We start from the raw sequence: 68,737 nt of genomic DNA, 5'->3' as shown, positions 1-68,737 counted from the left end.
GGGAGGGGCCAGGATTCGTAGTGCACTGGTCCCCCTCACATGCCAGGACACCAACTGGGCACCCTAGGGGGCACTTTTACAAAAACAAAAAAAAAAGGTAAAAGAGCTCCCAGGTGCATAGCACCCTTCCCTTGTGTGTTGAGCCCCCCAAATCCCCCTCAAAACCCACTGCCCACAAGTCTACACCATTACTATAGCCCTAAGGGGTGAAAGGGGGCACCTACATGTGGGTACAGTGGGTTTGGGGGGTTGGATGACTAATAAGCATTAAGCAGCACAATTGTAACAGGTAGGGGAGGGATGGGCCTGGGTCCACCTGCCTGAAGTCCACTGCACCCCCTAATAACTGCTCCAGTGACCTGCATACTGCTGCCAGGGAGGTGGGTATGACATTTGAGGGTGAAAATAAACAGTTGTGAAACGGCATATTTTGTGGTGGGAGGGGGTTTGTGACCACTGGGGGAGTCAGGGGAGGTCATCCCCGATTCCCTCCAGTGGTTATCTGGTCATTTAGGGCACTTTTTGGGGCCTTATTTGTGGAAAAACAGGGTCCAGGAAAAGTGCCCTAAATTCTCGCTACAAACGCATATTTTTTTCCATTATCGGCGAAAGGCGCCCGTCTCTGATCAGCCGATAACCACGCCCCAGTTCCGCCTTCACCACGCCTTCGACACGCCCCCTCAACTTTGTACGCTTCCGCGATGGAGTGCAGTTGAAAACGTCCAAGTTCGGCTTTCGATTATACCGCGTTATTCGTTTTTGGGAGATAAACGCCTATCTCCCGATTTAGGTCGCAATATAGGCGTTTTTGTCTTTCGATTATAAGCTGGATAGTATCTTTCACGATACTTTGTAGTGTTTCAACCCGCACCAAAAATCATTAAATGTAACAAGAATGGCATAATGATTCCAATCGCAATGCACTTATCTTTCTTTGTACTGCCTCGCTGAAAGGGCAGAATTGTGAATGTCCAACCGCCTTCCCCTGAAACTTTGGGCACAAGCGTTTATGCATGCCAAAAGCTTGTGTAAATGTTGGCACCCAACTAATGGCAGTTACGTAATGTTATGTTACCTCTACGGTGCACGGTCAGATCACCAAAAAAAGAAGCCAGATCAAAAATCCAGGAACTACAGAAAAATGGTTAATGCAGACAAACCATAGTCGAGACAAACCGCTTAATTAGAACCCGAGGATGCAGGATCAATATCACGAAATAGAAAAGATTTTCATTTCTTCCTGAATATTAAATATCGTCGACAAGTTCTCAGGGATAGCGGTAAAGAATTCCACCCTGTGGCCATCTGATATTGTAGAAAAAGAAGAGAAATGTGTAATTGTTTGTATCCCACTTGTGTTCAGAAAGCACAATAGAAATTGATTTTGAGTGTTAGACCTTTCATTCCGCAAGAGAGGAACCATATTTATCATATAGGATGGCATCTCGCCGGGCAGAATTTTAAAAACTGTAACATTCGGTTTGAAATAAATGCCAGCCATAATTGGCAACCAATGTGACTTCAGGTAAAAATTCTTAACTGAAACGCAGGTATTATATAACATTATATCTTAATCCTGAAAAAACCCCTGACCCACCCATGTCCTTCCCATGACCACGTCCCTTTGGAGTTCCACACTATGAAATTTAGGTGCACATATTATAGGATAAGGCAGTGTTTCCAAAACTGTGCGCCATGGCACCCCAGTATACCGTGGCGAACTCACAGGGGTGTCGCAGGGCAGATGGAAGGTTCACAGCCAAGCATTGGGACATCACTTAATATCAACATATTTAAACAAAATTGTATGGAGTTCCAGGAAACCTACAGTACATACACCGTGGCTGGGGCAAGCTACTGATCACAGCTCAGCTGTGATTGGTCATGGAGCCTGTCTGGCTCCTAAAAGGGCGATCCTGATTGGGAAACAAGAAGTGAGGCTCTTTGTTTCCAAATCAGGATTGCCCTTTTAGGCACAAGACAGGCTCCGTGACCAATCACAGCTGAACTGTGATCGGTAGCTTGCCCCAGCCACGTGTGGCAGGAAAACAGCGGTTCTTCATCGGTGAGAAAGAGATAAATAATGGTAAGCACAATTAATCCTAACCCTGTAAGAATGGCAAGTTAAAAAATCACAAAACCAAGGGGAAGCTTCTGGGTTAGTAACAGGCACCAAGTGGGAAACACTGCTGAGAACCCATTCAAGCAGAGGGAGAATTGTGGGTGGGGTGGGGGAGGGAAGGAGAGATGCTGCAGGAGGAATGAGGGGCATAAGTGTTGGACATGAGTTGGAGGGGGAGGAAGGGGTGAAATCTTGTATATGGGGGTTGAGAGGAGGGGGAGATGTTGCATGGACAGGGAGAGGGGCCAGAGAGGGAGAAATGTTGGCCATAGGGGTGGAGGGAAGGGAGAGATTATGCATGGGGGAGAGAGGGAGAAATATTGGATATGATGTGTAGCGGGGGGGGGGGGGGGGGGGGGCAGTAGAAACCTTATAAAAAAAAGGGGGGAAGGGAAAATTATTATTTTTTTTTTTTGGGGGGGGGGGGGGGTTGCCGGGTTCTTGGGGCCTGGATTGACTGCTGTTGGAGACAGGATGTTGGGCTTGTTGGATCCTTGGTCTTTTCCCAGTATGGCGGTGCTTATGTGCTTATGTGTGGCCGGGGGGGGGGGGTTGGAGATCTGTGTGGCCCGGGGCGTGCCACAAAATATTTCTTCAACACTAAGGGTGTCATGAACCAAAAAAGTTTGGGAACCAATGGGATAAGGTGTAGAGCAGATCCACACATAACTCCTAATTACTGCCAATTAAGTGCTTGTTAACACCAATAATTGATTATTATAGTTTATGCACGGATCTGAGCACCTCACTTTGGGCAACCTATACAGAATCTGCTTTAGAGGTGCAGTGCCAGGGCAGATGCAGTTGGTACATTTTTTTTTAGTGAAGCATGAGGCCCTTTGTAATGTGAAGCCTTAAGCTGTAGGTTGTCTAGCTTATACGTGAATCCAGCCCTGCTGCCACCACTTCAGAGGCATTGCAAATGGGGCAATCCTGCATCAGCACTCAATCGAAACCCCTCCTCCTTCCACTTCTGGCTATGGAATGCAAGCGCATGGACAGACTTATTTCGGAGGTGCTGTGGCAGCTTCAAAGGGACATCACCAACTACAAGGATCTTAGGGGGTTCCCACCTCCCTGCTCCTGGTATTGCACAGAGAAACACTGGAACTAAACCAGTCCTACAAACACACACCACAATCAGGCACATGAATAACCAGTACTGTAGCTACCTAGCTGTGACAACCAGACTGCTGAATATGGATTAGATACTTCTTGGATAGTAACCTAGTAACATAGTAAATGGCGACAGATAAAGACCTGTATGGTCCATCCAGTCTGCCCAACAAGATAGACTCATTTTACATGGTATGTGATACTTTATATCCGAGTTTGATTTGTCCTTGCCATTCTCAGGGCACAGACAGTAGAAGTCTGCCCAGCACTGTTCTTGTATTAAAAGTTCTGAAGATTCTGGAATCCTAAAGAGTTACAAGATCCAGGAATCTCAATTAGTAGCAACATTCCATGTAGAACCCCAAAGAGTAACTTTGTAACATAGTAAATGATGGCAGATAAAGACCTGTACGGTCCATCCAGTCTGCCCAACAAGATAAACTCATTTGACATGGTATATGATACTTTATATGTATACCCAAGTTTGATTGATTTGTCCTTGCCATTCTCAGGGCACAGACCATAGAAGTCTGCCCAGCACTGTTCTTGTACTAAAAGTTCTGAAGCTAATGTCAAAGCCCCTTAAAATTTACACTCTAGCCCATTCATATCTATTCAGTCACGATCAGGGCATAGACTGTAGCAGTCTGCCCAGCACTGGTTTTACTTCCCAATTACCGGCGTTGCCACCCAATCTCCGCTACGATTCCGTAGATCCATTCCTTCTAAATAGGAGTAGCCTACTGGTTAATGCAGTGGACTTTGATCCTGGGGAACTGAGTTCAATTCCCACTCCAGCTCCTTGTGACTCTGGGCAAGTCACTTAACCCTCCATTGCCCCTGGTACAAAATAAGTACCTGAATATATGCAAACTGCTTTGAATGTAGTTGCAAAAACCTCAGAAAGGCGGTATATCAAGTCCCATTTCCATTTCCCTTTATCCCATGCATATTGGAATTCCATTGCCGTCTTCATCTCCACCACCTCCCGCGGGAGGGCATTCCACATATACACCACCCTTTCCATGAAAAAATACTTCCTGACATTACTCCTGAGTCTGCTCCCCTTCAACCTCAATCCATGATAACTTCATGAAATCTCATTCCTCACAATAAGGAATATTTTTGTCATGATCAGGTGAATAACCAGCCAGAATATGTCATGTCAAACACTATGGGGTATCTTGCATTCAGATGATTGCTGCCTGAAGTGCTCCCAGTCAGGCACAACATTGGGGCACATGTTCTGGTCTTGTCCGCAGATCTTCCGCTTTTGGAACAACCTCTGTGTTTATGTTTCAAAACTATGGAACTCTCAATGGATTCCAAGACCATTGTTATTATCTCACAAGTTTGACTTTATTTCCCCAGTACCCAAATGTTTTAATTTTGTGAAACATTCAGTATTAATGTGGGACAAATGTATTTGTTCCACATTAAGCTTGGTATCAATTGAGCCCAGATCATTCCACCATCCGCTACATGGGTACTGATTTTGGTGTTAATTTTAAAAGATTCATCTCCATCTCCCTAAGATGTGCTTTTTGGGCCAGAACACAAGTAGTTAAAAGTTCCATCACCAGCAACTTACTGAGCTGATCTGGCTGGTCTCTGAGGAGTCATAGCCTGCTGCTACCAACCCAATTACCTTCATAGCTTGTGGTTCCACTAGGTCATGCTTCCTTTATTGCTTCACTCAGATTCCCTATGGGCACCTCCAATGCCTTCTTGAAGTTCTTGAGATGATTCTCCCTATCTCTAGACCTACCTTCTCTTGAGACTTTCATTCTCCTCCAGGCTTAACTTCTCATTGAGGGCTCAATGCAGAAAGCCCTGCTTGCAGATGACAGAGTGAATGGCTTCTACCGTGAAATCAAAACTGCCTGATGCAGAAAGCTAATGAGATGTTAATTTCAAATGTGCAGAACTTTGTATGCTAATTGAGAACAGCCTGCCAGACACAGGTAAAGGTTGTGTGGTGAGGCAACTCACTCTGCGCATGTCTGAATGGAACACTCTGCGCCTGTTGCTCAGGACATAAATATTAGCTTTGCAAAGATTCCTTGCACATAACGTTTTTGCAAAGCTGCTATCTTTGCACAGAATAATAGGCACAGATGTGTGTTGGCACTTTCATTTTTGTTTTCGACACGTTCACATGAGCTGTTACCTCTCGTCTGTCTTTTAAAGTTGCAAGCGCTTTTCTGGTCCCTGAAAAAAAGCTAAAATAATTATTTAAACCCCTCCAAACCAGCACTATATCTTGTCGACCAATTAATCTACACTGCCTTGAATCTGGCAATAAAAAAAAAAAACATTTGCGTTGTGTACATGTTAAAAGCCACTATTTCCTTCTGTGCATTGTGGAGGAATACAAAATACCTTCATTACTATTCATTTTAATACAGCCAGTGGCGTAGCCAAGGGTGGGCTCGGGTGGGCCCAGGCCCACCCATTTTGGGCTCAGGCCCACCCATTTTGGGCTCAGGCCCACCCAGTAGCAGCACATCTATGATGTGGCTGGCAGGGATTCCCCAAGCCCCACCAGCCGAAAGCTCCCAACAACTGTCCCTCCTGCATACCTTGTAAATACCAGATGCCTGCAGTGAGCAGCGACTGATACATACTGCTCGTACCAGCCCCACAGCCTTCCCGCTGATGTATTCCCGCCTATGCGGAAACAGGAAGTTACTTCAGAGGGAAGGCTGTGAGGCCAACATGAGCAGTGTGTATCAGTTGCTGCTCGCTGTCGGTGAAAATCTGCTATTTAAAAGGTATGCAGGGGAGGGGGTGATGTTTGAGGGACCATATGGCATGCAGGTGAGAGAGGGAGAGACCAAATCACTTACGGAGTACTTCTGCCCATCCATCTTGGGCCCAGGCCCACCCAAAATTGGATGTCTGGCTACGCCCCTGAATACAGCATATGCCCACATGTACTGCGTGAGTTAACTCTCTCTGCATTTTTCGGCCAGTAATATGTGCGTATAATCGCGTGCTTTGGCTCACAGTCCCTTTTTACATCTGCCCCGGAGTGACTTCTCCCTCAGAATCACGTTCACCTTGAAAAACAAAATTTCTCTCTCTAGATTCAACTTCCCTCTGAAACCCTTCCCTTTCTCCTTACAAATTTTGTTTCTCTTTAGACTCTCCCTTTCCAACAGGGCTCCCTCTTCATTGGGTCTTTCAATTCCCTCCTGATTTGTCAATTCTTAGTTCAGAAGCGTCGGTGAGGACATTTCATTTTGGTGTGTTGTCTTTGTCTGATCATCTTGGGAACTGCGAAGACATATGTTTTAACCATGTTCTCGTAGCCGCTTGCTACTTATACATCTTGCAAACAACATGATGCAAGAAGCGTTAGCTGCAAGATCAGATTGACACACTTAAGGCTGTAGCTAGCACTGAGGAGCAAGTAAGGACATAAACAAGTGGGGCGTTACTAAAGCAGAAATATTTTGCAACGGCCTTTCCCCCCCCCCCCCAACCCCCCCCCCCCCCCCCCCCCCCACCATTTCCATTCTAAAGCTGGAATAAAATTTCTTCTGGAAAGATTTCTAAGTGAAAAGATGCAATTAGAATAGTAACAAAGAATTAGCCCTGTCTTCAGAACTGCAATTGCCAATAAAAATTTTGCTAATAGGAACTTTAAGATACAAAAAAGCACAAGAAGGAAGGGAACACAACGGTCTCTTGTGAGACATTAACTCACTTTTATAGAGTATCGATCAAATGGTTTTGTCTTAAAAGGGCCTTCACTACAGTCAATATTTAAGGCTTGCTTCACTCAAGTTTCTGACTTTCAGAGAGAAATATCTAGGAGAAAGGTATATACTAGCTTGGTGAATAAAAATAATCACATTCTATTTGAATTAACTGTGGTTTTGAGGCTCCTCTGTGTACCTCAGGAAAGCAAGGGCCCCTTTTACGAAGCTGCGGCGAAAGGGGGGGCCTGTGCTGGCATCGGTGCATGTTTTTCATGCACGCCGAGGCCCCCTTTTACCACAGTGGGTAAAGGGAAGCCTTTCTTTCCTGCAGGAAATGGCCATGTGGCAAGTAAAGTTCAGAAATGAGGGTGCGCTTGGTATGGGAAGTACCGCCGGGCTGCTGCAGTAGCCTGGCGGTACTTCCTGTTTAGCGAGGGGTTGCCGCTTAGTAAAAGGGGCCTCAAATGAACTCCCTTTTCCTGGGGATTTAGATCAGACTCTGCTCAAAACTGTATGATCTTTTATCATCTCAATTATAATATGGATCTCAAAATCTGAAATCAAAGCTGAACCAGACAAATTACAGCCTGGTTGGAGTTTGCCCCAGGTACAAACTTTGACTGAAAGCCCTCTGGGAACGTGGAAATACCTAGTGCAACCTGAATGTAGCCTCACCTTGAGCCAGGGGGCGTAGCCAGACAACAGATTTTGGGTGGGCCTAGGCAAGAAGTGGGTGGGCACCAAGTGTTCTCCCTCCCCACCCCCCCCACCAAAAAAATATCTCAGCTGTCAGAAAAAATGCTTCTTTCCAACTTGGCAGTCTGCAGCATGCATGCGCTGAAAACTGAGCATGCGCGGGTGCCGGTATCGTGAAGAATAGCATTCTCGTTAGCATCAGGGGGAAGTCTTCAGTTGGTAGAAATTGGGATCTCCACCAGCTACCACTAAACGTGTGCTACTGTTGAGTGGGCTTGTGCCCTAAGTGGGTGGGCCCTGGTCCACCCAGGCCCACCTGTGGCTACTGCTTTGAGCTACCCACAAAAAGGCATAAGCTATACCAAAATAAAATACCTTTTAGTGCGATGTACAGTTATATTGCCAGAGGCTACAGTCAGGACATAGCTGGGTTAAGAATGGGTTTAGATAAGTTCCTGGAGGAAAAATCCATAAACATCAATAGAAGATGTAGCATTATTCTGTGCTATTGTGCAACGGCTTCTTTCTTAAGAGGAGAAAGAACTCAAAACAATTACACTCAACAATTAGAAACTCAGAGGAGACCAGAGTAGGAGTTAGTGGTTTTTGGCCTGATCAGAAGATCAAAAAGAGGTAGTAGAGTCTTATGCCATGATTTGAAGTCAGAGAGGAGAAGTCTTTGGAAAGAGAGAGGTTTGCTGCGGAGGGGGGGGGGGGGGGGAGACGGAGGTGAAAGGGAAGAAGAGCATGAGGAAGTAAATAAGGGGAAAGTGGGTGGAGGCGAAGAGAACATTGCATTTGAATAGAGAGAAGAGAAGAGAGTTGCACCGGGATAGAAATCTAACCTGACCCTGCTGGAATCTTACCTGTCCTCACATGAATTTGACCCATCCCTGCAAGAATTTAATGGTACCTTAAAAAAGAATTCTGGTCAGCTCTATCAGTCTTTCTCTGGGTTGGAAACATAGCATTGCAGGCAAGGGAAAGAATGGACAGTTGAAACTTGAAACACGCTGGTGCGCACACTGTAATGTAAGACTCATCTCTGATTCGCTGGCACCGTGTGCTGAGAGTAGGTCAGGTGACCTCTGATGCTTGTGGCTGTGTCAGAGCTGAGGCCTGCGCATCAGCCTGGTAGCAGGGAGCAGTGGCGTTCCTAGCCTGGATGACACCCGGGGCGGATCGCCGATGCGCCCCCCCCTCGTGAAATGACACCTCCCCCCTGGCGAAATGACCCCCCCGGGTGCACGCCGCTGGGGGGGGGAGTGCCGCAGTGCGCACCTGTCGGCTCCGAGTTCGCTAACTTCGCTCGTTCACTGCAGCTCCCTCTGCCCCGGAACAGGAAGTAACCTGTTCCGGGGCAGAGGGAGCTGCAGCGAACGAGCCAAGTTAGCGAACTCAGAGCCGACAGGTGCGCGCCGCAGCACCCCCCCAGCGGCGTGCACCCAGGGCGGACCGCCCCCCCTTGGTACGCCACTGGCAGGGAGGATTAATGGAAGATGTTCTGCATCTGTGCTGTTTATTTATTATAGCATTTATACCCCGCTCTTTCCCGCTCGATAGCAGGTTCAGTGCAGCTTACAATGTATGGGTGCAAAGTATTACAGAGATAACACAATGTATGGGTACAAACTATTATAGAGGTATCATAGAGGTGATACAATGTGTGGGAAAAACACAGTGTATGTACAAGGGGAGGAGGAGGCGGTGCTCAAAGAACTTGGTACTTAGTAAGTGAGAGGTTGGTGCAGGTGCAGCTTACACATCCATGGGAACCCCGCAGGAACTGCTTCCCCCCCATGGGAACCCTGCAGCAGGGGCGTAGCCAGACAGCACATCTTTGGGTGGGCCTAGGCAAGAAGTGGGTAGGCACCAAGTGTGCCCCCCCCCTCCAAAAAAGATCTCAGCTGGTGGAAAAGGCTTCTCTCCACCTTTCAGTCTGCAGCAGGCACGTGCTGAAAACTGAGCATGCGCAGTTGTCAGTATCATGGAGAGTAGCATTTTCGTTACCATCAAGGGAAACTTCAGCTGGTGAAGCTTGGGATCCCACCAGCTACCACTAAACATGTGCTACTGTTGGGGGCCTGAGCCCTAAGTGGGTGGGCCCTAGCCCACCCAGGCCCACCTGTGGCTACGCCACTGCCCTGCAGAACTGCTTTCGTCCCTGAGGGAACCCTGCAGCCCCGGAAGGGATTCCCGCAGATTCTGCAGAATTGCTGCGAACCCTGTTCCAATGCAGGTCTCTAGTAAAGAATAGAGAAGTAGCAGAGAGAAGAGAAGACTGCATTGAGGTGAGTTGCCAGGGAGGAAATGTGCTCCCAATATACTGTCACACACCCCTCTCAAATTATCAGAGGAAATGGTGGGTGGAGCTATCCATGGGGGAGGCAAGAGAGAGGGTTGTTCTGTGCCACGCCCTGTTCACCTGACATCACATCCCACTCATGTGCCGCTGGTGGGCTAAGAAGTGCACTGCTGTGATTGTGATAAAAACCTGAGCAGCAGAAAATACAGACAGAAATGTCCCCCTACTTTTCATCTTTGTTTAAGGGGGTGGATGCCTCGGTTGATTCACGCTTGGCCCTGCACTCCTCTGAATACAAGACAAGTGAATTACATGTCTAGCAATTAAGTCCCGGGGAAATATTTCAAACACTGCTTGGCCCTGGTACATAAGTAATGCCACACTGGGAAAAGACCAAGGGTCCATCGAGCCCAGCATCCTGTCCCCAACAGAGGCCAATCCAGGCCAAGGGCACCTGGCAAGCTTCCCAAACGTACAAACATTATACACATGTTATTCCTGGAATTGTGGATTTTTCCCAAGTCCATTTAGTAGTGGTTTACGGACTTGTCCTTTAGGAACCGTCTAACTTTAACTCTGCTAAGCTAACTGCCTTCACCACGTTCTCCGGCAACGAATTCCAGAGTTTAATTACACGTTGGGTGAAGAAAAATTTTCTTTGATTTGTTTTAAATTTACTACACTGGTGATCTATCTGGCTTTGTTCCCACGTCTCCTTCTCAGTGGAAGGGAGGAAGAGATCTGGTGCTAGGGAGGCAGGAACCCACCAGAAACTTGGGAAAGCAAGAAGGACATGGAGGGCGTTATTTAGGCATCTGCAGCAGGCTAGAGACTGATTTCAAGGGGGGGGGGCTGGAGGTGACGGAGGGAGGGAGATGCTAGGCTGGGAGGGGGGGTTGTGCGTGTGGGAGGGGGAGATCATAGGGACATCGTGGATCTGAAAGATCATCCGTGGTGCTGTGACCCCACAAGCAGCAGTGCCATCTTTCCCCTGCCGGTTCTTGAGCCTAATCCTGATGTTGATGTGGGAAATTCTGTATTCTTCATGGAATACAGATCTTTCCAATCTTGTTCATAAAGCAAAAAAAAAAGTTTTAAATGTGTCAGCGTTGGTCCTACACTGTGTGACTGTGACAGTGTGAAAGCAGTTAATCCTACCTTAGATGGGAATTTATATTTACTTATTTGTTGCATTTGTATCCCACATTTTCCGACCTATTTTTTTTTGTTACATTTGTACCCCGCGCTTTCCCACTCATGGCAGGCTCAATGCGGCTTATGCAGGCTCAATGTGGCTTACAGTTTTCCATCATGGCATTCGCCAATCCAGAGTGAAAGATACAATTGGTATTACATAAAGAAGCATGGATGACATAATAAAATTAAGTGATCAGGTATTCAAAATATCAGATGAGTGATGGTGCGTTACAGTTCCTATTATGGATCATTGTGGTATGCCTTGTTGAAGAGATGAGCCTTCAGTGATTTACGAAAGTTGATTAGGTCGTAAACTGTTTTCAGGTCAAATGCAGGGCCAGTCAAACCCGGTAAGCGGGGTAAGCACTGCAGGGGGGTGCCTGCCTTCAAGGACACCGCTGCGGCGCTACACCGCCATACTGCGCCACCCTTGGGGGTTTAAATCTTTTATTTACCTCCGTCCCAGCGGCCGTGTCATTTCAAAGCTCTGCCCGTCTCTAGCCTTCCCTACCTTCATGAGTTCGTTCCCTCAGAGTCCCGCCCTCGAGGAAAAAGGAAATGACGTCAGAAGGCGGGACTCTGAGGGAACGAACTCACGAAGGGAGGGAAGGCTAGAGACGGGCAGGGCTTTGAAATGACGCGGCCGCTGGACGGAGGTAAATTAAAAAAGACTTAAACCGCACAGGGTGGCAGGAAGAAAAGGGGGTGTTGGGGGGAGTCGGAGAAGAGGCGGGCAAGTGGCCATAAATGGGAGGGGGATGGGGGCAAAGGAGAATCGCACTGGACTGAAAAAGGGGGCAGATTTTATGAACCAGAGTGCAGACCTTGAACGTGGAAGCCAGTGTAACTTTTCTCTTAGGGGTTTGGCACTTTCGTGCTTTCTTTTTCCACATATGAGTCTGGCTGCAGTGCTTTGGGCAGCCTAAGCCTCCCAAACATGAATAAAAACAAATATTCACCTGGGTGGAATGGAGGGTTTACTGAGTTCTTTTAGGCTTCGGAGTAAACCCTGCAGATAAGTGAGGTGGGGCAAGAGAGCTGCAGTGGTGCATGCGAGTGTATGCAGTACCAAAGGAGTGACAAGCGAGCCCCTCCCCCCGCACATTATTCTGTATTACCAAACGTCCATTTACTTTGCTAAAAGGAAATCCATTTATGGGGTGGAACTTATAATCAATCACTTAAGGCCAGCAAATCCGTCAATATTTTATTAATGCCATATTGGAACATAAATCTTCTCAGCCTGCCTTGATAGTTCCCGAAGTTCAGGAGGAACTCTATGTGACTGTCAAGCTCCGGCAGGTAATGAAAAGATTGATCTTTCCCCACATTAGTCCGAGCTCACCACATCCTTACACATACCTGTGGCTTCTTCTTTTTCAATGGCAAACCAGCCCTCCCCGATCACACCACCCACCATCCGCAGCAGAATTCAGCTTTCAGGCAGCAGCACCATCTCCATTCATGAGGTGGAGGTGGGCAAGGTGACGTCAGAGGGAGGGCTTTAAGAGGTGCAAGTGCTTGCCATTGGCGGTGGAGCGCTGTCACAGGGCGGATCAGGAGCCTCCAGGCTGGCAAACTGCAGCCCAGCTCACCATTGCAACAAAGATAGTAAGCAAAGTGCTTAGCACGGTTCAGCAGCTGAGAGGCAAGTAACAAAGCTGGGGGCAGGACTGCTGTTTCCTCCTAATCTGACTCGCGCAGATCTTTCATTTGAAAGTGCATTTTCCAGGGCTCTTGTTGGAAATTCCTGTCTTTTAATTTTTTTTTTCCTGTTGTACATTTGGGCTCTTGTACAAATCTAACTCCGGGTTTTGCTTCATTGTTTTGGCTTGTGAAAAGGAGCATCCAGGCTACTAGGAAACTTCTCCCCCCCCCCCCTCTCTATTTCTTCCGGCTGTGCTTTGATCACTTGCCCGCATCATCTTGTTCCACGTGAGCTCGGTTTTTTCTGCTTTGAGATAAGCCGAGTTTAATCGTCGCCCTGAGCCGAGCGTCTACCATCGCTGCAGCCGTTATGCTTGTCCTAGTAGCTGGGATTCTTTGCATGCTGACCTTTGGGGGGAACAGGGTGTCGGGGAACCAGGGGGGGCCGGTGAGCCGCTTCGTCTGCACTTCCATCCCAATGGATGCCAACCCCAGCTGCCCCCTGCCCCCCATACCCATGCAGAACTTTGGGTCCCCAGAAGAGGAGCTTCGGGCCACCGTCATGCAGCTACGAGAGACCATTTTACAGCAGAAGGAGACCATCGGCAACCAGAAGGAAACCATCAGGGAACTGACCAACAAGCTCTCAAGGTGCGAAAGTGTGGTGGAAAGCTCCGGGCCGGATGGCAAGCACAGCCCGGGCTCCTGGAGGAAAGATATGGGCAACCGACCGGCAAAGACACCATGGGAGACTTGCCCCGAGATCCTGGTCAGGTCATTGATCAGTTGAGTCGTACCATGCAAACCCTGAAGGACAGACTAGAAAATTTAGAGGTATGTTGAGTTGTATAGTAGTTTGGAGAAAATAATAACGGGTACGACTTAAATCTGGCTGGGCTACACCAAATTAAGAATATATAGGTGAAAAAAATTTCAGTTCGTTTCTGGATTCTTGGTCCTTTTTCGATTTGCCATTTTTGTCCCAGTTTGTTTCAAACACTGCTTAATTAAAAATTGTTAAGCATGCTACAACTTTTTTTTTTTACGCGAATGCAAACTGATTTTATGTGTTAGATAATTTGTGTGTATTAAGGGGGGGGGGGGGAGTATCGACAGCGGGCTATGTTAAGAGGTGGTGTTTTATTGCTAACCCTAATTAGGGGTAAAATAACAGGTCTTAACGGTAACCCTTGTTGATAACTACACCCTTAAATGTTTTAAGGTGCAACAACAAACCACATTGGTATTCAGAAGGTCCCTGGTTTGGATGCACTGGCAGCCGCTGACCTCGGTGACTGAAAATCTGGGACGAGTCCATTCCTGGCAGCCACTTTCTTAAAGCCCAATTGTTACTGAACAGAGATATATAGGGGGTAGGGGAGAGTGTTACCCTAAAAGAAGTATTCAACGTTATGGAGCAATAGAATAACATATAACCCATTCCTACTGGATTTAAAGTTAGAACGAATCATCACGTGCTTCCTACGAAGTTAATAGCTATATTATTCTGACTTTATTTTATTTTGCCAGTTGTTTCTTGAAAATAGCTATTAGTGAGGTACAGCACAGACTGGAAGGACCAGATTTCAAAAGGAATGAATATAAAGTAGAGACACAGTATCTGAGGGGACTTATGAACACCTCTTTTGGATTATCTATCTATCTATCTATCTATCTATCTATCTATCTATCTATCTATCTATCTATCTATCTATCTATAATTTTAAAAAAAATATATATATACTAAAGATATAGACTTGTACAGCATAGCCTTATACCACATTAACAATTCAAAAATAAGGCATTATTACAACAGGGTAATAAAAGAAAACACGAATAGGCTTTAGCCCACAACATCAAGAGAAATCCAATACGATCCTGGAGATAGAAATACATAAGGAACCGTTAACAAGAAATTATTAATAGAATTGATAGTAAATCCATTTACTTCCCCTTTTTTATATTATTCTGTTTGGGCAAAAGAGAGGGATAAGACAACAAGAATGGAAATGTGTACTCCATGGAGAATGTAACATTTCCAAGGGGTTTTCTTTATGCAACAGGAGATAGTGGGGTCTGTTCTCCGCATCCGCGCCAGGATCGGGGACGGATGGGGGAGAATGGGCTTGTTGCTTGGGGTAAATAACAGGGTCAAACTCTATGAGCCTCGTTCTCCCTGATATCTCCCCCCTTCCCTTACCTGGCTAAATGTATGTGTATGGTTTCTTCCCTGACCTAAAAGCCCTCTGTCTGAGTACAGTAGAAAATGGTTCGTGCAGTGGCCTGAGAACCAGGTTCATTCCCACTGCAGCTCCTTGTGAATCTCAGCAAGTCGCTTAACCCTCCGTTGCCCCAGGTACAAAAAGTACTTGTATATAATATGTAAAGCACTTTGATTACAACCACAGAAGGCAGTATAAAAAGCCATTTTGAAAACCTTTGTATTGAAAGCGAACAGCACTGTTGCAGAGTGGTACTAGGGGGTTCTAAGGGTAGCGAAAAGAACAGTATGCCCTAGAACACCCCCTAGTATCCTTTCACTCTGCGGCAGTGCTGTTCGCTTTCAATACAAAGGTTTTCAAAATGGCTTTTTATGTATATGTATAGTTCTTTATGTACGCAGAGATGAAGAGTATGAAGCATTTATAATTGGCCCTGAACCCCTAGAAAAAGAGAGAAATATTCTCCAGACTGACCAGACTTCTGTGATTGATCAGAGATTGTAACAATTGCATGAATTTGGAATAGCTCCATAGAATTGCAGATAACGTCCTAAGGACATAAGCATTGCCATACCTGGACAGACCGAAGGTCCGTTAACTCAGCATCCTGTTTCCAACAGTGGCCAATCCAGGTCACAGCTACCTGGCAAGATCCCAGAACAGTACAATACACTTCATGCTGCTTATCCTAGAAATAAGCAGCGGATTTTCCCAAGTCCATCTTAATAATGGCTTATGGACTTTTCTTTTAGGAAAATATTTATTTATTTGTTTGGATTTTGCTCACACCTTTTTCAAATAGTAGCTCAAGGTGAATTACATTCAGGCATACTGGGTATATCCTTTTTTTTAAACCCTGCGAAGGTAACTGCTTTTACCTAAACCTTTTTTTAAACCCCTGCTTTGTCCTAGTGGCCTAATGCAGGTCTGTTTTAATTCAATGTAAAAATATAATTTAAATGTAAAAATGTATTCTTTTATTAAATTGATTTTAAATGAGGGGTCAAATTCTCTGGTCAGATTGGCAGGGCTAGAGTCAAATCAGTAGGGTCAAAATGCCCTGCTTTCCTCTGTCCTCCCTCCCCCTACAGAATGCCTGTATTTAACTCTGCTAAAAGTACCAATGATCTGGAAGCCTTCACATGTTTAGATGGTTGGAGGAGGGCAGCTCTCAACCACATCAACCTACATGGGTAAATGAGTTTGAGAACTGACCTCAGTATGTTAAGACTAGCTTTTAGGGAACATTGTAGCCAGTGTTTCATTCCTTCAGCTTCATTCTTACTGACACCTTTATTTTATACCTATGTTTCTGTGTGCATGAGCTTTGCTACAAAGGACTGCTAGACTTCACCTTGAAGTTTTTGTAAAACTGTTGAAGATGCATAAGTACATAAGTAATGCAACACTGGGAAAAGACCAAGGGTCCATCGAGCCCAGCATCCTGTCCCCAACAGCGGCCAATCCAGGCCACCTGGCAAGCTTCCCAGTACAAACATTCTATACCTGTTATTCCTGGAATTGTGAATTTTTCCCAAGTCCATTTAGTAGTGGTTTATGGACTTGTCCTTTAGGAAACCGTCTAACCCCTTTTAAAACTCTGCCAAGCTAACCGCCTTCACCACGTTCTCCGGCAACGAATTCCAGAGTTTAATTACACGTTGGGTGAAGAAAAATTTTCTCCGATTTGTTTTAAATTTACTACACTGTAGTTTCATCGCATGCCCCCTAGTCCTAGTATTTTTGGAAAGCGTGAACAGACGCTTCACATCCACCTGTTCCACTGACAATCTAAATTCAGAAGGTCAGTGTGGTTGGAAATCTGGTCCAGTAGGTCACAATTGGATGCTGTTTCATAGGAGAAAAATTGGGTTGGAAAATTAACGAAAGAAGCACTCAGTAGAGTACCACAAACCTAGTGCAGAATATGTCTCAAGCTTTCTGATTTCAAGGAAAAATATTCAACATTTTCCCCTAGTGTGTCATTTTGTTTCAGTTCTTTCATAGGGAATTTTTCTCCTTTTTTTTTCTTGTTATTTCAAGCCATTCCTCTGTGTGAAATTTTCTACATTTTGCAATCTGTGACTATAAAACAAGAATGAGATCGTTGTTTTTATTTCCCTTCAAGCATCAACTTCGAAACAATGCGTCTTGCAGCGCTGCCTCAGGATCTCCGAGATATGCTTCATAAGAGGCTGGTGGAGTTAGAGCGTCAGCTTCTGACAAAAGTTGCTGAACTTGAAAATGAGAAATCATCTCTTCATAATGAGACTGCAGCTCATCGACACAGGACAGAGGTTGCATTAAATGCTCTTCTAGAAAGAGTTTCTGAACTAGAGAAAGGTAACAACATGAGAAATGACTGATAATAATCTATTTTCTTTTTAGCTGGCTAGGTTCCCCCCGCTCTGTTGAGCTTCTAGTTCAGTTGGAACTGGCTTCTCTTGGGTTATAGCACCATGAGTTTTTATCTGCAACTAATTGGGATTCTTTTTCTTCTATTTAATATGTTATCACCCTCCTATCTATCACTGTAAGAATCCTCAGCCCCCTTTGAAACTCAGCTAATGTGGACCCTGCATCCAGCCACTAGGTGGCAGTGTTGTGCAATGGCTGAGTCTCCTCAAGGGGGCTGTGAATACTACCAATATAGCATCTCTCCAGCTTCGGCCAACCCAGGAGCAGAGACCTAGCTCAGGAACCAAACCCATATCCCCCCTCCCCCGCCCCCACCATATCACTTGTCACCGAGCCACAGGGCTAGCCCAATATTTTCAGTTTTAAAGAGTCATTTGTTTACTTCTATATTTTTATTTAAAAAAATATTTTCAAGTATAGACTTCTGCAGTTTAATGGATTATTTTATTCTACCCTGTGTACAAACCCTTTAGAAAGCAAGGCCTTAAATTATTTCTCTCATAAGCAAATAAAATAGAAATTAAAACAAAACATAGAAAAGAAACTAAGATGATACCTTTTTTTCTATTGGACTAACTTAATATGGGGTCTTTTTTTTTTTTTTTTAAACTAAGCTGCAGCAAAAGGGGACCAGCACTGGCATCAGTGTGTATTTTTCACATGTGCTGAATCCCCCTTTTACTGCAGCAGGTAAAATGATTTTTTTAAAAAAATGGCCATGTGGCAAGTGAAGCATTTGCCGCACGGCCATTTCAGGGGGGGGGGGGGGAGCACTTACCACCACCCATTGAGGTGGCGGTAAGGGCTCTTGCAGTAACCAGGCAGAGTGCAGCACTGCAAGATTACTGCCCGGGTAAACACCGGTGCTGCAAAAATATTTTTGTAGCGCCGGAAATGGCGCCCACTGAGGTTGGGAACTAGTGCCAGGCTGCTGCATTGGCCTAGCGGTACTTCCGGTTTAGCGAGCGGTAAGCCTGTGTTGGGCTTACCACCGCTTAGTAAAAGACCCCCTTACATTTTGATTACGCTTTCGAAGGTAACCCTCCTTCTTCAGGTCAGAAATAAGCAAATGTTGACAAATATATCAGAATATATAAGTGAATCATAAAAGCATTCCAGTGACAGTCTCATAAGCCAGAAATCTGAGCTATCTAAACTCCGGAGTGCTGTCTGAAAGGCAGAAATTAAATACATTACAAATGAATTACATACAGTCCCGTTTCTTGGGGTTTTGCTCTTCTGTGTTTCTAAAGTTCTAAATGAATGTATTTTTGTGGTGTTAATTAGTATCCAATGCATTGAATTGGTTTCACTTCTATAAACATTTTCCTAGGTGAAGAATTGTAAGCCACATTGAGCCTGCAAAGAGGTGGGATAATGTGGGATACAAATGCAATAAAATAAATAAAAAAATAAAAATTCCCTGCATGTCCTTATAACTGCTGTGTACGATACCAATATCACAGCTTGGGCTGACTAACATAACCCTTGCTGTATTGCCTTTCTTCTTCCAGCTTTGTGCAGAAAATCTCCCACCCCAGTAATCAAATGAAAAGCAATACCCTTCTAGCTCATAAAAAAAACAAAACTAAATGAAATGAAATCATACTACATCAATTGTGATACATTCAAATGCTCCTCCCAGCACAGTCCAGCAAAGTCATTGTTCTCTGTTCACACTTCCCTAAGTATTTTGTATTTGTAGGTAATCAAAGCAGTTACCCTGTGCTCACTTAAGAGATCACAGCCATGCCTTAACAATTCTAATCAGGTACTGCTGTCCTAGGGTGAACCAAAGCTACACAAAAATAAGATAAGTTATAAATGGAATGTTCTTAAGAATAGGAATTAATGTGAAAGATGTGAATTGAAATTTGTAATTCCACCCACGCCATCTCTTCAGTACCACGTTAAAGGTGAGGTAACATGGCTGAGCTCTTCAGTGTGGCTGGTAGAGATTGTCATGCTCCAATCACAACTAGATTTGACCACGTACTTGGGGGGGGGGGGGGTAAATTTATAAAGCAATTTCTACGTGCAAAGCATGTTTGCTTGTGGAACAGGGTTGTTACGCAGTGTGAAAAGTAGATGGACTGCAAGATTTTGCCTATTAAGTGTGTAGACGTTCCCGGAGGTGCAGGCTTGGGCAGAGCAGGGCGGCTGTGATGTATGCATTAATTTTATAAAATGTATGTATGCATACATAACCCCTCATTATGCAATTTGTGGGCCGATGCTCAGAACGCAACACCGGTGCTAGAGCTGATTAGTGCTGGACCAGCGCTGGCGTTAATCTGCACAGAATGCTCATAAGTACATAAGAACATAAGTAGTGCCATACTGGGAAAGACCAAAGGTCCATCTAGCCCAGCATCCTGTCACCGACAGTGGCCAATCCAGGTCAAGGGCACCTGGCACGCTCCCCAAACGTAAAAACATTCCAGACAAGTTATACCTAAAAATGAGGAATTTTTCCAGTCCATTTAATAGCGGTCTATGGACTTGTCCTTTAGGAATCTATCTAACCCCTTTTTAAACTCCGTCAAGCTAACCGCCCGTACCACGTTCTCCGGCAATGAATTCCAGAGTCTAATTACACGTTGGGTGAAGAAAAATTTTCTCAGATTCGTTTTAAATTTACCACACTGTAGCTTCAACTCATGCCCTCTAGTCCTAGTATTTTTGGATAGCGTGAACAGTCGCTTCACATCCACCCGATCCATTCCACTCATTATTTTATACACTTCTATCATATCTCCCCTCAGCCGTCTCTTCTCCAAGCTGAAAAGCCCTAGCCTTCTCAGCCTCTCTTCGTAGGAAAGTCGTCCCATCCCCACTATCATTTTCGTCGCCCTTCGCTGTACCTTTTCCAATTCTACTATATCTTTTTTGAGATACGGAGACCAGTACTGAACACAATACTCCAGGTGCGGTCGCACCATGGAGCGATACAACGGCATTATAACATCCGCACACCTGGACTCCATACCCTTCTTAATAACACCCAACATTCTATTCGCTTTCCTAGCCGCAGCAGCACACTGAGCAGAAGGTTTCAGCGTATCATCGACGACGACACCCAGATCCCTTTCTTGATCCGTAACTCCTAACGCGGAACCTTGCAAGACGTAGCTATAATTCGGGTTCCTCTTACCCACATGCATCACTTTGCACTTGTCAACATTGAACTTCATCTGCCACTTGCACGCCCATTCTCCCAGTCTCGCAAGGTCCTCCTGTAATCGTTCACATTCCTCCTGTGACTTGACGACCCTGAATAATTTTGTGTCATCGGCGAATTTAATTACCTCACTAGTTATTCCCATCTCTAGGTCATTTATAATACATTAAAAAGCAACGGACCCAGCACAGACCCCTGCGGGACCCCACTAACTACCCTCCTCCACTGAGAATACTGGCCACGCAATCCTACTCTCTGCTTCCTATCTTTCAACCAGTTCTTAATCCATAATAATACCCTACCTCCGATTCCATGACTCTGCAATTTCTTCAGGAGTCTTTCGTGCGGCACTTTGTCAAACGCCTTCTGAAAATCCAGATATACAATATCAACCGGCTCCCCATTGTCCACATGTTTGCTTACCCCCTCAAAAAATGCATTAGATTGGTGAGGCAAGACTTCCCTTCACTAAATCCGTGCTGACTTTGTCTCATCAGTCCATGTTTTTGTATATGCTCTGCAATTTTATTCTTAATAGCCTCCACCATCTTGCCCGGCACTGACGTCAGACTCACCGGTCTATAATTTCCCGGATCTCCTCTGGAACCTTTCTTAAAATCGGAGTAACATTGGCTCAGAGGGCTGCAGCATAGGAAACAAGGGCCCTCCATTAAATTGGCACAAATTGTATTTAAATGTAGTCAAATGGATGTAAATTTTTTTATTTATTTGCATTTGTTTCCTACATTTTCCCACCTATTTGCGGGCTCAGTGTGGCTTACAATACATTGTAAAAGATGGAAGTGCAATTTGTTGCAGTACAATTATGGGTTACATTGTGAAGAATTATATAAGACAGAGTAAATTCAGGATATTCTTAGGGGATAGAACAGTGGAATATAACAGGGGTGAGTTGAGAGGGGGGCAAAACATAATGAAGGGAACAGGGAGGTCTGACAATGAGATCATTTGCTATTCCCTCCCAATGCTCAGACAATAGCACACAAACAAACCCTGCCCTTACCACTGGAAACGTAATGCCAGCTCAGATACGGCTATGGGTTGTTTGACGAGAGGATTTCTAATTTTTTTTCAGCTTAAAATCTGCCAGTTTTAGTTTATTTCAGAAGTGGAAGGAAGCCTGTAGAAGCCTCTAGCTGCTGGGAGTATAAAGCAAACGTGTGTGGGTCTGAGCACATGAGAAAAGGCTGAAGTGGCTAGGGCTCTTCAGCTTGGAGACAGGACAGCTGAGGGGAGATATGATAGAGGAGGTCTATAAATAATGTGTGGAGTGGAACGGGTAGACATGAATCGCTTGTTTTGCTCTTTCCAAAAATACTAGGACTAGGAGGCACGCGACGAAGCTACAAAGTTAGTAAATGTAAACCAAGTTGGAGAAAATTTTTCTTCACTCAACATGTAATTAAATTCTGGAATTCGTTGCCAGAGCATGTAGTAAAAGCAGTTAGCTTAGCGGGGTTTAAAAAAGGTTTGGATGGCTTCCTAAAGGAAAAATCCATAGACCATTATTAAAACGACTTGGGGAAAATCCACTGCTTATTTCTAGAATACACAACAAAAACTGGACAAAGTTCACGTATTGCAATAGGACCATAAACGGCTAGGGAGGTTATCTCATAACGTCAGAAGTATCCGTGTGTGCCAACTGTTGTTCTGGCTCACCGGTCTGTATGTATTTGTAATCATTGAACACCTCCAGCCAACCAATGGTACCCGCTAGTACTCATATGTGAAAAAATTGCCTATATATTGTTCATTAATTTCAGGAAAAAGGCACAACAATGTCCGTGGGTACCATTGTTCAAAATTCAAAAATTAAACATTATTGCAATTAATAAGCAAGTAATGCACAAAATCAACTTAAGTAAATGAGCAAGTAATGCACAAAATCAACTTAGCTTGTAAGCTCCCAGCGCTGTCTAATAACTTCAACGGCTGGAGCTCATCGGGTTTCAGTTTAGGTTAGTGAAACCTCTTTAGGCAACTCCGGTAATCTGATAAGCCCGACAGGACCCTGTTTCGCGGTCTCTTGCTTTGTCAAGGGCATATAGGTCTAGAGAACGGAGAACAAATAGTTAGTATTAAAAATAACATGAATAACGCTTACTTGTTAAGTAAACCCAGCGTTAGGACTCACAGCAGCCTGAGTTGTTGTCGGTAAATCGCCAATCCAAGATGGCGACCGCGTTGTAATTATAAGCTTATTAGGCTCCGCCTCTTAAGGTCACGTCATAGTCAGCTGTTCGTAACAGTCAGTAAATTAAAAGAAACAGTTCCAATGGAGAAAGGTGTTCAAGCCCTGAGGCGCCACTGTATTCAGGCGAAAAATCCATTGGGTTTCTTTTTGTAACAGGAGTCTATTAATGTTACCTCCACGGGCATTAGGCACAATACAATCAATCACCATACATCGTAGGGATTCAATCGTATGTTGGTTTGCAACACAATGTTGGACAAGCGGAGCTCCAATCATACGGCAGAAATTCTGGATCTGTGTTCAACCATTCTCGCGTTCAAAGATCTGTTAGATTTACCAATATGATCTTATCACATGGGCATTTGATATAGTAGATGATATGGGTAGTGAAATCCTAAGTCCAGCTGATTTACCAGTCCTTGCAACTACTGGGCTTAATATGCATGGGAGCCACACAAAATGTAATAGAAGTGGATGCAAAACATGCCCCATGACCATCGAGACAGCCAGTTTTTACCACAATGGCCAGACAGTTCAACTTAAACACCACACGACCTGTCGTACTACCCATATCATCTACTATATCAAATGCCCATGTGATAAGATCTATATTGGTAAATCTAACAGATCTTTGAACGCGAGAATGGTTGAACACAGATCCAGAATTTCTGCCCGTATGATTGGAGCTCCGCTTGTCCAACATTGTGTTGCAAACCAACATACGATTGAATCCCTACGATGTATGGTGATTGATTGTATTGTGCCTAATGCCCGTGGAGGTAACATTAATAGACTCTTGTTACAAAAAGAAACCCAATGGATTTTTCGCCTGAATACAGTGGCGCCTCAGGGCTTGAACACCTTTCTCCATTGGAACTGTTTCTTTTAATTTACTGACTGTTACGAACAGCTGACTATGACGTGACCTTAAGAGGCGGAGCTTAATAAGCTTATAATTACAACGCGGTCGCCATCTTGGATTGGCGATTTACCGACAACAACTCAGGCTGCTGTGAGTCCTAACGCTGGGTTTACTTAACAAGTAAGCGTTATTCATGTTATTTTTAATACTAACTATTTGTTCTCCGTTCTCTAGACCTATATGCCCTTGACAAAGCAAGAGACCGCGAAACAGGGTCCTGTCGGGCTTATCAGATTACCGGAGTTGCCTAAAGAGGTTTCACTAACCTAAACTGAAACCCGATGAGCTCCAGCCGTTGAAGTTATTAGACAGCGCTGGGAGCTTACAAGCTAAGTTGATTTTGTGCATTACTTGCTCATTTACTTAAGTTGATTTTGTGCATTACTTGCTTATTAATTGCAATAATGTTTAATTTTTGAATTTTTGAACAATGGTACCCACGGACATTGTTGTGCCTTTTTCCTGAAATTAATGAACAATATATAGGCAATTTTTTTCACATATGAGTACTAGCGGGTACCATTGGTTGGCTGGAGGTGTTCAATGATTACAAATACATACAGACCGGTGAGCCAGAACAACAGTTGGCACACACGGATACTTCTGACGTTATGAGATAACCTCCCTAGCCGTTTATGGTCCTATTGCAATACGTGAACTTTGTCCAGTTTTTGTTGTGTGTTTTTACAAATTTTTGTTGGACTAAGTTTAGCCATTATTCATTCTTTGTTGTTATATTTCTAGAATAAGCAGCATAAAATGCATTGTATTTTTTGGGGGGATCTTGCCAGGTACTTGATCTGGATTGGCCACTGTTAGAAACAGGATGCTGGGCTTGATGGACCTTTGGTCTGTCCCAGTTTGGCAATACTTATGTACTTATGTTATGTACTTATGAAAGTGAACACACATTGGCACCTGTTTTCCGCACTTAAATATAAGCCTTTCAAATGAAAAAAAAAAGCTTCTATTAAAGGCGCAGAAGAACGGTGCTGATACGTTCTTTACGTCCTGGTTTACCCGGGCATGCGCACAAGAGCTGCACTTACTGCAAAACCTTCTGCGCATGTCCAGGCACGTTCCTTCCCTTACTTTCAGCCTCACAGTGCACATGTATTTGTATCCATTAGTGTTGAGCAATGGGGGACTAAGTTTGACGCTGTTCCCGCGGTATGGATCGAGCGCTGTGCCATATAGCACAAGAGTTAGGAGCATTGGCACATCGGTGCCTAAATTTAAGTGCCATTTGTGTGTTTATATGATAGAACACTTGCACTTTTGCAGGTTAACCCCCCCCCCAGATGCTATATAGCACAGCCTAGAGATCTGCGCTGAAATCCAAGCATATTCTATAACAACGTGCATAACTTAATTGGCTTAACAAGCTAATCAGCATTGATAACAGCTCTTAGACAAGCAATAATGAGCACTAATTGGGCAATAATTAGAATTACGCGCACAAGTCACTAAGCACATTTTGTAATGCAGTGCGCCTAAACAAGTGCAGGCAGAGAAGAGGCGTGGGTATGAGTGGGGAAATGGATGTTTTCATGGGGTTCTAAAATTTAAATGTGAAGTTATAGAATATGGCCCAGTGTGTCAAATCTATGTGCCAGGATTTACGCCCACATTTTCATTGGGTGTAAATGAAGGCGCATTAGTTTTAGGCACTGAGATATAATCAACTAAGGCATATTCTATATACCACGCCTAAATATAGTCACACGTTTATAGAATACATTTAGTCGGCAGTGATTTCCACGCAGTTTTTTTTTTAGGTGCCATATATAGAAATCCCTCCCAGTGGTGTTCCTAGGTCTGCTGGCCACCCGGGAAGATTGCCACTGTGCACCCCCCCCCCACCATCCGGTGCATTCTTACTGCAGAGAGCAGACCGCGCAGGCTGTCGGCTCCGCTGGCTCCCTCTGCCCCGGAACAGGAAGTAAGCCTTTTCCGGGGCAGAAGGAGCAGGGAACCAGCCGACACGCTTGCGTGCACCCAGGGCGGACCGCCCCCACCGCCCTGCCCTTGCTAGCGCCACTGATCCCTCCCTAAGCGTACACTTGTGTGCATAAGTGAAACTGCATGCACAGCGGTAGTCTATAAATGATACATGCAATATACTTATCCCTGAATTTTATATATCGCGGCCAAGTTTTTTGCACACATCAGAGATACGCACACAAATAAACTGAGTAACAAACATGGAAACATGAATAATTAGGTTCTAATTACCAATTAATGATAATTGGCAGTCTTAAAAAATGTGTGTGTGCATTGCACTGTGTGCTATTCTTTAAAGCACGATGCATAACTTTGATCATGTGTATCTGAGAAGGGAGCATGGTCAGGGGCATATCGGAGGTATTACAAAAGGTGGCACATGGATTACAGAATTCACCTGAACCACGCCTAAATTGGGTGCCAGCATTTACACCTGCTTTTAGTAAGCATAAGTGTAGCATCCAAAAGTGATGCTTAGGATCCACACGAATGCTAAAGAGTGTGCTTCCTTTATAAATGACGCTTAGTGTTCAAGCTTTGCGGTGCGAACTTTCAGCGCCATTTATTTAATTCATTCCGTAGCGCATGGGGGGGGGGGGGGGGGAGAATGTGGGTGGTGCTAGTTAAACCCTTTTGAATATTGACCCCAAAATGTTTAGGCGGAGATCTCGTCAGATTATGTTCAGGTTAGAAGGCCAGGTTTGGCAACCTTTTTCAGGGCTGAACAGATTTTGGAAGACAGAAGGATGGCTAACTTATCTGGACAGTTTTCAGTGTTAGACCTGTTTAGCTCTCTAATCCTCCCTCCTTGTCTGAGGCCAAGATGCAGAAAGATCCTCGTAAAGTATCTGTCTGTTTTTCCACCTTGGTAAAAATGACCGATTTGGAAAGACAGAGGGATTCCCAAAGCGCATTGCATGCAAATGAACTGCCTGCTGCTTTTGCGACAGGCTCATTTGCATACGATAGGGGGGAAAGCCAGTCGGTCAGCTGAGCATGCGTAGAGCAGCCAATTGTTAAGCGCTGGCTGCTTGCGCATGCAACAGACGACTTTCATACATGCAGACAAGCTGCATGTATAGTATGAAAGCAGTAGAGGTAACTTTTTTTTTTTTTTTTCTTTTGCAAGTAAAAGTGCTGGGGATTTTGGATACAGGAGCCATCGTGTAGTGGTGGTGGCAGCGGCGGATGGGACAGCGTTGGTGGGGAGGGCACTGGGGCGGAGGTGCTGGTCACCTGCTCCCTGCTGATGTATCATGCTGCCTGGGTTGGAGAGGAGCCGATCTGTGTTGCGGGTCTGTTTCCTGCTGGTTAGGAGCCTATTGGTAAATCATCCTTGCAGATAAGGACCACTTGGCTCACCAGTGTGATCGGTTTCCTGTTGGTTGATCTGACTTCCTGTTCTTGGAAGATCGATACCAGGGGCGTATCTGGAATCCGGCGGTAGGGGGGGGGCAGAGCCAGAGAGAGGGGGCACATTTTTGCCTCCCTGACCCCCCCCCCCGCCGTCAACCCTCCCCCGCTGCTTACCTTTGCTGGCGGGGGGCCCCAACCCCCGCCAGCCGAGGTTCGACCCAAGTCTTCATATTTCGTCTTCCTCCGACTTCCTCCGTGGCCATGCTGCAAGTGAACGCTGCAGGGCTGATTCGTTGAATCCAGTTCGGAGTCTGACGTCGCAGCAGCCGTGTACGCGCGTACAACGGTGCTGCGACGTCAAGACTCCGAACTGGATTCAACGAATCAGCAGGGTTAACTTGGCAACGGATCCAACTGATCTGGAATCAGGACTTCAAGGACTCACCTCAGAAACAGAACTCCAAGTCAGCAACGTGGCCAGACTCATAGACCGGACGCTGAAAGGGGACGTCGACTGGCGGGGGTTGGGGACCCCCTGGCCAGCAAAGGTGCCGTGTCGGTGGCGGGTCGGCGGCAGGAGGGGGGGTCAAAAAGGGATGGGGGAGTGGCGGTGGCAACGCAGGGGGGGGGGGGGGGGAGGGGGGGGGGGGTGGGGTGGTGGGGGGGGCTAGGCGGCACCTAGTGGGCTAAAATGTGCCTCCTCACATCAGGCTCTGGACCCCCCTCCCACCGAAGTCTGGCTACGCCCCTGGGACTGAGCTTGTAGGGGGCTTTGGACTGTCCTTGGAGCCAGTGGGTGGATATCCTGAGGGAATTTACTGAGAAGAGAGGAATGGAAGAGGGTGGGGGAAAATATTCAGAGGCATGCTGCAGGCCCAGGAAAAGAGCTGGCAGTAAAGAAAGAACCTTGCACAGAACAGATACTGACTGAATAAGCACTTGAACAGCAGCACAGCACAGGGAGAAAGAGAATGTGTTTGTGAAGAGTGATAGAAAATATGTGAGTGCATGTGTATGTCTGAATAGCAGGGCTGGCCCAACCATTAGGCTGACTAGGCAATTGCCTAGGACAGCAGCTTCCCGGGGGGGGGGGGGGGAGAGAGTACAGAATAGCTGCAGTCAAAGCAAAGCAACAGGTCCTGGCCATGATTAGCACCTAGTTTACCTGCAGGAAGAATTTTCAAAGACTCTATTTACCCTTTTAAATGGTTTTTGGATATCCCTTATGTATATATTTGCAGAACAAGTTGAATATTTAAAAGCGTGATATCCAGATACGAATTTTTATAAGATTGTTCTGGGAGAGAAAAAGCGTTCAGATCGTGATTGTTCAGCCTAATTATCAAGATCTTGGGGATGGGGGGTGGGGGGATCTAAGGGCCTTAAAGTTAATTACATAGTAACATAGTAGATGATGGCAGAGAGAGACCTGCACGGTCCATCCAGCCTGCCTAACAAGATAAACTCATATGTGCTACCTTTTGTGTATACCTGACCTTGATTAGTATCTGCCATCCTCACGGTCCAGACCGTAGAAGTCTGCCCTGCCCCCCCCCCCCCCCCACCGGCTCTGCCACCCAATCTCCGCTAAAATTCTGGGAGGGTCACAAGGCTGAAGGTTGTTATAGGGCACCTGTTACTTCTGTATTGGCACTGCTGAAGAGTAAAGATATGCATTTGCTAGTATGTGTGTGGTTTAAAGAGGGCAAGAGAGTGAAAGCAAGAGAGAGATAGTCAATTCACCCAAAGAGTGAGGGAGCATGGTGTGTTCTGTGTCTTTGTCTGGTGGGGATAGTGACAGATAAGTAGTTTGCCTTTGAAAATTAGAGCTGGAATTGAGAAATCCATTAGAATCAATGTCTCTCTGTTCATGTTAAGTGAAAGGAAGTTTTCATCTGGGGAATTTTACCCAGCTAAGTGTTTCGATACCTGGGCAAATTCCGTTTTCTTTTACTTCTTCCCGTTGCAAAGTCTTTTCAACATTTACAGCTTTCTAAACTTATACCTCAGCTACCTAGCTTGTAAATTTCACTCTTTGGGGCAGTCCATCCTTGGCAATACTTTGTATTGTCAGTGGAGGGTGCAAATGACTTGCTCAGCTTCCTTGGTTGTCGGCCCACTCCATTCAAAGCAAGTGCTTACAAGTTCCCTTGCTCCAGGGCCTCCAAGAGGAGGGGTGGGGGTGGGGGCAGAATCCCCCGGGCCCGAGCCTCCAAGAGGGGCCCGGCGCCGGGGTCTCTCTCTTTCCTGCCGCTGACGGGACCCGGGTGATCGTGTCCCAACAGGAGCAGGAGAGAGAGAACTCTGCCGCCGGGGCCCCCCCCCCCTTGCAGGCTGGGGAGGACCCGGAGAAGCATACACCGCAGAATCTTCCTCCAGCGCTGCTCTTCACTCTGCCCATTGCTTGCCAAGCGGCTGCTTTTCCTCTCAGGCCGCACATGCTCGGTTTTGAAACCGAGTATGCGCTGAGAGAAAAAAAGCAGTCGCAGGGGCAGGCAATGGGTAGAGTGAAGAGCAGCGCTGGAGGAAGACCTCTTTCGCTGGTGGGGCCTGGGGATCCCTGCCAGCCAAGGTATTTGCATTGTAGTTGTGGCGGCGGTGATCCGGGGAGGGGGGAGCAGTGGCGACGATCGGGGGGGGGGGGGGGGGGCGGAGGCCTGGCTCAGTCTCTCAGCGGCCCTTCCTTGCTCACTCACAAATTGTGCTGCTATACCCAGAGCAATTTGCATGCAAATTTCTCTTACGCTACTTCTGAAGAGTTGAAGTGTGGCGGTTGAAGGGACGATCCTGGGGGGGGAGGAGCAGGGAAAGATAGAACAAGTAAATCGGGGTCCTTTTTAGAAGCCCACAAATGTATGTTTGCTCATTATGGTGTTAATCTGGTCCTGTCTACCTGTTATTGTTCTGTAAATATTTTAATACTAGTAAAAAAGCCCCGTTTCTGATGCAAATGAAACGGGGAGGGGGGGGGCTAGCAAGGTTTTCTTCTGTGTGCATGTGGGAGTGTGTGTGTCCCTGCCCTCTCTCCCCTCCCCCCTCTGAGTCCTTCACTGTTACAGAGAGCGCGATTTGATTTCCTGCTTTGCTGTTTTCCTTCACTGTTTGTGTTAGAGAGCGAGGGCGGGGCAGACACTCATGGGGAAACCAGATATCTCTCCCCCTTCACACTTCCGGCTGGAGGCTTCATAGAACTTTGGTGTTGCCTTTTATATATAGAGATGTTGATATTTCATTAAGCAAGTAGTGTTGGCACACAGATTTAAATTTTTTTTTTTAATCTTTCTTTATTTTATTTATTTATGCATTTGTAGCCCACATTTTCCCACCTCTTTGCAGGCTCAATGTGGCTTACAATACATCATGAATGGTGGAAATATATTATAAAATAGACATTTTAGTGTTACAGAAGAGTCTTGGGTAACAGATAATGATAAAACATGATAGTAATATAACAAGCAGATATTATAAGACAGTTCTGAATGTATGTGGAGGAGTGATGTAAGTTCACATTTGTTGATCTTTAAGCGTTGCAGTCCCCTTTTAAAATGATCCATTCGTTCTGAAGAAAAGTGAAAAGTTAATCGTCATTGCCTTTTCCATTATCATCTTAGGCGGAGGTGCATTTAAGTCACCTGAAGATTTCAAAGTGTCATTACCCGCTTCGTACCAATTACTTGTATGGAAGGATCAAGAAAAGTCTTCCTGAACTGTACGCCTTTACCATTTGCATGTGGCTGAAGTCGAGCGCGTCCCCTGGAATTGGAACACCATTCTCCTATGCCGTTGCAGGCCAGGCAATGAAATCGTGCTGATAGAATGGGGTAACAACCCAATTGAATTACTTGTTAATGACAAGGTGAGGTCAACTTTTATTCTTTTCATTGCATGCAGTTGTGAAAATGATCTTTATGTGAAAGGTTTAGTTAGATAGAAAGAGCTTGGCTTTTGAAAAGGCATTTTTGTCCTTTGGTGCCCAGATAACACATTCAGAGTAACTCTGAAATTTTACATAAGTAATGCCACACTGGGAAAAGACCAAAGGTCCATCGAGCCCAGCATCCTGTCCACGACAGCGGCCAATCCTGGCTAAGGGCACCTGGCGAGCTTCCCAAACATACAAACATTATACACATGTTATTCCTGGAATTGTGGATTTTTCCCAAGTCCATTTAGTAGTGGTCTATGGACTTGTCCTTTAGGAAACCGTCTAACCCCTTTTTAAACTCTGCCAAGCTAACTGCCTTCACCACGTTCTCCGGCAACAAATTCCAGAGTTTAATTACGCGTTGGGTGAAGAAAAATGTTCTCCGATTTGTTTTACATTTACTACGCTGTAGTTTCATCGCGTGCCCCCTAGTCCTAGTATTTTTGGAAAGCGTGAACAGACGCTTCACATCCACTTGTTCCACTCCACTCAATATTTTATATACCTCTATCGTGTCTCCCCTCAGCCGTCTCTTCTCCAAGCTGAAAAGACCTAGTCTTTTTAACCATTAGTTAACAGACTTTATCAGCATCAGAATGTCAGGGAAATATGTAGGGTGCGATGTTTAACGAACAGCGGACCCAACACGGGTCACGTTTCGGCTAACAAGCCTTCTTCAGGGGTCATATATCACGCTGCATAATATCAGACCAAAAGGTTAAGCTGATGCAACGACACGTTATGAAAAACCTGCAGAGTTGTGGCTTAAAATCTCCAGCAATAAGGACTTCGTGCACGTTCATCATTTCGTACAAATTGCTGTTCTTATTGCTGGAGGTTTTCATAACGTGCATTGTTGCATCAGCCTAACTTTTCAGTCTGATGTTAGGTAGTGTGATATAGGACCCCTGATGAAGACTTCTTAGCTGAAACATGGCCCGTGTAGGGTCCACTGTCAAACACCACATGCTGTTTGTTTTGGTATATTCTATCTGACGATAAAGGACTTGGAGAAATTATCCCCTGAACATCCGTCTGGTCATTTCCACTCTTGCTCTGTTCTCCATTGGACTTTTGTGGGGGGTTTTTGTTGTTGTTGTTTTAGGGAAATATGTAGAACTGCCTATTTGGAGAGAAATGAATGTCTTGCAGGTTGCGATATCTTTTATTAGCCTAACGTGAAAAGATCCAGTGACGTCAATGTGCTTTTGAGATCTTGTAGTGGCAGATCAGAAGGAGAGACTTGTGTGGTCTGCATATCATGATCCTTGTGATAAACTGAACATGTGCTCGCCCTACTTGAAGACATTATTTTTGGGCTCATGATTTGCAAATAATCATGTTTAAAACATCAGAATAAATCAACTGCACAAATGCTTTTCTGAATTCAAAGGGAAATGCAAAACTGGCTGCTTCTATCAGTTTTTGTTCACCACTAACCGGTATATTTGGTTGGATGGAACTACAAGTACCATAGAATTTCTATGTGTTAAAATATCCAGCTTATTTTCGAAAGAGAAAAACGCCTATAGTGCGACCTAAATCGGGAGATAGACGTCTCGCAAAGGCGCCCAAATCGGTATAATGGAAAGCCAATTTTGGGCGTTTCCAACTGCACTCCGTCGCGGAAATGAATAAAGTTGATGGGGGCGTGTTGGAGGCGGAACTGGGGCGTGGTTATCAGCCGAGGAGAGATGGGCGTCTTTAGCTGATAATTGAAAAAAAAAAAAAAAGGCGCTTTACCGCGATTTAGGGTCACTTTTTTTGGACCCTTTTTTTTTTCACAAACAAGTCCCAAAAAAGTGCTCCAAATGCCCAGATGACCACTGGAGGGAATCGGGGATGACCTCCCCGGACTCCCACAGTGGTCACTAACCCCCTCCCACCAAAAAAACCCCACTTTAAAAACTTTTTTTCCAGCCTCTATGCCAGCCTCAAATGCCATACCCATCTCCATGACAGCAGAATGTGTTCGATCCTCTCACAGCCTTTCCCTGGGTCAGATGTGGCTCTCTGGTGCAGTACAGGGTCACATCAGCATTGCATTGTGGTGGGTGTAGGGTATTGGGCTCCGTGATTTCATTAGCTTGTGTTACAGTCTCACGATGTTGGTAGTTGGTAGGCTCTTCTCCCATGGTGCTTTTCCCCCTGCCTACTGGGTCAGAGTGTGCCCTGTTGTGTTTCCTGTTGTAATCCATGTGGTAGTGGCTATTTTTGTAAGCCAGTTTTAGTTCCCTTTCCTATGTTAGCCACGTTACAGAACTTAGTTCTTACCTTGAATGTGGCTGAAAGAGGGCATTGTACAGCATTCTGCCAGCTCTGACCTACTGCTCATCTCAGTACCAGGGAGACTCGTTGCCAGTGGGGCACAACCTCTGATCTGCAGTTAACTGTGAGTAAAGGTGGTTATTCCAATAAAGGACGTTTTCGGAGAGATTAGTCTTCAGGTGTCAACTGGTGTGCCAATGTTATATAGCAGCAACCAGTCCTAGAGGCCTGTGTGTATGCAGGTCCCTGGAGCACTTTTAGTGGGTACCGTAGTGCACTTCAGCCAGGTGGACCAAGGCCCATCCCCCCCCACCTGCAACACTTGTGCTGGTAAATGGGAGGCCTCCAAAACCCACTGTACCCACATGTAGGTGCCCCCTTCACCCCTAAGAGCTATGGTAGTGTTGTACATTTGTGGGTAGTGGGTTTTGGGGGAGGGGGGTTGGGTGCTCAGCACCCGTGGTAAGGGAGCTATGCATGTGGGAGCGTTGTCTGAAGTCCACTGCACTGACCTAGGGTGCCCAGTTGGTGTCCTGACATATCAGGAGGGGCGAGTGTACTACGAATCATGGCCCCTCCCACGACCAAATGGCTCGGATTAGGACGTTTTTGAGCTGGGCGTTTTTAGTTTCCATTATCGCTAAAAAAAAAAAAAACGCCCAGCTCAAAAACGTCCATTTTTTTCAAAAATACGGTTTGGCCTGCCCCTTCACAGACCCGTTCTCAGAGATAAACGCCCATGGAGATAGGCGTTTCCGTTCGATTATGCCCCTCCACGCATTTTTTCCTGGAGGTATATTTCCAAGATTTTCTGCTTAGCTAGCAGAGTGTGATTTTCAAAGTGTATTTTAACTTTGGATTTGACAATTTTAAAGACGGCAAAAGCAGTACCAGAGCTGTTGGATGCAGTTTCTTCTTCATGCACTTATCTCGTAAACACTTAAATCCCAGGGAGTAAAGAAATAATGTTGCTAAGAGACATGCCGTACTACTTAAGTGGTTCAGTTTCACGTGCTATTAAACATTTGTGTAAAAATGTCCTGCCAATGATTGGTTGCGTAGGGGTGGAAAGTTGAAACGTACTTAATTGCAGAATTTAAAACTGTTTTTTTTTTCTTTGCCACAAGTACAGATTTCAGAATAGCACAAAATTGATGGATATCTTACACTAATTAATCTACAGTATGCACATACCTGGTTGTTTTCTGATTCCTTCAGCTAGGGTCTTAAATTAGGGTTCCCCAGCGACAGTTAGATTTTCTTTTCTTTTTTATGTCTGTCTTCCTGCCTCTTAGTCTTTCCTTTATTGTTGTCTGATTGATTTTTACTATCCTATTAAAATTGTAGTTCCTTTTTTCTTTTTCTGATTTTATATGTTTTTAATTGATTTGTACACCACTATGCTCTGCTCCCCATCTAGGGAACAGTATAGTAAATGTAATAAAACTATAAACTTAAAAAATTATAGGTGTGCTCCCGGACAGGAATAAATATCCGTACCTACAATGTATTTTATAAAGAAAAGAAAGCACCTACTTGTCTTTATAAAATTGACTTAAAATAGACCCCTGAAAACTGGTTCCTTCTTATAAAATTACTCCCCCCTACTCCCCACCTTTAGAGGTTTTTTTTTCTATATCCTTCAGTTTACAAATGGTAGATCATGGTATTCTAGATGTGATAGAGAATCAAGCCTCCTAGTTATGCAAAACCTGAAGCCTTAACTGTCATGGGAATGACTATTTTTAATCTCCACTGCTGATCTTTAAGAAGTAGAGTCAAGGCAAGCTGCATGCTGACCTGCACCAGGGTTTCTTAACCTTTATTGAACAAAGCACGTGACATTATAAATACATATCTTTATCAACTATACATGTTTTTCTCATTTCCTTTTACTGATAAGCTTCTATGAAGTAAGTCTACATAAGTGATTTAGATGAGGTGGGTGTGTGCTAATTAAAGAGTAGGCAACCATTTTTGGCTACTTGTCCCAGGCTCAAGCTGAAGGTGTGGTAGGAACCAATGTTCCCTCTAAGCTGTGTGGGAGTCCTCCACCTACATTCCTGCCAGTGGGGGTACTGTTTCAATCACATGTTCAATAGCAAGGGACAGGCAAGTTCTGTAGGACTCCAGAGGATCTGCCTGTCTTTAGTGATTGAAAGTACGATATTGAAGCTTCACTCCCCACTGGAGGACTTCTGCACAATTAAGGGAGAACATTGATGAGAACGTGTAATTAAACTCTGGAATTCATTGCCATAGAATGCGGTAAAGGCAGTTAGCTTAGCAGGGTTTAAAAAGGGTCCGGACGGCTTCCTAAAGGAAAAGTCCATAGACCATTATTAAATTGACTTGGGAAAATCCACTGCTTATTTCTGGATAAGCATCATAAAATGTATTGAGCTTTTCTGGGATCTTGCCAGGTACTTGTGACCTGAATTGGCCACTGTTGGAAACAGGATACTGGGCTTGATGGACCTTTGGTCTGTCCCAGTGTGGCAATACTTATGTACTTATGTAACACCCTGTTGACCACCTGGGCATGTCAGGGAGCAGCTCTGCATATCCAGAAAGGGATTAGAGGGCTCATATATGTTTAAAAGGAGCTGCTAATATATTGTGAGATTTTTGAGCAGTGGCACATTTAAAATCCAATGCAGAAGGTGTTTATATTTGATTAGGCACAAAAGTCCTTAACTATGTTTCATAAATACAGGATATGATTCGTTTTATCTCTTAAGACTGACAAATATATGTTTTTCTAGTTTTTTTTGACAGAAATGTCTCTTAAGTCCAAGATGTGGGTGAATCAAGCCCTAAATAAATTTTATCGGATTGCAAACTGCTCTTACAAGGGAAGCTCGTTGCTTAAGTTCTTTTAATATGCGTGTCCCTTTATGGCAGTTCTTTATCTTCACAATCGATATTTGCAATAGAAATATAAATCCCAATAACATCATAACTGAAAAAGAAGTTAGATAAATACATGCATATGTGTTAATTCAAAGCAGCAGGCAGGGCCGTGCCAAGGGTCTGTGGCGCCCCCCCCCCCCCCCCGCAGATGAACAGTTGCGTGCTCCCCCCGCCCCATGAAGGTGATCGCCTCCCTCCTGCTCCCTGGGCCATGTCCCAACTGCCCGCCCTCTTCTCCCCACCCCCAAGATCCCTTTTAAATTTACCTCCGGCAGCGAACGAAGGCGCAGCATCAGTGAAGGAGGCGGCGCTCCCGACGTCTCTAGTCTTCCTGTCGCTCAATGTCCCGCCTTCTTCTGATGTCATTTCCTTGACGTCAGAAGAAGGCGGAACACTGAGCGAAGGGAAGACTAGTAGAGACGTCGGGAGCGCCGCCTCCTTCACTGACGCTGCGCCTTCGTTCGCTGCCGGAGGTAAATTTAAAAGGGATCTTGTTGGAGGGGGGAGAAGAGGGCGGGCAGTTGGGACATGGGAGAGGGCGAGGTAAGCATGACGCGGCGGGGCGCCCCCCAGAGGATGGCGTCCTCCTGCCATGCTTACCTCGCTTAACGTGTTGGCACGGCCCTGGCAGCAGGTATGGGGCATTTTTTCTCAGATTTCTGGCTGCGGTTAATGGAAAACATTTCATGAAAGCAATTGGAACTGGTTGTAAAAATCTGCTACAATGTTTTACAGGTGTTTTTTTTTTTAATTAAGTGGACTTTTCCCATTTTGTAGGTCTAAGGAAAATATTTGCATTTTGATATCAGCTTTATAAGAATAGCATCAACAGTTTTTAGTCTGAATACGAAAATTGGGAAGTGTCACACACAGGGCATCGGGACTCAGCTTTGTTTTTTTTTTTTTGGGCTCGATTTACAGGTTGCACAACTTCCTCTGTCTCTGGGTGATGGAAAATGGCACCATATCTGTGTTACCTGGACAACGAGGGATGGGCTGTGGGAAGCGTATCAGGATGGAGAGAAATTTGGCTCGGGGGACAATCTTGCCCCTTGGCACCCAATTAAACCAGGTGGCATTCTAATTCTGGGTCAGGAGCAGGTGAGTGAAGCCGTCGTACTTTCTTTCATAACATGTACAATGCATTTGAGGTACCATTTCTACAAAATATATCACCCAATTGTTCCATTCAGTGTTTGAGAACTGAATTGGACCTAAATAATAGTTTGCAAAGTTTGCCAAATACCTTAAATATGGTTTCTTGAAATTTAATTTACTCTGTTCAGGTTTTGTACTGAATATTGCAAACAGTTAATAATATCTGTGCAAATAGTAATGAACTTAACAACAAGGAATTTCAAAGTCATATAAACAGACAAAATAGCTTAGCTGAATGACCTTTTTGGGCATTTTATGGGGAGGGGTTCCCATAGGTGTTCTTAGGTTGGGGGAGGAAAATAGTTTTACGCCTCAGCCTCCCACATGAAAAAGAACAGGTGCAGCATAGCTATATGGGGCTAAAGGGGCCTGGCCCCCCCCCCCAAATTCCTGTGGGTCCCTGGTTTTACTGACAGGGGTCCCCAACCATGCTCAATTTCACTAAAAGGAGTGTGCAGGATATGTGGGGAAGACAGGGCAGGCAATGCGGCGGCGCCGGAGACCGGTGTTGGACAACACTTTAGCTGGCTGGTGTTAGGTTGGGTGGGAAGTGGCGGGATGGTGCGGCAGGGCGGCGGCGAGGTGGTGGACCAAAATGTGTCCCCCCTCCCACCACGAGGTCTGGCTACACCCCTATGTGGTGGTTTCCTTAGAAATTATTAATATTTATATTTGTGCTAAAAGTGCCTTGTACGTTATGTGAATGGCAAAAATGAGTTTTTTCTGTTTTTCAGAAATTTTCCTGATTTTTTTTTTCAATTGGTTTCATGCTTTTGTTGTCAAAGCATGTATTGTATGCATGCTAGAACTTTATTACACATACTGTGTGTGCTGTGATGATCCCGGTCTGTCTTTGTGTCAGATTTTCAATGTTCTGAGCCAAGTGCTGTACAGGCCAGTGAGACAAGTACCCTGCCAAGGTCTTATTAGGTGGTCACCCTTATTTCCAGGGCCTTACCCAGAAGAACAACATTGAAACTTTCCAAAATCAAAGGCTTTAATGCTTCTTAACATAAAATACACGTTCTCTCCATATCACTAGCAAGGGTTTCTTTCCTTTCTTAGGGGCCCTTTTACCGAGCTGCAGTAAAGTGGGGCCCTGCACTAGCGGCAGTGTTTTTGCCACTTTTACCACAAAGGGTAAAAAGACTGGAAAAAGAAATGACCATATGGTAATTTCGGTCGGGGGGGGGGGGGGGGAGCACTTACTGCCACCAATTGAGATGGCAGTAAAGGCTCCCGTACTAACCCAACAGTAAAAATATGGAAATCGCTGTAGCGCTGGAAATGGCACATGCTGGGGCGGAATTAGCCCAGCGGTCGTTCCAGATTGCTGCACGCCAACCCTTTAGTAAAAGGGGCCCCTTAGTTCCCCAGCGGAAGATCAGCAAGCTCCTGCTTAGAAGTTTCTAGGTCTGCCTTAGATCAGACCAGGGGTGAGGAACCACTGTTCTCAACCGCCACAACCAATGGCATAGCTACGTGGGGCCACGGGGGCCTGGGCCCCCATAGATTTGGCCCTGGAACCCCTGCTGACGACCCTCTCGACCCCCCCCCCCCCCGCCAGCAAAGGTAGCTGACTGCGACGGCAGTGGCAGGGAGGGTTGGCGGGGGGAGGGGTCAAAGTTGGTAGTGGCCCCTCACCTCGGGCTCTGGACCCCCCTCCCGCCGAAGTCTGGCTACGCCCCTGGCCACAACCCAGTCGGGGTTTCAAGATTTTTACAATGAATATTGCATCAGATTTACTTGCAGTAAATACAAATCAATCAATCTTATGTAGGGTTACCATATGTCCGGATTTACCCGGACATGTCCTCTTTTTGAGGACATGTCCAGGCAACCAGGCAGGTTTTGCCAATCTGCCCGTTTGTCCGGATTTCTGGACAAACGGGCAGGCGGGCGGGCCATCCTATGTTAGCCTCCCGGCCCTCCCCTTACTTACTACTCTACTGCCCGGTGGTCTAGTGACCTCTTCCGCCTTTGGGGCAGGAAAGAGCCCTCTCTTTCCTGCCCGGAGTGCCGCCCTGCATCCTGTTGCTCATCTCGGCGCTGATTCAAAATGGCCACCGAGAGTTGAAGCAACCTCGCGAGACTTCAACTCTCGGTGGCCATTTTGAATCAGCACCGAGATCAGCAACAGGATGCAGGGCAGTGCTCCGGGCAGCAAAGAGGGGGCTCTTTACTGCCCCAAAGAGGTCACTAGACCACCAGGGAGGTAGAGTAAGGGAAGGGGGGTGACGGGGAGGGGAGTGGAGGGGGGCGGTGCGAGGGTGTGAAAGGGGGCGGTGTGAGGGTGTGAAAGGAGGTGGAGCGGGGGCGTGAAAGGGGGCGGGGAGTGGTGGGGCAGGGCATGTCCTCTTTTTGGGGGGACCAAATATGGTAACCCTAATCTTATGCATATTCATTGTGAAAATCTTGAAAACCCGACTGGGTTGTGGCTCTCTCAAACTGTGGTTGCCCAGCCCTAGCTTAGACCTAACCTCTCTCTCTATTACAGCCACAAAGATGCCAAATTACCCAGTTCCAGGCTGGAGGGTTTGGGATGTCCTGGATTTCTGACCACCCTATCCTGGTGCATTATGGGACTTGCAGCACTGATTTCAATGGGTAGAATCCAGAACTACAAATCCCATCACTGCTTTGGGATATAAGTTCAAAACCAGGCCACAGCCAGACAGCAGGTGCTTCCAATTCTCCCCTTTCATTTCCTGTTTTACATGACATTCCAGTCCAGGTTTTCTGACCCAGAAAGCAGTGCCTTAATTTAAAGTCTGTGCACTGAAATTGAAGTCTCTTTTCCAGTATTGGCCAGCTTTAACAGACATTCCTTATTATGTATCTCTGCTTCCTATTTAAGGGAGTTACCCTTAAGCTTTTCCTCTTATCACAACTTTTCTGGAATCTGGATAAGAGTAAATCTCCCCCTCCCCCCCAAAAAAACTAGATCCAAAGCTACCTATGAAGCAGACTCAGAGAAGGGTTTGCTTCACACCTCTTTTTTTTTTTTTTTCCTGGACTCGGGGCCACTGAGAGGGGGAGCAGGGAGGACAAAATTGCCCGGGCCTCCAAGGGGGGCCTGGCGATGGGGTCAGGCTGCCGGCGCTGCAGGCCCCCTGCATTCGAAGCGGCAGTCGCAGATCGCCTCTCTTCGGAACTTCCCTCCCTGTGTCCCACCCTCGTCTGATGTAACTTCCGGTTTCCGCGAGGGTAGGACACAGGGAGGGAAGGCCCGAAGGGAGGTGATCTGCGACTGCCGCTTCGAATGTAGGGGGCCCGGAGCCTTGGAGGCAGGCAGGTGAGACCGGGGACTACAGTGACAGGGGGCGGCAGGGGGACGGAGATGGGGCGGCCTTGCCCCGGGCCCGGCCTAGTGTCTCGGCGGCCCTGCCTGGACTGGCCTTCATCCTTTCACCAACGTGCTTTTAAATTCCTTAAGCTCCTCCTTGAGCCTGAGGCAGAACTCTGCTTCCCCAGGTTCCCAGCAACTAATTGTGAGACCCAGACTCGTCTGTCTGTGCCTAGATCTAGGAAAACAAGCAAGGAGAGGGAACCTTGCTACAGTAGCGAACTGCCTACAGTCTTGAGGAAATTTATCCTTCTTTCCCTGTATGCTATGCTCTTTGTGTGTACTGGAAGAGACAAACCCCTCTTTTAAAAGTTCTCTCATAATATGAGATAGCTTAGTAATCAAGCACCTGGGAGCCTTCTAATTAGCACTCCTGTCACGTTCCTTCCACCTGCTCCCTCCAACTCCAGCCATGCTGGCTGCTGGGAAATGTAGTCCAGCTTTCTCCACCCTGCACATGCTCCTTCCCCTTCCAGGCTTACTGCTTGCTGTGAAATGTAGTCCAGCTTTTCCCACTCTCAAGCACGTGCTTCTTCCTCTTCCAGCTCTACTGCCTGCTGGGAAATGTAGTTCAGCTTTCTCCACCCTCAGGCACATGCTTCTTCCCCGTCCAGCCTTATTACTGCCTGCTGGGAAATGTAGTCCAGCTTTCTCCACCCTCAAGCACATGCTCCTTCCCTTCCAGGCTTACTGCTTGCTGGGAAATGTAGTCCAGCTTTCCCCACTCTCAAGCACGTGCTCCTTCCTCTTCCAGCTCTACTGCCTGCTGGACATTGTAGTCCAGCTTTCTCAAAAGTCTACGCTTTATTCTTCCTTATGCTTGAGGAGTGGAAATAACACTAACGTTTACCCTTGACTTTCTCACATGACAGGCACTCCTTAGCTGCTTGTCACAGTGTGTAATACCGATTTGTGTGCACTAACATTTTTTAGGCCTCTAAATGAACTGAATTTGTGCTAATGAAAGCAAATACTTACTATACAGGAAGATGTGTATGACCTTTTCTACTCATGCTTTTGTTCAAGGATTTTTAATCCTCCTGTACCTACTGTCTAACCAACCATGAATTTGAGCTTTCTTTGATTTTCATGTTTAGTCACTGTTTAATCCATTTTCTGCTTTGTTGGATTGGTGTTTCTCAAGCTGGTTCTGGAGTACCCACTAGCACGATAGAGATAAATTTTATTGTGGTTATCATGAAAAGAAGACTAGCTGGGGGAATTCCTGCCTTAGACTCCATTTGGATTTTTTAAGTTTATTTTGAAAGACTCTGCCTTGTCTCATCCCATACAGCACCAGGAAGTGACATCAGAGGGCCAGACACTGCAGAGTCTTTCAAACACTGGGCCAGAAAAGTTCCATGAGGTTCGTTTCTATTTTTTTATTTTGCTGAAAAGAAGTCCCAGCTTGGGAAAGAAACATGCAGGGGAGTTGGGAACACAGAGAGAGAGAGAGAGAGAGAGAGATGCTAGACCTGGAGGATATTGAGGGCAGGGGAAGTGACAGGAGAAAGAAAGCTGATGGATGTGATAGGGGAGGGAAGAGGAGGGAGTGGAAAAGATGCTGGACCTTCTAAGGAGAAGGAGAGGGAGAGATGCTGGGCTTGGTTTGGAGGGTGAAAAGGGGGTAGAGAGAGAGATACTGGCATACTGGAGTAGGGAGGGAGAGGGAAAAGATGACAGTGGGGGTGGGGGGGGGGGTGGAGGGGAGAGAATGGGAGAGACACTGACTGGACCTGCTAGTGGGAGGGAAAGATCCTGGACTTGGTGGAGAAAAACAGGTCAATTGGGGGTGAGGAGGGGAGAAAGAGTATGCCAAGGAATGTGAAAGTGGGTGAGTTCTGGGAGGGATGGAGTAGGAAAGAGGTGTCAGGAGGAAAGAGTAAAAGAAAATGTATGGGGAGGAGGGAAGATGAGAGATAGGAGAAAGATTAGTGGGGAGGGGGATAAACGAGTGAGAATGTGGAAGGTAGAAAGCCAGGGGAGGAAAGGGAGAAGGAAGAAGAGCTGAGAGAAGGGTGAGGAGGGGAGATGAATGGGAAGGGCAAGAGAAGTGGAAAGAGAAAGAAAGAGGGAGAAAGTGTAGAAAAGAAGCAAGGAGGGAGGGTAGAGGAGGAGATGCCAGAAAGAGGTGAAAGATGAGGGAATTGTAGGGAAGGATGAATCAGACGGATGGGATAGCCAAGAACAAGGGATGTGTATGAGAGAAGGAGAGAGAAGAGAATGGTAGGGAAAACAAAAGAAATGAAACCTATAACATAAGTGAAAAAAAGAAAAGATGATGACAAGATGGAAAGATCTAGAGAAAATGTTGAGAATACAGTGAATAACAGAAGAAACAAATGTAAAAAATCAAAGAGGAAGGGACATGTGAAAAGCTGCAAAAATGAAGAATCAAATACAATCAAAATAAATGTAAAGAGGTGGTAAGAATATATTAAGAAGTAAAAAGTATCGCAATGTGGCAGCTACGACTGAGCAGGTGTGAAAGTTGAGGCTGGTGGCAGCAGGACTGGGAGGAGGAGTGGGATGTGATGATCGAGTGTGTGTGTGCGTGGAGGATGGGGTGAATGCTGGGAGGAGGGGGGGGGGTCCCTTATAGATGCCAATCTGAGGGGAACGGGAAGTTCTAACTCCCACCACAAAAACATCTGAGCTCTTTCCCCTTGTCCCTCTGAACTATAGATCTTTCTATCTATGAATCTCTCTCTACGAATCTATGAACAATAACGGGGAAAATATATGCACATATTGATTTTGCTGCGTTCAGGACGGCATGAGCCGGAAAATGTATCTAATAGCTTTGCTGGACAGTGCCAAAGATGTTTCACAGAAAAATAGAGAGGTGTGGTAGCCGTGTTAGTCCACTTTCAAAGGTAATCAATAGAAATAAAACAAAATAAAACATGAAAAAGAAAATGATACCTTTTTTTATTGGACATAAACTTAATACATTTCTTGATTAGCTTTCGAAGGTTGCCCTTCTTTGTCAGATCGGAAATAAGTAAATCTTGGTAGATGACAGTATATATAAGTGAAACATCAAAGCATTTCAGTGACAATCTAACAGGATGGGGGTGGAGGTGGATAGGTGAGCCAGGGGGATATGCATGGGGACAGGAGAGTGACAAACAAAACAGTACAATTTACAATTTTATGGCATGGATGGGATGGCCAAGAACAAGGGATGTGTATGAGAGGAGGAGAGAGGAGAATGACAGTATATATAAGTATATACAATAAAACTGTAAATTGTACTGTTTTATTTGTCACTCTCCTGTCTCCATGCATATCCCCCTGTCTCACCTATCCACCTCCACCCCCATCCTGTTAGATTGTCACTTGTAAGCTTTGATGTTTCACTTTATATATACTGTCATCTACCAAGATTTGCTTATTTCCAATCTGACGAAGAAGGGCAACCTTCGAAAGCTAATCAAGAAGGTATCATCTTATTTTCTTTTTTATGTTTTATTTCTATCGATTACCACGGAAAAATAGATAATTGTAATTCCGAAGGCTCGAAGGATTGTGTTGCTGTCAGCCACTCCTGGATATAGATGTGGGAGTATTTGGAAGCACTTGACTTCCAAAAGTACTTCACTACCATTCTAGTAATGCACAATGTATTAACTGGTCTTCCTGGCATCCCTTTTGGTTTCAAGAGTAAATGACAAAATACAGTTATGCCATTTGGAATGCCGGGGTATCGAAGGCAGTAACATAAAGGATCTGAAATTCCGAGACTTATTTCAGAAGCTTCAGACACCAGCTTTCAAGAGTGCAGGAGGATAATGTATAATGTCTTCCACAAGTTCTGCTTCTTGAAGGTGCAAATTTTCAGCCATCATTCTTTGTAATACATGCACACTGATCATATCATAATCTGTCTTGATGTGATTTGTTTTTCAAAGACAGGATATCAAATACTGTATAATAAAATCCAGTAATATAGTAGATGCAGCGGCGTAGCAAGGGCGGGGCAGTGGGGGCAGTCCGCCCCGGGTGCACACTGCTGGAGGGTGCAGAGAGCAGCCGTGTGCCTGTCGGCTCCGCTGGTTCCCTGCTCTCTCTGCCCCAGAACTGGTTACTTCCTGTTCCGGGGCAGAGGGAGCAGGGAGCCAGTGGAGCCGAGAGGCGCAAAGCTGCTCTCTGCACCCTCCAGCAGCCAAGAATGCACCCGGGGGTGGGGGGTCTTGATGTGCCGGCGAGGGGAGTGTCGTGCTGCACCCTGGGGGGACGGATGCCACTGCACCCGGGGGGGCTCTGCGCAGCGGCGATCCGCCCCGGGTGCAGCCGACCTAGGATCGCCACTGAGTAGATGTTGGCAGGTAAGGATCATATAGGGGTCCTTTTACTAAGCTGCAATAAAAGTGGTCTTAGCGCACCCTTATGTAGGTCTTTCCTATGCACTACAGTCATTTTTACCACACCCATAAAAATGGCCATTTTGTACTTTTATTGCCATTAGTGTCTGGCTATTTAAAAAAAAAAATTACCATGTGAGCAGTTACTGTCACCCACTATCAGTTAGAATTCGGTAATGTAGCTGCGGTAACGGATTAGCCCACTTTCCACCTCCTACACGCTCTCTCCTAAAAAAAAATGAAAAATATTTTTTATCGTACAGTTAGTGTGTGCACATTTGGTAGTTACTGTGAGACACTTGAGTGTATCCTATGGTGCACCATTTTAAGCTGGGTTAGGGTGTGGGTTAGCTCCTAACACGGTTTTGTGAAAGGACCCTTTAATCATCCACACTGCCTGGTTGCTTCTGCCTGCCTTGCTCCAGCTAAGGAAATCTCTCAGCCATATAAGCTTGATTACTATACAGGAGATTTTCTTTTTACCTTTGAATTTTTGCTAGAAAGTGTAGCCAATTCAGCGCGATGACCATCTCTCGCTGAGTCTGAGGAAAGGGGGAGTAGGAGGAGTAGGCTCTTGAACAACACTAGTAGGCGACGTAGATTAGGAACAGAAGTGCAATTGAATACGCTGAGCTTTTTTTCCTGCATCGGCAGTGGATTACAATTGTAGCAGAAGCCTTGCTTTCATTCTCTTTGAGCTTAATATTCGTATATTTATATATCACAAGACTCCTGAAGAAGGCGTCTGTAGCGCCGAAACACGGCTGTGTTGAGTCGAGTGTATATTTAAATAAAGAGATTGTTCCTAATCTACGTCGCCTACTAGTGTTGTTCAAGAGCCTACTCCTCCTACTCTCCCTTTCCGCAGATTCTACTTTTCGTAGGAATTTGTGTACCTCCACCCTTGTGGTGGTTTGGCTTGCCTGTGCATCTCTCGCTGAGTACACCTGAGAATGTATGAAAACCAAGGCCATCACTGTATATTGCTTGACTTTGCTTCCACTTTTTGGAAGCTTGACTTGATTCACTGACATCATAACTGAAAGTATCTTCCGTTATGATGACATTTCATACAATTATGTATTCTAACATATGTCCACATATTAGCCATCTTGGCCTAGAACATGCCTTTATATCTTTCACTTGGGTAGATACTGGGCACCTTTTACCTAGACCTTCTAGAAACAGAAAAACCTGTTTTGTTTTTAACTTGCAGAGTATATTTTGCATTTTGCTAATGGGATATGTTTTGATAAACTGATATTATTTGCTTTCAAGGACTCAGTCGGAGGAAGATTTGATGCGACTCAAGCCTTTGTTGGCGAGATAAGCCAATTTAATATATGGGACAGGATCTTAAAAGCAGAAGACATCATGAGAATTGCTAACTGTTCCACCAACATGCCTGGAAATATTGTACCCTGGGTTGAAAACAATGTTGATGTATTTGGAGGGGCAACCAAATGGCCATTGGAGACCTGTGAAGAACGTTTGCTAGATTTATAACTATATATGGTTTCCACTTAAGTGCACCCTTATTTTGAGACAATCGGTTGTGAGGGTCATTGTCCACTGATGCTCTTCTTTCCCCAGAGGAATTTTTAAATCTTGAGATGCTTTGTTGGGTGCCGCAGCGTTTTCTATTGTTTCGGCAATAGCTAGAAGGATTTAGTAACACGCCTGGGTTGTCGGGCACCATTTTTCGGTTTTCATTTTCTCATGTAGTAATGTCGAGAAAAACTCTGGTTTCATCATTCTTCTGGGGAAAAAAAAAAATCTCTTGCAAATATTTTGTTTTCAGTTATCAAATGTAAAAAATTGCCCGGTTCACTGATGCTGTGTAGAACAATAAAGATCAGCTTTCCAAAACATGTTTAAATGCTAATTGTGAATGGCTGTTTCACAATGCAAACCTGCATCCACTCAACATCAGTGGTCAAAACAGATCAATACAGAAACGAAAACCACAGAGAGGTGCCTGATCTCTGCATTAAAGGGCATTTCTTTAAATTTTAAAATACCCCAGATGCTTCTATGACACAACGCGATGTGTGGGCTTACGTTGTATGATGCCAACTATGTGGCATCAGAAGCTCAAAGGACATCCGCTTTTATTTCAGGCAGGAGTCAGCCATAAATAGGAACAACAAATATGCCATTGATGGGGATATGATGTATGTGCAGACCTGATTTATAAACATGTAGTTCAGTATATTTCTCTCACATTGGTTTGTTTCATACAAATGTGTTTTTTGGGTACATTTTGGTATATTTATTTATATGTTTTTGCTTTAAAAGACCTTTGACGAGCCAGTGCCAAAGTTGAGTTTATGCCTGCCGTAAATAAAATATTTTTGTTTTTTGCCGATGATTATATGATGTCTTTATTAAAATGATTGGGTGTGCTATGAGGGTCTTCTATGTTCTACTGCTGCTGTTCCTTTAAATGCGGTCATTTCTTTTCTCTCCCGACATGGATATTCTGATTTGTTTCTTTCTCCTCTGCTAGTTTAATCATCTCTTGTGGCTTACAAGGTCATGTTGTATCACTATTTTGCAGAAAACACAATGTGCTCCTTTTACAAAGCGGAGCTACCCATTAGCGTATGCTGAATGTGAAATAAAACCCTATGAGAATGGGCTTCTTTGCTTTCAGCGGGCCGCTAATCGGGAGCGCTTCTATGTAAAAGGAGCCCAGTAAGAAATGAACATGTGCAAAATGTAATTGCATATTTTTTCATATACATATATGATTTGCATTTCAAATTAAGAATAATGCTTGAATACTAATGCAAAGACTTCCTAGTTAAAAAAAAAAAAAAAACCTAAAAAAAAGGAAACAGAAACTGGAAAGTAAACAAAAACAGAAGCCTCAAACAGGAGACTGAAAATAGGAGAGACCCCCAAGGCAGAGTATATTAGGAAGAAAGAGAGAGCGAGTAACAAGCTCCTATACAATCTTTCAGATAGGGGCACAGTCCTGAGAATCTATTCTAGGAAGTAGAGGTGGCAAGCAGTGGCGCTCCTAGGGGGGCTGACACCTGGGGCGGATCGCTGATGCCCCCCCCCCCGGGTGCAGCGTGACCCCCCAGTGAAAAGACACCCCCCACCCCGGCGAAAGACCCCCCCCCCCGGGTGTACGCCGCTGGGGGGGTGCCATGTGCCGGTCAGCTTCCTTCATTTCCATGCTCCCTCTGCCCCGGAACAGGTTACTTCCTGTTCCAGGGCAGAGGGAGCATGGAAACGAAGGAAGCTGACCGGTGCGCGGCACCCCCCCAGCGGCGTGCACCCGGGGTGGACTGCCCTCCCCCCCTTGGTACGTCCCTGGTGCCAAGTTACCCAGTACCAGGCTGAAGATTTTGGCAGTTCTATATTTCTGACCACTCCTTCCTGGTGCATTGTGGTATTTGCAGCACTGATTTGAATGGGCAGGATCAGACACTACAACTCCCACACTGCTTTGGGATGTAAATTCAAAACTAGGACTGGCGAAAAAGTCTCCAGCCTGGAACTGGGTAACTTGACAGCTGAGGAAGAGACAGAAATGTGTCAATATTTAAACACCATGGTTTGTGTTAGTTTTTTTTTTTTAATGCTGACCACGACATTTAAATACAATCCAGGTGTTCAGCGCTGGAATCTGAATTGTGACCAGCTTTGAATCTCCAGCTAGAGCAGCAAGTACTGTAACTATCTGAGTTGCAATGGTATTGAGATCATTGTCTAGATAGTTGTCTGGCTAACATTAGCACAGATTTTTTTTCTTAAGCTTATCTGGATAGCGGTTTTAATATTACCATTCTCCAGATAACTTCTCGGTGCATCCATGTGCTCGGAAATGTCAAGTTTCCCAGTGCCAGGGCGGAGACTTTTTGGTCAGTTCTGGTTTTGAATTTACATCCCAAAGCAATGTGGGGTTCTAGTGCCTGATCCTGCTCATCGAGGTCAGTACTGTAAGTCCCATAATGTACTGTGATGGGGTGGTCAAATCCAGGACTGCCCTGAAATCTGCAGTCCAGAATTTCTGATGTAATGCCCTGGCACCATCTTCCGCAGTCTGGTACAATCCACAGTACTCACCCACGCTGACTACTGCAACAGCATCTTCATTGGTTGTAAAGCCCAAATCCTGAAAAAACTCCAAACCGCCCAAAACACGGCAGCCAGACTCATTTTTGGTAAATCACGATTTGAAAGTGCAACACCACTCCGTGAAAAACTCCACTGGCTCCCTATCAAAGAATGAATAAACTTCAAAGTACACACTTTGATCCACAAGATAGTTCACGGAGAATCTCCAAATTACATGACCAACCTAATCGACCTTCCAGCCGGGAACGGGTCCAAATTTTCTCGAACGTATCTCAATCTACACCTTCCCAATTGCAAAGGTCTCAAATACAAAACTTACTAGGCATCCAACTTCTCTGTTATAGGCAGCCAACTCTGGAACGCCATACCAAGACACATCAGGACAACCAACAAACATCTACCCTTCCGAAAGCTGCTGAAAACATACCACTTCAAACAAGCCTACCCAAACGACCCAACTTAATTTATGAACCTAATCCACACCACTAACATTAACATACCTCAATCCTAGCCCCCACATCTCTCCCTCTTGTCCTTCTCTACACAATTGTATTATCTCTGTGATACTCTGTACCACTTCATTGTGTCATCCCTGTGTAACCACACAGTGTAAGCCGCACTGAACCTGCTATCGAGCGGGAAAGAGCGGGGTATAAATGCTACAAATAAATAAATTAAATAAATAAATAAATCTGATATTTCCCTTTTAATATCAGGCTGACAGAGTTTTTAGGCCTTGAGATATTTCCTGGAAAAAAAAGAGAGAGATTTCCTGAAGTGTGTAGGAACCCAAGAGAGATGAAAGAAATGTCTAGCTATTCACCAAGACATTCTTCCTTTGGGAGCTGGATTTTTGTTTTCTATATAAATGTTTCAGCTGATATTCAGCCCGCGACAGTCAACGTTTTGTTTTTGTTTTTTTTTTTTACAAACACTGGCTGCCAAGGTTAAAATAACACCAGATATTCAGTGCCAATATCTGGATCCCAGCTGGTGCTGAATATCCCAAATCAACACTGATCAACAGCGCTATCTGGTTAGCAGCAATATGCAGAGTGCTAATGCAATAGCTAACCAGATAAACTTAGGACAACATTCTCTGCTTCCTAACTTTATCTTCAACCTGATTGATCTTCCACCTAGGAATGCCACGCCTGCAGCGCGGTCATATCTCCAACTACACTTCCCAAACTGCAAGGGCGTCAAATATAAGATGATTGTCACCTCTTCTTTCCGCTACTGGTGTCCTAAATACTGGAATGCTCTTCCGCAACACCTCAAAACGCAATTGGACCACACCCTTTTCAAAAAATTGCTGAAAACGTATTTCTTTGTTAAAACGTACTCCCCTAGTTGCTCTGCTGATTAATTGTCCCATCACACTCTCCTACCCTGCTTAGTTCCCCACTGTTAGCTACTGCTTCCCCTGACTATCCTTAGTCACCTTTAACTGTATTAACTCAATTTGAAATTTTTTCTTAAATTAAGTGTAAGCCACAGGAGAGAATCCAAGGTGGCGACCGAGCAGGAAGCAGGAGTGGAACGCTCTGCTTGAGTCTCATTTCTTATTCTCTTTTTGATACTACGAGCATGCCAAAGAGAAAGGGTAAGCCGAAGGGACCGTCCCTCTCTAGGCTGGAGACCCCCTCTTTGGGCCAAACTTCTATCTCTGCTTTTTTGGTTTCTACGCCGACGGGCGTTTCTGCTGCCGGGGCGGGGAAGAGTCCCAGCTTGGAGAGCGAAACTTCGCTCAGCCCGCTAGGACCTATAGCTCCCCCACCGCCACAAGTAGACGGGGCTGGATTACCGAGTGAAGGTATAGAATCGAAGGGACGGCAGACCCCGTCGAAAAAGATGGCAGAAGACCTGACCTTGTTGGGGGACATCCAGATTTCGCCAGGATTGGCGTTAGAAGAAAGAACAATGAGGGGGACCCGGAACGGTAGTCTCGAGGTGGAAGCCTCGTTGTGCGCGATGGCGATTCAGCCCCTGGCGAAACCCCAGGAAATATCTCTGGACTCTATTTGGATGGCTCTTGAAGCCCTACATAAGATCTGTACTTCTTTTATTTCGGTTTCATTGAATAATTCTAGACAAGTAAAAGACCTTAAAGAAAAAGTTGAAGTGATTTCTGCTAAACAAGTTGCAATGGAAACTGATATAGTGAAAACTCAAGAACAGCAATCTCAAATAGCAGGAGATCGTCTGATTATTCACAGAAAACTTGAAAATCTAGAAAATTCTTCAAGAAATTTAAATTTACGTTTATTAAATTTTCCTCAAACACAATATATGTCTGCTAGAGAGCTGTTTAACAAACTTTTGAAGGAGATTTTCAAATATCCAGAGGACTCTTTGCCTCCACTGCAAAAAATATATTACCTTAAACTACAAGGGAAAAATTCTCAATCGTCCCCTATTGAGTTACAAACATCTTCTGAATTTCTGGACGTATCCGGACTATTGGAGCAATCTCAGGAAGAAATTAAAACTCGTGCTACCTTAATAATATCCTTTGTCTTTATACAAGATAAAGAGGCTTTACTAAGATTGTATTTTAAGAATTTACAGCCTCAATTTATGGGAGATAAGATTTTGATGTTCCCAGATATTTCTAAATGGACTCAGCAAAGGAGAAAGAAATTTCTGGAATTGAAGCAGAAAGCGGTGGAAATAGAAGCTACCTTTCAATTAAGGTTTCCATGCAAATGTTTAATTTTTTTCAAGAATAATAGATATATATTTTATGAACCTGAACAATTGTCTAGATTTCTACTTATGCATGGGGAAAAGAACTGACCAAATAAATGTTGGAAATATAGTCAAGGAGTAAATTTAGAAACCGCCTGCTCTAACTTAAATGTTAATTATTTCCACTTTAACCAACTTCCTTTGGTGATATTTGGATTCTCTCTTATTTGTGGACTGCTGAAAATCAATGTTCATATAAATTCCTTTTGGAATTTAAAATTTGGAATAATTTACTTGAAAGTTGTTATTTAAAACATTGATGTATCATTCAAAGTGTGTTATCTTTGTTTAAAGCAAAATTAATAAAGAATTAAAATTAAAAAAAAATAAATTAAATTAAGTGTAAGCCACATTGTGCCTGCATGTGTGGGAAAATTTGGGATACAAATGAACTATAAAAAAAATATCTGGTTAGCTACCTAGTTAGGAAGAAACAAATAGGGGGCATCAAAAAAACTATCTGATTAGCGTTGCTGTATCCCTTTCGCCAACACTTATCCAGTTAGCAGCACCTAATGACTGGATCTGCGCCTTTGAACATCGGCACCATTATCTCAGACTTCGGGGCTCATTTTCCAAAGAGAAGGACATTTAAAAATTGGCATAAGGCAGCATTTTGGACGCTTTGCTTGCCCAAAACATTCAAATTGCTATTTCCGAAAACCTATTTTTCAGACGTTTATGCAGTTTGTCTACAGTGCGTCCAAATCACAAGTGAGCGTGGCCGGGGTGGGATTAGGGCGTTCCTAACACGGACTTTTTTCTGCTATAATGGAACAAAACCAAAACATCCAGGACTAAAAGACATTTCGAGTTAGACCTGTTTTAATAATGACTAATGTTTTTGAATTTCTAATCAAAGTATTAAACGGTATCCTTTTTTATTTAAAAATATTTTTCTTTTTTCTTTTTTCTCCTTTTATCTATAATACACTCAAAGCAGAGAAAAAGACCTCATCAGTCCTAGCTTGGCGTTGCTGCGCTTAATGTGCTCAAACGCCAGCGTTCTTTGGACTCCGTTGTAATCCTCGGTCTTAAAAAAACTCTGCTCCTATATAGTAAATGGTGAATATTATAATCAATGATAATCAATCATGATCTTTCTTTCTTCTATATCGAATGTTAGAAACAATACTTTATGTTACTTAGCTTTAATCTTGCCCTACGGGGCTCTCCGTTTCGCTATATATAATAAGCTTCTTCAGGGGGCCAAGCAACTTTTTGGCTGATCACGATATCTTATAGCATGGCGTCTCTGCTCCTATGACTCCGGTAGTGAAAAGCCCCCTGAAGAAGCTTATTATATATAGCGAAACGGAGAGCCCCGTAGGGCAAGATTAAAGCTAAGTAACATAAAGTATTGTTTCTAACATTCGATATAGAAGAAAGAAAGATCATGATTGATTATCATTGATTATAATATTCACCATTTACTATATAGGAGCAGAGTTTTTTTAAGACCGAGGATTACAACGGAGTCCAAAGAACGCTGGCGTTTGAGCACATTAAGCGCAGCAACGCCAAGCTAGGACTGATGAGGTCTTTTTCTCTGCTTTGAGTGTATTATAGATAAAAGGAGAAAAAAGAAAAAAGAAAAATATTTTTAAATAAAAAAGGATACCGTTTAATACTTTGATTAGAAATTCAAAAACATTCAGCTCATCATTGCTATTACGGTGAAAGTTTTTTGCTGAAATTGTGTCCAATTAGATTTTTTTGTCTTAATAATGACTAAGTGCTCTAAAAGACCAGGTGACTATTGAAGGATTAAAGGAATGCCTCCCCCCCCCCTTTACTCCCCCAATGGTCACTGATCCCCTCCCATCCCGCAAAGATGGGAAATAAACAGTATATACCAGCCTTTGACTGTTTCAGATGTTATAGACAGCCCTGTTAGATCAACAAACAGGTCCCTTGTGTAGCCTAGTGGTTGATGCAGTGCACTGTAGAGAAGGGGATCCAGACCCTTATCCCACTCTGTTACACTTGTGGTGGAAAGTGTGAGCCCTCCAAAACTCACCAAGAACCTACTCTACCCACATATAGGTGACACGGTTCCCCACAGGAGGCTCTTGAATAAACTTGACAGGCTGAAGATAGGCCCTAACGTAGTGAATTGGATTAGGAACTGGTTGACGGACAGACGCCAGAGGATGGTGGTTAATGGAATTCACTCAGATGAGGGAAAGGTGAGTAGTGGAGTGCCTCAGGGATCGGTGCTGCGGCCGATTCTGTTCAATATATTTGTGAGTGACATTGCCGAAGGGTTAGAAGGTAAAGTTTGCCTTTTTGCGGATGATACCAAGATTTGTAACAGTGGACACCCCGGAGGGAGTGGAAAACATGAAAAAGGATCTGAAGAAACTAGAAGAATGGTCTAATGTTTGGCAATTAAAATTCAATGCAAAGAAATGCACTTACAGAGTAGAAATCCACTCGAGATGTATGTGTTAGGCGGTGAGAGTCTGATATGTACAGACAGGCAGAAGGATCTTGGGGTGATAGTATCCGAGGATCTGAAGGCGATGAAACAGTGTGACAAGACAGTGGCCGTAGCCAGAAGATTGCTAGGCTGTATAGAGAGAAGTGTGACCAGTAGAAGAAAGGAGGTGTTGATGCCCCTGTACAGGTCGTTGGTGAGGCCCCACTTATGCCGATTCTGGCGCCTCTGAGAGAAGGGCACCCATCTCCCGATTTGTGTCGAAAGATGGGTGTCCTCTTTTGAAAATGAGCTGGACAGTCTTTAATAATAATAATAATAATTATTATTATTATTATACTAGGAAAGAAGGCCCGTTTCTCAGAGCAATGAAACGGGCGCTAGCTTTTTTTTTTGGGGGGGGGTGACTCACATACGGAGAACAGTGGCGATTTTCCTGGGTCGCCCCGTGGCTCATCACGGTTGTAGCTGGTTTGTGCGCCGCCGCTGTTGTTAGCGTTGTCGCTCTGTGTGGGTGGCGATTTTCCTGGGCCGCCCTCGACGTCATCACGTTTTGACATGAGGGCGGAGCACAGGTACAGTATTAAAACTCACCCTCAATGTTTGCTCCGCCCTCGATGTCATGATGTTTGACGCAAGGGCGGGGCCCGGTGGCTTCACCACCACGAACCTTCGAACCTGAAGGAACTGAAGTCAGTGGCTTGGCTTCACTGACGTCAGTGTCCTCAGAACGTTGAGGGTGAGTTTTATTATAGTAGATTAGACTATGTAAACTGTCGGTAGAATATAATGATTTTGTATTGATGCATTTTTGTATTTATGCATAGTTGCGTACATATGATAAATGTGAAGATTGTGCAACTATTTCGATATTGGGTAACCCAAGTAGTTAGTGTGTGTAATTAATATGCATGAGATAAATTTGCATGGATTGGAGATCAGCATAAGGAGATGTAAAGGGTAAAAGGTCGTGGATTTGATATACAGCCAGAGCGGTGTACATAGATATATATCTCTTTCATATTCATTTGGGATCATCTTCTGGATCTGTCCAGCTAAATGGGAATGAGTTTGGCAAAAACCAAAGTGCTAAACTGATTCTGCAGAATATCAGTTGAGAGGATTTATTGCTTCTCAGTTTAGCTAAGCAGCCAGATGCCGAGAATCAGAGAAAGGAAGCAGCAAAAGATAATGGTTGTAAGTACTCCAGTAAAAAACAAAAATGCTCTGACACTGGGCAGTTATACAATATCCTTATGTCCAATGAGAAAGAATATGCAAGGTATTTATTTATTTATCTATTTATTTATTATATTTGTATCCCGCACTTTCCCACTAAAAGCAGGCTCATTGTGGCTTACATAGTAATAGGTAACACAGAATTTTGTTATGTAAAGTAGGAAATTAAGTATAACATAATAGATGGATGGGTATCTACCCAGCAGATTCTGAAGTCGCATGGCAGGCTTTTTTTTTGTGTGTGCCACTATGATCAGGATAATGACAGTACAGACCATCTGGCCTTCGCTAATGATCCTTAGCTCCATTCCATATCAACTTGATTGCAGTTTTACTAGGTTGCCATTAGAAAGGCCAACACCCGCACAGATTGCCCACTTTTGCTTAGAAGGCAGGTTGACCGGTCAGGTATTCATGTGTCCCATACTAGATGGTTAGTTGTTGGCATGTGTTGCTTTCGTAATTGGTGCTGTCTTTCGGGTAATCTCCTCTCGGCAGCCACCTTTTGACGCTTGACACTTTGATAAGGCCTTTCACCCTCTCTGAACCCTCACTCTAGAAGGCTTTCCTGGTTTCTCAGTTGAAAGGGCCAAGCGCATTCCTATGTGAAAGGCAAGCTATGTGGTTTGTGGTTCTAGGCAAGAGAGATTGTGCCTTTATGCATAGAAGAGTGGGACCATAAAGTTCCTGCTGATTTTTAGTGTATTCAGATTACTGATACAACTAAAATAGCTATCACAAAAGAGCTGCTTCTCAACAACCATAGAGCACCAAGCATTGCTAGAGTGTACAGTCTGAAAACTGCCTGTCAACATAGGAGCCAATTTTTCAAAATGATTGGGGGTGCTGAATTTTTTTTTTTTAAAGGTGGTGCATTCCCCCCTCCCCCTCATCCCCCTCGCCCCTCTCCCCCTGTACCTGTCCCCCCTCCCTCGTCCCCCCTCCACCTCCCTCCGAGTTCCAGGCCCACCTCCCTCCCTCCCAGTTCCAGTCCCTCCCAGTTCCAGGGTCCCCCCTCCCTCTGAGTTCCAGGGTCCCCCTCCCTCCCTCCCAGTTCCAGGCCCCCTCCCTCCGGTATTACTTCAAGTCCAAATTAAATGAAGTCTTTGTTGACAGGCATAGGCGCCGACTCCGTGGGTGCTCGAGCACCCCCAATATTTCACCCACCGGAAGTTCGTTCACCCACCGGAAGTTTGTTCCCTCCCTCCAAATTTTAAAAGTCATCTATTTTACCTCATCGGGGTTAGGGCAGCAGCAGCGGTAAAAAGCATGCAGGCTCGGCTCGGTGCTTAGTTGTTTTCCCTTCTCTCTCGCTCAGCTCTGGCCCTGCCCTTGCGGAAACAGGAAATGAGGGCGGGACCAGAGCTGAGCGAGAGAGAAGGGAAAACAACTAAGCACCGAGCCGAGCCTGCATGTTTAGTGGTCAGTGCTTTCAGGATTTTTATTGTGTTTGCAAGTGAAGTAAGGACAAAGAGAGTCCAATTCTCCCGCAAAAACACACAAGGAAACAACAAGTCAAGCGGAAGATATTCAGAAGGACCAGACTGAAGTCACAGATGTTAACTGTCAAAAATGATGATTTATTAAGACCCTACACGGTCTGTGTTTCGGCCAAGAGGCCTTCTTCAGGGGTCTAGAAAAAGAGAGAACCCCTTCCCCCAACACCACATCCACCACTTGTGGTGGAAATTGAGCCCTCCAAAACTCACCAGAAACCCTCTGCACCCACATATAGGTGCCCCCTTCATCCATAAAGGCTATTGTAGTGGTGTACAGTTTGGGGGGGGGGGGTTCAGATTTTGGGTGGGTTTTGGAGGGCTCAGCAGACAAGATAAGGGAGCAATGGTGAGATGTGTACCTGGGAGCATTTATATAAAATTCACAACAGTGGTGGATGTGGGGAAGGGGTTCTCTCTTTTCTAGACCCCTGAAGAAGGCCTCTTGGCCGAAACACGGACCGTGTAGGGTCTTAATAAATCATCATTTTTGACTGTTAACATCTGTGACTTCAGTCTGGTCCTTCTGAATATCTTCCGCTTGACTTGTTGTTTCCTTGCAAGTGAAGTAAGACAGTGACTTTGGGGCTCATTTTCGAAAGAGGAAAAAGTCCAAAAAGTGGCATAAAGCATCATTTGTATGAATTTCTTCTCAAAACATCCAAATCGGTATGTTCGAAAACCTATTTTGCAGACGTTTATTCAATTCGTCTGCAGTGCATCGAAATCACAATGGAGCGTGTTGGGGCGTTTTGAAAATAGGAATAGGGGTGTACCTAACACTTGGATGTTTTTACAGCCATAATGGAACAGAACCAAAACGTCTAGGGTGAAAACTTCAATGTTTTGGTCTAGACCTGTTTTTCTAATGCATAAGGTACAAAAAGGTGTCCTAAATGACCAGATAACCACTGGAGGGATTCAGGGATGACTCCCCCTTACTCCTTCTGTGGTCACTAACCTCTCCCACCTCCCCAAAATGTGAATGAAAATAGTACTCATCAGCCTCTATGACAGCTTCAGCTGTTATACTCAGGTCCATTAGACCAGCATGCAGGTCCCTGGAGTAGCCTAGTGGTGGGTGCAGTGCACTGTAGACAGGTGGACCCAGGCCCATACCCATACCTGTTACACTTGTGGTGGAAATTGAGCCCTCCAAAACTCACCAGAAACCCTCTGCACCCACATATAGTTGCCCCCTTCATCCATAAGGGCAATTGTAGTGGTGTACAGTTGGGGGGGGGAGGGTCAGATTTTGGGTGGGTTTTGGAGGGCTCAGCAGACAAGATAAGGGAGCAATGGTGAGATGTCTACCTGGGAGCATTTATATGAAATTCACAACAGTGCCTCTTAAGGTGCCCCATTGCTCTCCTGGGATGTCTGGGGGACCCATCTGCTAAAAATGCTGGGCCCCCCTTCACATCCCAATGACTTGATTTGTGTTTTTTTTTTTTAACGTGCAGTTTTTTTTTTTTTAAATGGCCTAAAAAGATAAATGCACAAAGTACAAAAACCTTGTTCAAAATGGTATTAAAAAAAAAAAAAAGATAAGACGTTTTTCTTTTTTTTCAAAATGGCTACATTTGCTATTCGGATTTGGGATGTTTAACACAAAATGTCCAAAGTCCAACTTAGACATCATATCAAAAATGCTCTTCCACGTACCATATCCAATAAAGAGAATGTTCACTTTCCATGAAAAGATAGCCCAGTAACTATTTTTCAAATTAGCAAGCATTTAAAATCAAATCTCTTTACATATGTCTTTACCAGTGGCGATCCTAGTTCAGCTGCCACCCGGGGTGGATCGCCGCTGTGCACCCCCCCCCCCCCGGGTGCAGCGGCATTCGTCCCCCCAGGGTGCAGCACGACACCCCCTCCGGTGCAATGACACCCCCTCCCCGGTGCATCAACCCCCCCCCCCTGGCACAATGACACCCCCCTCCCGGGTGCATTCTTGGCTGCTGGAGGGTGCAGAGAGCAGCCGCGCGCCTATCGGCTCCACTGGCTCCCTGCTCCCTCTGCCCCGGAACAGGAAGTAACCTGTTCCGGGGCAGAGGGAGCAGGGAACCAGTGGAGCTGACAGGCGTGCGGCTGTTCTCTGCACCCTCCAGCAGCGGGGTGGATCGCTCCCACCGCCCCGCCCTTGCTACGCCACTGGTCTTCACATTTAAACCATTTGTCACATTGTAAGTATACCTTTTCCATCATTTAACTGTTTAATTGGGACTAGATGAGTTAGAATTAATTATGTTGCAAAGAAATTGCTGTTATTTAGAATTTAACTGCCAGTAAGGGCGCCTCCATTAACCGTGAGCTAACAGTTAGCATGCGGTAATGTAGATGCACTAACTGGTTGGCACAGGAATGACCACCCTCCACCCCTCGGGAAGCCCTTTTCTGCTGTTACTGTTTAGCTTAGTAAAAGGACCCCTTATTTAGGGCCCCTTTTTACTAAGCGGCGGTAAGCCCAATGCGGGCTTACTGCTCACTAAACAGGAAGTACCGCCAGGCTAGTGCAGCAGCCCGGTAGTACTTACCACCCTTAGCGCAGTGTGCCGCGTGCTGCCAGGTTACCGCTGGGTTAGCACGGGAGCCCTTGCTGTCACCTCAATGGTAAGGACCCCCCCCCCCCCGAAATGGCCGCTCGGCAAGTGGTTTACTTGCCGCACAGCCGTTTCCTTTAGGAAAGAGAGACTTCCTTTTTACACGCTGCGGTAAAAAGGGGCCTTGGCGCACGTGAAAAACACATGCCGATGCCAGCACAGGCTCCCTTTTGCAGCAGCTTGGTCAAAGGAGCCCTTTGCAAGGATCAGGGGAAACATTTCCCATTCATATGGAACGATATCAAACAATGCTGATCGCGGTAGAACGTGACTGCTAATATTTTCTTTTCTTTTATTGGTATTTGACTTTGCAATTGTATTTTGGGCAGTGGTGTACCAAGGGGCAGTGGCGTAGCGAGGGGGGCTGCCACCCGGGGCAGGGGCGGTTCGCCGTTGCACCCCCCCCCCCGGGTGCAGCACGATGACATACCCCCCCTCGGCGCATCGACACCCCCCCGACCCAGTGCCCACCCTCTTCTGTCCAACCAGCTCCCTACCTTTAAAAAAATATCGGAATCCTCGCGCCTGAACTTAAAAGAAATGTACAGCGTCTCATCGGGCCTTCCCTCGCTCTGTCTGTCCCGCCCTCCGCTGATGCAACTGCCTATTTCCGCAAGGGCGGGACAGACAGAACAAGAGAAGGCCCGATGAGACGCTGCACATTTCTTTTACGTGCAGGCGCGAGGCGCTGCGCCTCGCTTCGGATTCCAATATTTTTTTAAAGATAAGGGAGCTGGTTGGACGGAGGAGGGTGGGCACTGGGGGGGTGTCGATGCGCCGAGGGGGGGAGCTAGCAGGGAGCACCCCCCCCCGAGCTGACACCCGGGGCGGACCGCCCCTCCTGCCCCCCTTTGCTTCGCCAGTGCCAAGGGGGGGGGCAGTCCGCCCCAGGTGCACACCGCTGGGGGGGGCCGCGTGTCTGTTGGCCGAGTCTGCTCGTTCCCTCCCTGCTGCTCCCTCTGCGCGGAACAGGTTACTTCCTGCTCCGGGGCAGAGGGAGCAGCAGGGAACAAGCGGACTCAGAGCCGATAGGCGCGCGGCACCCCCACAGCAGGTAAAAATGCACCCGGGGGGGGGGGTCGCACTGCACCCGGGGAGGTGTAATTTCGACGGGGGGGGGGGGGGCACATCGGCGATCTGCCCCGGGTGTCAGCCAGCCTAGGAACGCCACTGATTTTGGGTCTAAAATAAAAATGTGCTTACTAGTGCACAGCTGAATTTACAAAGCAGTATAATTAATGGCTCTTTGTGTAGCAAAGATGAAAACCTCATCATGAGCTCCAGACATACTTCATGGCAACATCTGCACCTGAGGCACCTCCTATCTCAACATCCTGATCATTTGTGGAGCATGCAGGCAAGCACAGCGAAGGTGACGCAAAAGATGTGTTTGGGCTGCCAGGGCCTGCCTCAGGAGTCCCTGTATTTATTTATTTATTTATTATCATTTATACCCCACAATTTTCCACCACTGGCAGGCTCAATGTGGCTTACAACATTTAGTTAACAAACAGGAAAGTACAATTAAAGGAAAGTGATATGTGGGGCTGAAAGGTTCAGGGTTAAGAGAAAGTAGTTAAGTCCACAAGATCTTTAGAGGAATTGGAGTCCAGGAATCACAGAGGCAGGACGGGATCTTTAGGGTAAGCTTGCCCAAATAAGTAGGTCTTGAGAGACTTCCGGAAAGTCAGATGATCTTGAACCGTTTTTACAGATTTAGGTAATGTATTCCACAAACGAGTGCCGATATAGGAAAAGGTGGAAGCATATGCGGTTTTATACTTGAGACCAGAACACGCAGGGTAATGGAGGTTTAAGTATGAATGAGAAGATCGAAGCGAATTCCTCGGTGGTAAGCAGAAATGACCTAGTACCTGGTGCACCGAACACCAGAGCGCGCACTTCTAAATAGGAGTGGGATTTAGCAAACGCTAGAGCAGTGGCGTACCAAGGGGGGGCGGTGGGGGCGGTCCGCCCCGGGTGCACGCTGCTGGGGGGGTGCCGCGCGCCTGTCGGCTCTTCGTTTTCATGCTCCCTTTGCCCCGGAACAGGTTACTTCCTGTTCCGGGGCAGAGGGAGCATGAAAATGAAGAGCTGGCAGGTGCGCGGCACCCCCCCCCCCAGTGGTATGCACCCGGGGGGTTCTTTCGCCAGGGGGGGGGGGCGTCGCGCATCGGCGATCCGCCCCGGGTGTCAGCCCCCCTAGGAACGCCACTGCGCTAGAGCGCGCACTTCTAAACTGAAGCAAAAGGCAGGCCCTTGCGGCCGAAACACGATTTTTGAATACAACTTCTGATGTGAGCTCGTTGAGTCGGTTGGACATTTTTTTTCTTCATCATCTTTTGTGTCACCTTCGCTGTGTTTGCCTGCTTGCTTTGACCTCTGCGGAGGTTTACTTTTGTTCTGTGCTTGTAGTTTCATCTGTAGAGCACGACCATGGCTGGTTTTAAAATGTGTGCTTCACTGATGTGGTACGTGTATTCTTTCCAGGGAAGAGTGACACACCTGTCAGAGGTCAGTTGAACAGCATTGTGACGCTCTTGCCCGTGTGGCAGTTCAGAGAGGATCGGGAAATCTGATTCAAGGTTCTTCGAGAACAATAACTTAAATATAAAGTGATAGAGGCTGTTATTTCTGCTTGCAAACTTTTGACTTGTGGTTTGATCCGTGCAGTGGGAAGACTCCGTTTTGTATTCCTCTCGCTGTGTGCTATGTGAGTCACAGTGAGTTAACATTTTACAGAGAAAATAGAAATACCAGCTGTTTGTGAAGCATGTGTCAGCATGCCATACAGACTCTGGAGAAGTGGTGATAGCAAATGTCAGGGTGTGATGCTTGTTGGTGCAAAGTGTAACTTTATTGTTAATAGGAAAGTTCAACTAAAAATGCAATGGGAAAAAATTCATGTGGCTTCTACAAAGGTAAATTACTTTTATTAAATCTAGACTGATTTTAATTAGGTAAAGATAAATGCTTTAAAAGGAAATGGAGCCAGGAGGCTTGCATTCAAGCATCCAGTCCAGTGGGACTTGATCTTATCACAGAGATGAGATGCGATTCCTGGGCCAGAGGGAAGGTAAGCGTCCATACAGATGTGGTCCCCTGTCCTTGCAAGACCAGTACTGAGGGGTTAAAGGCATGGAGAAAATGTTCCCAGCAGTCCTCTGAAGCAAAAGAACTGAAACTGGCAGGCAGCAGAGTTATTAAAATAATTAAACCAAAGCAGAACAAACTGTAAAACCAATAATGTGGATTTATCAGGCCCTTTTCATCCAAACAGCAGAGCAATATTTTTTATAGTTCTTATTCTTTGATAAGTAGTTTACTGTAAGCTTAGGCTCAGTAACTATAAATGCGGTAGTACAGCACAAAAAAATGGATTGAATTTGGTCCTGCACAGCACAATCATCTATATTCTAAGCTCCTTTATACTATATATATATATATATACACACACACACACACACACACACACACACAATATATATATATATATACAGGGCTGCTGAGAGGGGGGGACAGAGGGGACAAAATTCCTGGGGCCCGGGCCTCCAAGGGGGCCCGGCGCCGCAGTCCCACCCGCCACCGGGCCCCTTCCACCTGAACCCCCGCCAGCAGAAGTGCCGTCTTCTGTTCTGACTCCGGCGTGCGCGGCCCACACAGACGTGCTCCTCTCAGCTGATCTTCGCTGTACTCTGCAGGGCTTCTGTGCATCTGTGCATCTGACGTGCAGGACGTCAGACGCACAAAAGCCCTGCAGAGCGTCTGTGTGGGCCGCGCACGCCGGAGTCAGAAGACAGCACTTCTGCTGGCGGGGGTTTGGGTGGAAGGGGCCCGGCCTGGTGGCGGGTGGGACTGTGGCGCTGGGCCCCCCCTCAGGGGGGCGATGACAACCTGGGGGGGGTGGCAGTGGGGGCAGGGCCCGGGGGAGGCCTTGTCCCGGCCCAGTCTCTCGGCGGCCCTGTGTATATATATATATATATATATAAGTAAGTGCTACACCATGTTTCACATTTCACCATTGAAAAAAGCTTTCTTTCTAACTCAACAAAACATTATATATACCCTATTTTAGATAGATAGATAGATAGATAGATAGATAGATAGATAGATAGATAGATAAGGTTGCCAACTGGGTTCAGGTTCACCTGACAGGGTTGATCCAGTCCTGGGTTGTAGTTCTGATTTTTTTCCATTGCATTCCCTAAGGAAAGCAAGACTACAAGACCCTGCATGCAGTGGGGTAAACCCAGGACTGGATCAACCCTGTCAGGTGAACCTGAACCCAGTTGGCAACCTTATCTATCTATCTATCTATCTATCTATCTATCTATCTATCTATCTATCTATCTATCTATCTATCTAAAATAGGGTCTATATAATGTTTTGTTGAGTTAGAAAGAAAGCTTTTTCAATGGTGAAATTTGAAACATGGTGTAGCACTTACACATAGGAGCCAACTTTTCAGAATTATTGGGGGTGCCAAGCCCAATGGAAATAACCCCTCCCTGGACACATACAAGGTATTCTCTCAATATTGGGGGTGCTCAAGCACCCACAGAGCTGGCTCCTATGCACTTACATAATATAGCTTGTCAATATGTCCTCAATATAGATATTGGAGAATGTTGTCTAAATGTTGAAAATATAATAAACATAAGAAAAGAAAGAAAAATTTCAGGTTTCAGCCCAAGTCCTATTGTCTAGAAAAACACCTGTTATCCCAAAATTGGTGTTCCATAAGGTGCAATATCCAGAAAGACTCCCATTATCTTTCAAAGTCTTTTCTCAAAAAATTTCCCATTATTTAAAGCCTCCATTACCTGGAAAAACTGATTCTCTAGAGCAAACCTGCTCCCAACCATTCTGGAAAAAAAAAACCTCTTCCCTCCTACTGAAGTAATAATGTACAAATGAACTGAGTGGAAACAAGTGTGTGAACTCAAAGAACTTTTCTTTCAAATAAAGCATACTAGAACGATTGTTATCCAGCTGCAAAAAGGTTTTTCCCCCCTCCCTCCTGCTTCATTCATACTCCCAAAGTCAAGAAATCCTTAATGTTCACGCGTACTGCGGATTTGAAGAGAAAAGGTACACAGTTTAAAACCGAGCATTGCAGTGTGATGTGACATGTAAAAATAACCCATCTGTTTGAAAAACATGAAACGCCACTAATTAGATTTCCCATAAATGCTATGCCTGACAGAAGAATTACAATCGCAAATTACTTTCCCCAGAAGGTTTGCTCATTTCTGCAGTCACGAGACTTCTTGCCCTGTTTACTTAATTGTTTCTAAAATGAGGCATATTTGGGGAGTTCATTTAATAGTGTGCTTCTAATAGAGACAGGCTATGGTTGCAGACGATAGATGAGATGAAGGCATTGCCCCTCTTCGTACCAGTGACAGTAAGGAAGAAGTTAGTAGGGAAGCATGTTTTTAGATGAGGAAGATGCAGTGGCGTAGCCAAGGGTGGGCCCGGGTGGGTCCAGGCCCACCCAGTAGCAGCACACCTATGATGTGGCTGGCAGGGATCCCCGAGCCCCACCAGCCAAGAGCTCCTAACAACTGCCCCTCCTGCATACCTTGTAAATAGCAGATCTTCACCTGCTGCAAGCAGCGACTGATACGTACTGTTCGCACCAACCCCACAGCCTTCCCCCTGATGTATTCCCGCCTATGTGGAAACAGGAAGTTGCATCAGAAGGAAGGCTGTGGGACCAACATGAGCTGTGTGTATTAGTTGCAGCTCGCTGCCGGTGAAAATCTGCTACTTAAAAGGCTTTCTTGAAGAGATGGGTCTTCAACGCTTTTCTGAAGGGTAACTGGTCGTTGATTGTTCGGATGGATCTTGGTAGAGCATTCCAAAGCTGGCTGCCAAGAAAGGAGAAACTGGATGCATAGGAGCAGTGTTGCCAGATGGGAAAAAATTTCCCCACCCAAAATCAGCCCTAAACCCGCCCAAAACCAAACCCTGCCTCCAACGTCAACAACCCCGCCTCCAATGCCATCAACCCCGCCCCTGACATCACCTCTGGCGTCGTTAACCCCGCCCCTGACCTCACCTCTGGCGTCGTTAACCCTGCCCCTGATGTCGCCTCTGATGTCATTAACCCTGCCCCCGATGTCAACCCCGCCCCGGAAAAGCTTCTATTGGACCAAATTGGACCAATAGAAGCCCCGGAAAAGTGCCCAAACCCGCAACGCGGCCGCGAAAAAACAGCCCAATTTCCCGCAGCCCACAGCCTTCAAAAATTTCCCGCATCCTCACTTAAAAACCCGCCCAATTGTGTGGGAAACCCACAGCCCTGGCAACTTTGCATAGGAGGACTTGTACTTAATACCTTTGCAGTTGGGAAGGTGTAAATTGAGGTAAGGACGAGAAGACATCGATCTGTTTCTGGTTGGGAGGTCGATGAGGTCATTCATGTAGTATATGAACCTGGCTGCAGTGTTTTGAGCTGTTTGGGGTTTTTTCAATGGGTATTCCTTACAGCCAGTATATATGGCATTACAGTAATCGAATTGGAATAATGTTAATGATTGTACCAATAGTCTGAATGTTTCTGATGAGAAATAGGGTCTGATCCTTTTTAGTTAAGAATAGCCATTGCAATGTTGCTCTTTGGCCAACTACAGTTACTTTCAGACCCTGATACAAATGCACTCTGTCCAGTAGGTGTCACCATTGAGCATGCATAGAAAACCTGATCCCAGGTTCTCAGCATGGCTACATGCAGCACATACCACATGAGCCACCAGGCAAGCCCAAGCCTTAAAATCTTGAATTTTACTACAAATTAATTTTGTTTATTAACATTTTATATACCACTTCCTATAAAAAAATACATCAAAACAGTTTACAAAAGTACCCTTCAAATTTGCATCAGGCCTAGCTGCACAATTGGTACACTGAGAGTCGCCAAGAGGTCATGGCATAGAAGCAAGGCTGGTAGGTAGCTGAGGAACAGACTCAGGTGGGCTTCACAGTGGAGACAACAAATCTAAAACAAAGAATGGTCATGGCAAGGAGTCAAAGGCACCAAGCAACGCTAGAGTGGCAGCAACCAAGCTTTGTCAAAGAGACCAGGCATAGACTGGGCTCATATATGCATGCGCAGAGCAAGGAGGTTTAATTGACAGGAGACAACGGGAGCGTGCTTGGCCCATTATCTGGCCTGAAGCCAGTAGGCTGAGCTTGCAACTATATTGAGTTACCCAAAACAATAGTAAATGCTTATTAAAAATAAAGACCACCTATGAGTGGCTTGGTATGGACCAATAGTTTGCTTTGGTTTGAGTGTACCACGATAGGGGCTACGGTTTCAGCCTTGTCATGTGATGCTATCTCCCGTCAATTAAACCTCCTTGCCACAGAGGAAAAAGATAGACATTCAGAGGAAGTAGCAGCCAAAGAGTAGATAACAGCGACCAGCCAGTCAGGTGAAACACTGCGACATCTGCTGGTAGGAGGTTAGAGGTTCACCTTGGCAGGCTGGTATACTCAGCTTTCTCACTTACCTGGTGAGCAAAAGGACAGAACAGGGTAACAGAGCAGTCCAAAAGTTTAAGCTTTGTCTTTACCACAGATCTATAAACATTTTGCAATTATTACTCCTATTTATTTCTTTAAACCCTGTCTCAGCTTCTTACTCAGCTCCAGCAGGCAAGGGCAGTCCTATTACTCTGGGGACATGGGTGAAAATCTCTATCAACAACCACTGACACCAATAAATATTGTACGTCTTTGGAAATAGAAGTGTATCTATTGTTCACAAAACAGACACAGTCATGCTTAGCCTTCTCGGACAGGGCAACACAACATGACTAATTCTGTAGTATTATATTGTTATTTTCGTAGAGGAGTTCAATTGTATTTAAAGTTTTGAGAAGTCAAAAACTATTTTATATGCAGGGGCGACTGACCATTCGGGCAACCGAGCAGTGCCCGAGGGCCCAGAGGCTCTGCCCAGATGCCTGCCGCACACTACAGCTCTCCCCAGTCCTACCTTTAAAGGCACGCCGCTGGTGATCTAGTGGCCTCTGTGTGTGGGGTGGGGGTGGGGGGGGGGGACACATGTTCTTTCCTGCTCATTGTGCTACCCCTTCGCGGCACTGCCGTACTTTAAAAATGGCGGCCGAGCCCGTCAAGACCCGCGAAACTACCATCTGAAGTCTTGCCCGCCATTTTTAAAACACGGCGGCACCGTCAGGCGGGGAAATAGTGACAGCACAGCGGGCAGGAAAGAACATGCCCCCCCCCCCATAACGCAGAGACCACTAGACCACCAGGGCCCTTCAGGTAGGACCGTGGCAGCAGTGGCATCGGCTGCGGCGGTAGGTGGGGGTAGCAGCGCGGCGGTAGGTGGGGTGTCGGGCAGCGGCCGGATGGGTGGCCCAGACCACTCTCAGTCCGCCCTTGTTTATAAGTATACAAATTTTGAAGTAGTGCTCATAAAACCATAAAACTGTAGAAAGCAAAACAGTTTAACGACAAGTTCCTCTTTTTTTTTGTTAGTCATCTAGATGTTTCTGCAGGGCATCACACTAGTGAGCTATGTATGTGTGGTGCAGGTGCACGGGGCACAAGGAAGGCGGAGGGTATCAAAATTACACCCTGTCCATTGACTCTCAATTGACTGTGACACAGTGGGTGGAGTGAGAACACTAGGGGGCGTGCCTCACAGGAAGTGTTTCTCTCCACCTAAATTTAAAGTATGCATACATCTCACTATATAAAACGCTCCTCCAATGTTCTAATGAAGCCTCACTTACCCAACGTTCTAAAAGCGAAGTGGGTGAGATCGATTTTCCTCCATGAGTGTCCGCCCCGCCCATGCGTCAAACGTGATGATGTCGAGGGCGGAGCAATGACACTGAATGAATGGCATCGCTAACCCGTTGCTACGTGGCTGAAGGAAAAACGAAGTGGGGCACAGCCCGTTGGAGGCACAGTATCTGCCCTTCCCCACGCCCCCCCCCAAAGTCGGCGCCCCTCACCCCTACACCCCCCCAGGTTGCCAACG

General features: G+C 45.5%; 1 protein-coding gene and 1 long non-coding RNA gene across 2 annotated transcripts in view; both read left to right on the top strand.

The window, feature by feature from the left end:
• The first annotated feature begins 13,035 nt into the window (after positions 1–13,035).
• On the top strand, positions 13,036–47,495 carry NPTX2 (neuronal pentraxin 2). The gene is given in 9 exon segments (XM_030212029.1): positions 13,036–13,503; positions 13,506–13,624; positions 17,141–17,163; positions 17,165–17,355; positions 30,723–30,766; positions 30,768–30,903; positions 30,906–30,967; positions 37,139–37,318; positions 46,367–47,495. Coding segments are annotated over 9 exon segments (1,326 nt in total). The 5' UTR covers positions 13,036–13,160; the 3' UTR covers positions 46,595–47,495.
• A 19,063-nt stretch (positions 47,496–66,558) lies between these two features.
• Positions 66,559–68,737, top strand: part of LOC115476978 — a 16,149-nt gene continuing 13,970 nt past the window's right edge. The window contains exons 1-2 of the long non-coding RNA XR_003943253.1: positions 66,559–66,569; positions 68,362–68,364. This is a non-coding gene — a long non-coding RNA (uncharacterized LOC115476978). The remainder of the gene's footprint in view (positions 66,570–68,361; positions 68,365–68,737) is intronic.

The sequence above is a fragment of the Microcaecilia unicolor genome, chromosome 8 (genome assembly GCF_901765095.1).
Source record: "Microcaecilia unicolor chromosome 8, aMicUni1.1, whole genome shotgun sequence".
Lineage (NCBI taxonomy): Eukaryota > Metazoa > Chordata > Amphibia > Gymnophiona > Siphonopidae > Microcaecilia > Microcaecilia unicolor.
Note: the sequence above shows the minus strand (reverse complement) of the source record. Positions and strands in the feature narration are given on the sequence as shown.